General features: G+C 45.2%; 3 protein-coding genes and 1 long non-coding RNA gene across 4 annotated transcripts; 2 read left to right on the top strand and 2 right to left on the bottom strand.

Moving 5' to 3' along the window:
• Positions 1-20807: 20807 nt before the first annotated feature.
• On the bottom strand, positions 20808-24660 carry LOC109764658 (uncharacterized). The gene is made up of 3 exons (XR_002233219.4): positions 24097-24660; positions 22348-23415; positions 20808-21561 (listed from the first exon to the last, which is right to left on the bottom strand). It is a non-coding gene; the product is annotated as an uncharacterized lncRNA (long non-coding RNA).
• An 11069-nt stretch (positions 24661-35729) lies between these two features.
• Positions 35730-40628, top strand: LOC109764657 (ubiquitin carboxyl-terminal hydrolase 4). Its single transcript, XM_020323455.4, has 7 exons — positions 35730-36086; positions 36164-36386; positions 38057-38173; positions 38655-38753; positions 39134-39319; positions 39425-39606; positions 39931-40628. Exons 2-7 carry the CDS (start codon positions 36264-36266, stop codon positions 40334-40336), a joined length of 1113 nt encoding a protein of 370 aa, XP_020179044.3. The 5' UTR covers positions 35730-36086; positions 36164-36263; the 3' UTR covers positions 40337-40628.
• A 739-nt stretch (positions 40629-41367) lies between these two features.
• On the bottom strand, positions 41368-46028 carry LOC109764656 (cryptochrome-1). The gene is made up of 5 exons (XM_020323454.4): positions 45167-46028; positions 44269-44487; positions 43357-44063; positions 42438-43249; positions 41368-41754 (listed from the first exon to the last, which is right to left on the bottom strand). Exons 1-5 carry the CDS (start codon positions 45513-45515, stop codon positions 41703-41705), a joined length of 2139 nt encoding a protein of 712 aa, XP_020179043.1. The 5' UTR covers positions 45516-46028; the 3' UTR covers positions 41368-41702.
• Positions 46029-49749: 3721 nt separating this feature from the next.
• On the top strand, positions 49750-54392 carry LOC109764655 (probable protein phosphatase 2C 41). Its single transcript, XM_020323453.4, has 6 exons — positions 49750-49963; positions 50105-50320; positions 50885-51127; positions 51210-51486; positions 53626-53780; positions 53955-54392. Exons 2-6 carry the CDS (start codon positions 50282-50284, stop codon positions 54093-54095), a joined length of 855 nt encoding a protein of 284 aa, XP_020179042.1. The 5' UTR covers positions 49750-49963; positions 50105-50281; the 3' UTR covers positions 54096-54392.
• Positions 54393-71643: the final 17251 nt, after the last annotated feature.

Raw genomic sequence — 71643 nt, 5'->3', positions numbered from 1 at the left:
GGGTCGAAGGCAGAGGAAAAAGGCATGTTACAGGCTCGAAATAAAGAGTGCGGTCTACAAAAAGTTATTTTGGACCTCCTGTCGCACGTTTGCGCCGCCTGTCCTCGGCGAGGGGAATCCATGACGGAAGTAGCCCCGTAGGTGAGTGTACGGATCCGAAATCTGATAGAGTCAGTTTTAGATGTTTGTCCTTTGCGCCACCTGTTTTTAAGAGATAATGAAGAAAGAGAAAGGAAAGTAGATAAAAATGTTATGGGAGTGCTTGCAGGCTTGTCCGTATTGTGTTTCCGCCAATGCCCATGGTATCTTAAGTGCATAGTGATGTATGCACGGTACAAATTTTGCGGGTATATGAGGTGGGCGGCTGAAGCCGAACTGCTATTTCCACTCCGGGATTGATCGATCCTCGGGGAGAAATTTCTTCTGACCCCCGGTATTTGGCTGGTGAACCACTTCATCGTCCCTATCGCCTAGCGGCCTCCTCCCCTTGTGTTCGGCGTTGAGCTTGCCGGCCTGCTTGAAGACCCAACAGCTTCTGTTGGTATGATTAGTTGGTTTATCGGGGTGGCCGTGAATCTGGCAGGGTCGATCCAGTATCCTGTCTAGGTTGGATGGTCCATCTTGGTTCGTCTTGAATGGCTTTTTCGTTGACCGGGTTTTGGATTGCTGAATTCGGCGTTGACCGCTGTGTCGCGTGATCTTTCATTATCATTGTGACTGTTGTGTTTGCTTCATCGTGGCTTGCCATTGCCGTCTCACATTTCGGAAGTGCCCGAGTCACTGCGCTGTTGCTTCTACGAGCGAGCCAGTTGTCTTCTCCCGCGCAAAAGCGAGTCATTAGAGCGGTAAGGGCTGTCATGGATTCAGGTCCTTCTTGACCGAGGTGGCGTGCAAGCCATTCATCCCGGACGCTGTGTTTGAAGGCCGCAAGGGCTTCCACGTCCGGACAGTCAACGATTTGGTTCTTTTTAACTAAGAACCTAGTCCAGAGCTTACTCGCTGACTCTCTGGGCTGCTGGACAATGTGACTTAAGTCATCGGCGTCCGGTGGCCGGACATATGTTCCTTGGAAGTTGTCGCGAAAGACGTCTTCCAAATCTTCCAGCTGCCAATAGAATTTTCCGGCAGACTATTTAACCAGTACCGAGCTGGTCCTTTGAGTTTTAGTGGTAGGTATTTGATGGCATGAAGGTCATCTCCGTGGGCCTTGTGGATATGGAGGAGGAAGTCCTTGATCCATACCGCGGAATCCATTGTTCCGTTGTATGATTCGATATTCATGGGTTTGAACCCGTCTGGGAATTCATGCTCCATTACTTCGTCTGTGAAGCAAAGAGGGTGTGCGGCGCCTCTATGTTGGGCCACACTGCGACGTACCTCTGATGGAGTCCGTTTGCGGTTTTCGGCTCGGGCGTGGCTAGGTTTGTCACGTCCGAATAGGTAGCCGTCGTCACGTGTCGAGGCATGTCCTCACGATCCGTAGATCGATCTTGCGTGTCCTGCTCTACTGTCCAAGTCCTGTCGAAGGTCGTATGTACAACCCCGAGCTGTTTTATTCTTGCCTTTACTGCGAGGTGGGCGGTCTGGTGTTTGTCTTGAGTTGTCGCTTTATCCGGACCAAGTTGTGGTCGACCTGCCGCATTGTGCGATGATGGTACGGGCTCCAGCGCCTCGTCATCGCACTGAGGTAGCAATCTACGCTTCGGGTAGCTTTTGGCTGGGCCACTAAGGCCGTATTCTTCGGCGGCCAGGACTTCTGTCCATCTATCATTGAGCAGATCTTGGTCCGCTTGAAGCTGCAGCTGCTTCTTTTTCAGGCTCCTTGCAGTGGCTATTAGCCGGCGTTTGAAGCGCTCCTGCTCGAGAGGTTCCTCTGGCACGATGAAATCCTCGTTGCCGAGGCTCTCCTCTTCCTCGGAGAGCGGAAGATAATTACTGTCCTCCGAGTCTCCGTGTATGGCCTGTTCATCAGGGCTAACTTGCCCATTTTCCCGTCCCCCCTGTTCGGAGGTTACCTTGACGGGGTCTTCATTATTTTCGGCATCGTCCGGAGTATTATTTTTTCCGGTGCCCGTACTGCAGTCTTGGGAACGACGTGACTTAGAGCGGCGTCGGGGAAGCTGGCGCTTGGGCTGTCTCTCAGGAGGTTTATCCTCAACTGGATCCTCTTTGTCATCATTGTTAGTTTTTCCAGGCGTGTCCAACATGTATACGTCGTAGGAAGGAGTGGTCGTCCGTCGTCCAGTGAATGGCGGGTTTTGGCCTTGCTCCTTGTCGGCATCGTCGTCCATACTGGCGATGTCTTCGGAGCCATAGTCAAGCATGTCGGTTAGATCCTCGACAGTGGCTATGAAGTGGGTGGCGGGTGGAAGCTAAATTCCCCATCATCAGCCTCTAGTTTGAACCGTACATAGTTCGGCCGTGAGTCCCCCGCCGAGGACAAGTTCTTTAATGAGTTCAGCACATCGCCCAAGGGCGAGTGCTGGAAGATGTCTGCGGCGCTGAACTCGAAGATCGATAAGCGATCAAGTTCGGTATCCGCGGACTCACATGGTTCGGAACTTATACCCAGAGAAGAGTCGGGAGTTCCGGTGACACGAGTATTGTGTGAGGTTAAGTCCATGTGCGGCTCCAACACCGGGGAATCTGTGGCCTCCGTGGTGGGGTTGAGCCTCCAATCCTTGGATGCCGCAGTGTGCTCTGGATCTAAGGCCAGAGTGGTCACAGGAGCTATCTCCTGGATGCAGTCTGACGACAGATTTAGGTCATGTTCGTCAAGGTGACCGGGGGTGGTCGCCGCGGTCTCAAATCCGGCGAAGATCAAATCTCCACGGATTTCCACAACGTAATTCAAGCTCCCAAATCTGACCTGATGGCCAGGGGCATAGCTATCGATCTGCTCCAGGTGGCCAAATGAGTTGGCCCGCAGTGCGAAGCCACCGAACACGAAGATCTGTCCGGGGAGGAAGGTTTCTCCTTGGACAGCGTCATTGTTGACGATTGAAGGGTCCATCGAACCTTTTGGGGACAGCACAGTGGAACTCTCAATGAAAGCACCAATGTCGGTGTCAAAATCGGTGGATCTCGGGTAGGGGGTCCCGAACTGTACGTCTAAGGTCGATAGTAACAGGAGACAGGGGACACGATGTTTACCCAGGTTCAGACCCTCTCTATGGAGGTAATACCCTACTTCCTGCTTGATTGATCTTGATGGATATGAGTATTACAAGAGTTGATCTACCACGAGATCGTAATGGCTAAACCCTAGAAGTCTAGCCTGTATGACTATGGTAATGAGTATCCCCTTCTGAACTAAGTCCTTCGGTTTATATAGACACCGGGAGGATCTAGGGTTACACAAGGTCGGTTACAAAGAAAGGAATCTGCATATTCAATCGCTAAGCTTGCCTTCCACGCCAAGGAGAGTCCCATCCGGACACGGGTGCAGTCTTTGGTCTTCGTATCTTCACAGCCCATCAGTCCGGCCCATGGCTATTAGGCCGGACGCCCGAGGACCCCTTAGTCCAGGACTCCCTCAGTCTTCGCCTGCCAAAGGCTCTGGTGGTGACGCTGTCGTGGGCTCTGCGATGACCTTCGTCCTGCTGGTCTTGGTCTCATTGCACCGATATGGAAACCTTTGCCTGATGCCTCGGGACTCCTCGCCTGCGCCTGCCTCTTTAGCACCAAAGAGGAAACTGGTACACTGCACCCGCTGGCACCTGCCTGGCCTTGGTCGTCATGGCTCACGTCACGTGAACCTCGTGAGGTGACCCTTGCATAGAGATCTCCGCTCCTCGAGAGCCAGCCTAGTGAGGCTGCCCCTGAGGAGGTCTTGGTGTCGTCCGCCTCGTGAGGCTTGGTCCCTCGCATGGGTCTTGAGTGGTTGCTGCTGAAGATGGGTCGTACCAGGCCATTGGTGGAGCCACGCTCAAGCCCGCGGGCAGGCAAGTCTGGGCGCCCCGGTCCCAGAACGCCAACATCGCCTATGAAGGCAGTCAACATGTGACTTTGGCCAGGTGTGAGATTGAAATCAGGCATAGGAGTGTTTGGATCCTCGTGCCAGAGATCAATGAAGTCTAGGATCAGCTTGGGATCCAACAAAAGAGGCACATTGGTGCCTTTGGCTCTAGCGGCCCGTTGCTGTTTGTCTCTGATGATTTCTTCTAATTCCTCATCATCAGCTTCGTCTTCACTTGACGGCACATGAAAGGCAACCTGCTTCTTGTGAGGACTTGTTTTAGTGCCTCGTCTAGCAGAGGCCTTTGTCTTCAGCAGAGTTGGGCCTGTTGAGGACTGCGGAGGAGCTGAGGAACTTGCAGAGGCTCCTAAAGCAATTGAGATGCTAGTGGTGTTTTGGCACGAGGCGAGGTGCGCAGGTGCTGAGGACTTTGTAGGAGCAGCTGAAGGTTTTGTAACAATGGGAACTGGAGCTGCTTGAGGAATTTGCCGTGAGGGCTTTAACGAGCTTGGCCGTGAGGGCATTGCTGAGGAGCTGGGCTTGTGTGCAGGCTTCTTGGGCATAGCCTTCTTCGGCTTGCTAGCAGAGGCCTCAGCAGCGGCCAACTTGGCCAGTTTGGCCAACTTGGCTTGCCGCTTTGCCCATTCATCAGGATAGTCCTCACCGCACTTGAGGCTAGTGGGATCAGCTTCTTCGCTAGGTGCCAGTTGAGGTCTTGGGCATGGAGGGTGTAGTGCGAATTTCTTCATATACTTTGGAGTAACATATATGTAATCCCTCCATTCTCTGGCCCATCTCCTCTCAATCTTTCGAATGCGCACTTTGCGCTCATTCTTCGTCTCCCTGCCATGAATTGCTTCACCAGGTGTGCAATACCCTGCATAGATATCTTCAGGGATTTCAAAAGCAGTGTTTACTTCCAATTTCTTCCCTCCCTTCTGAGGTCTCTTGCCATCAGCCATTGTCTTCAGCCGAGGAATTTGAACAACGGAATTCTCTAAAGAAGTATGCAATTTGTCTTCGAGGAACGCTGCAAATGAGTTAAGTTGATGAGAACCTAGTGATTCAGCAGCGGACATGTGTACCTGTGAACAGAGTATAGGCGCGAAGAATTTGGAGAGGTCATATGCGTTCTCAGAACATGTGTACCTGTGAACAGAGTATAGGCGCGAAGAATTTGGAGAGGTCATATGCGTTCTCAGAAGTTTTTCAAAAGAACAAGTTTGAGGAATTTGACCAGAGGTGTCTTGAGGAATTTCACTAAGCGTTCTTTGACTTAGGTTTCAGAGTTGTATAGATTGAAAATCCACACAATTAAGGAATCCTGAAGAAAAACGTTGCTAAGAGAAACAGATCAAGAACAGATGCATGTGAGGTGTTTACGAGTGTGAAAGTTGAAGAATAAACATCTTTTGAAGATTTTGTGGAAATCATCAGAATCAACAAGGGCAGTAAAATAAATTTTATTTACCCTTGACGAAGAACACGACGAACTGTGAGTAGTAGATGGGAAGTTCGTCCATTCAGATCTTCCACGCCCTAACTTGGCGGCGGAAGACAGCTACGGCGGCGGCGGGGTGAAGATTTCCGCAGCCGCCGCGAGTACGATGTCGATGAGGTCGAGGCAGTGAAGCTGTTCCTCACCGGCGATGATGGAAGGCAGCGGAGGCAGTAGGTCAGAGAGCTCGAGCGAGGGGAGTGAGGTCGAGCGGGGTAAATGCGGTCTGAGGAGGGTGAGGGTTATTTATAGCCGAGGTGAAAAACCGCTCGTCCGAGGAAAATGGACGAACGTGCCCCAGACCCTTCTCATCCTAGCGGCATGTCTCACCCACGTACAGTGAGGTGGAGCTCGTGTGAGATCGTGGGTGAATAGATAAGTCTTATCGTGGGATGCAGAACGATTTGAGCGGCAAAAGCCGAAAATTGATATATGAATATTTTAAAGTTCCGTTCGCAAATTCTTCAGCTGACAAGGACACAGTGAAGATTTTGAACGGGTTTCAAATAGAACACACATGAAGAATTTATGAACAGATTGGGTTGAGTATAGCATAGAGGGGGAAGGGTCCGATCACATTCACTTAGCAGAAAAGTCAACTTGAAGAATTAGCAATAAGTGAATGTTGTAGAGGACTAAAACTCAAATTGAAGATATATATATAGGCAATGAAGAACAATGACGGAAAGAGTGAAGACAATGCAAAGTTGAAGAATTTGAGCAACCGAGGAATTTCAAAATTGAAGAAAAACTCAAATTGAAGATTTTCAACTTTTGTTGGTGGCGTGTCCCACCGTATAAGAATGATGATTTCAGACGCCGCGTACAATTGTCGTAGGGATTTGAGAATAAAATTCTTCGTTAATTTCTTCACACTTAGAGGGTTAGTCTTCATTGATTGAAGAAAAACGTTACTTCGTGTGTTGCACATCTAAGTCATCAATTTTGCATAAGTGTTAGGATGTGTGTCCTTTTCAAAGGACATTCGAAGATTCTAAGATATTTAGCTCACACCGCGACTTGCTAAATCTCTTCTCATCTAAGGGCTTTGTGAAGATATCGGCTAGTTGTTCTTCAGTCTTCACGTGCTCGATAGAGATGTCGCCCTTCAACACATGATCGCGAAGAAAATGATGATGAATCTGGATGTGCTTTGTCTTTGAGTGCTGAACTGGGTTATGAGCATTCTTGATGGCACTCTCATTGTCACAGAAGAGTGGCACATTCTTCACATTGATGTCGTAGTCCTTGAGGGTTTTCTTCATCCATAGCAATTGAGCACAACACGAACCAGCAGCAATGTACTCAGCTTCAGCAGCAGAGAGTGATACACAGTTCTGTTTCTTCAAGGACCAACATACCAAGGATCGTCCGAGGAAATGGCATGTACCTGATGTTGACTTGCGGTCCACACGATCACCAGCATAGTCAGAGTATGAATATCCAATGAGATCAAAAGCCGAGCCCTTGGGATACCATAATCCAAGTGTTGGAGTGTGAGCTAGATATCGAAGAATATGCTTCACAGCCTTATGGTGTGATTCCTTTGGTGTAGCTTGAAAACGGGCACACATGCAAACACTAAGCATAATATCTGGCCTAGATGCACATAGATACAATGAATAACCAATCATGGAGCTGTATACCTTCTGATCGGAGTCAATACCATTTTCATCAGTGCATAGATGGCCATTTGTGGGCATAGGGATTTTGACGCCTTTGCAATCTTGCATGTTGAATTTCCTCAATACATCCTTGAGATATTTCCCCTGAGATATGAAGATGTCGTTGCGCTATTGACGAATTTGAAGACCTAAGAACAGTTTCAATTCTTCTATCATATACATTTTATGTTCTTCACTCATCATATAGGCAAATTCATCATTGTAACGTTGGTCAGTACAGCCAAAGATGATATCATCAACATATATTTGGCACACAAATAATTCATCATCATAGGTTTTGGTGAAAAGAGTTGGGTCAAGTGAACTGGGTTTGAAGCCTTTCTTCATGAGGAATTCCTTCAAAGTATCATACCACGCCCGATGGGCCTGCTTGAGGCCATAGAGGGCCTTATTGAGTCTGAAGACTTTGTCAGGATGCTTTAGATCTTCAAAACCTGTGGGTTGAGCAACATATACTTCTTCCTCAAGCTTACCATTGAGGAATGCCCTTTTCACATCCATTTGATATAAGATGATATTATGATGGTTAGCATAAGCAAGCAATATGCGAATAGCCTCAAGTCTAGTAACAGGTGCAAAAGTTTCATCGAAATCAATTCCTTCAACCTATGTGTAGCCTTGAGCTACAAGCCGTGCCTATTCCTCACCACAAGGCCATTTTCATCTTGCTTGTTGCGGTGATATATTTTGTGCCAATGATATTATGCTTGCGAGGGTCTGGCCGCCTGACAAGTTCCCAGACATTGTTGAGTGTAACACCCCGCATGTAACTTGCCATATTTGTAACTCCGACTCTTGCCATTTCCGGCTATGTGTTATGTTTTTCCCTCCGTTGTCGGGTTTTGTCTTTCGTTTTGTATTTTGTCATGTCATGCATTTTCATATCATGTCATCATGTGCATTGCATTTGCATACGTGTTCGTCTCATGCATCCGAGCATTTTCCCCGTTGTCCGTTTTGCAATCCGGCGCTCCTATCTCCTCCGGTGCACCCCTCTTGTTTTCTTTCATGTGCGTGTGTCAAACTTTCTCGGAATGGACCGAGGCTTGTCAAGTGGTCTTAATATACCATTCGGAGGTCGTTTGGTACTCCAACGGTTAACCGGGCATCCGCAAAGTCCATTTGAGTGTCCAGCAAAAACCCCCTCAAAAACCAGCCCAAAACCCACCAAACTCTCTTCCATGCTCTAGGTCGTTCGATCACGATCGTGTGAGCGAAAACCGCACCTCATTTGGAGTCTCCTAGCTCCCTCTACCTATTTATATGTGGGCATCCCGAAAAACGAAACTGCAGACGAACCCTAACCCTCTTCCTCCGCGCCGCGCCGGACGCGTCCGCTCCGGCCGGACAACGTCCGCCGCGCCGCGCGGCCAACCAGATCGCGACACGTGTCGCCGCCGCCCTCTCCACCGCGCCGGCCCGCTGGCCCGTTCGCCGCCGCCCGCGCCTGCCCGAGCCTCCCCGCCGGTCTTTGCCGCCGTCTGCCCCGCCGGCGCCGCCCCGCCGACCCACCGCGCTCGCCGTCTGCCTCGCCGCCGCCGGTGCCCGCGCGCTCGCCGCCCGCCGCCGACCGCCTCCCCCGCCGGCGCCGCGCCACCTCCGGCCTCGTCCTCTCCCGTCGCCGGCCCCTCCTTCCTTCTCCTCCCGCCGGCGAGCCGCGCCGCCGCCTTGGCGAGCGCCCGAGCCCGAGACGACGCCCGGCCTCGATCCGATCTGGGTCAACGGAGGTTGACTCCCGAAACCCTAGCATATTTTTCCAAGTCTTTGGATTTTCTCAGTATCTTGCTCTGTTCGTGATGCGATAACTCCGTGCATGTAGCTCCGATTTGCGCGTGTAATATGTCAAATTGTTCGTCTCGCGATGCTCTTCATTTTGCTCAATTGCACCATGTTCATTAGAGGTCATCTTGATGCTCAAATCTTCGTTGGAAGAGGGCTAGTTGTTGTTATTCTCTGGTTCTTGACAGAACTTGGAGATATGTCATTTTCGTATCATTTATTCTGTGCATCTTTTGAGCATGAGCTCTACATGTGTTTTGAAGTATGCCATGCCATCTTTCCAGTGGTGTAGTCCATGTATTTTTGTGATCTCTGTGGCGACTAGCACAAGCATGCAAAGTAGGCCCCGTAATATTTCTGATTTCAGGGACTTAGTGATTTCTCTAAGTCCTTGTCTGCTGTAATTTTGTTGCCATGTAAACTTGATGCTACGGAGAGATCCATGCATATTTTGGAGATGTTCAGTAAAGATGTTTTGTAGCTATAGTTGTAATTGATCAATTCCTGCAATTGTTTGCAATTATGGAGTGCCATAGCATGACTCAATCTTGCTCTACTTTTGCTATAAAATATTTCTGGAAGATTCTTAACATGATTTGCAATCTTGCCAAGCTTATTGTAGTTGATCCATACATGCTATGTAATTGTTCTTGCCATGGTTAGCTTCATAAATATGCCATCTTGCTGTAGGTGTGCTTTTTTTGTAGCGCATTGCTATTTAATGAGTGAATCAAGCTCACAAAGAGGCCTACATATTATTATTTCTGCCATGCTCTGTTTTCTGCTAAGTCTGAAACCTGATAACGAAACTTGCTATGTTTACATGCTTGCCATCATATCTTCTGGTCCTTTTTGGCTTATGGTCAGTAAGGGACTTTTGTCATGTGCTTTTAGTAGAACACTACCATGCCTTGTTTTGCTATGTTAAGTTCCTTTAGCATGTTGATTTCGTGCTCTAAACATTGCTACCTGATGCTGATTTCTGCCATGTCCAGTTTTTCACCAAGTCTGTGAACCTGTAACCTTTTGCACTTTTGCCATGCTTGTTTGAGCTTGATATGTTGTGAACTAGCCGTAGCTCAGTGTTCATCTTTTGTCAAGCATCTCCTATAGATTACTGCCATGTGCTTTGTTGCTATGTTGGGGTGCTGTAGCATTGTTACTTGTTGCATTTTAAGTGCTATCTTGCTGTTTATCGCAGATTCGTGTCATTCTTGTTTTGCTTGCCATTTGCAAACCGTGCATCCGATTCCGGTGATCTTTATATCGATTTTGACCGAAATCATCTCATCTTTCCAGTGGCATGCTTGGTTTGCCAAGTTACTATCTTGTTCATCATTTTCCTTCCGCAGCACGCATATGCATCGCATATCATATCTTGCATATCATACATGTTTTGCATCATGTTGCTTGCGCATTTTTCGTTGTTGATTGTGGTTCCGTTTGTTTGTGTTCTTATCTTGGGTAGAGCCGGGAGACGAGTTCGTGAACGACGAACCTGTCGAGTACGCTTACGAGGATCAAGCTTTCGACAACTCTGAGAACCTTGCAGGCAAGATGACCACCCCTCGAAATCACTTCTATCTTTGCTATGCTAGTTGTTCGCTCTATTGCCATGCTCCGCTACCTATCACTTGCTATATCATGTCTCCCATTTTAGCCATGTCAGCCCTAACCATCCTTTCCTAGCAAACCGTTGTTTGGCTATGTTACCGCTTTTGCTCAGCCCCTCTTATAGCGTTGCTAGTTGCAGGTGAAGTTGAAGTTTGTTCCATGTCGGAACATGGATATGTTGGGATATCACAATATCTCTTATTTAATTAATGCATCTATATATTTTGGTAAAGGGTGGAAGGCTCGGCCTTATGCCTGGTGTTTTGTTCCACTCTTGCCGCCCTAGTTACTGTTATACCGGGATTATGTTCCTTGAGTTTGCGTTCCTTACGCGGTCGGGTGATTTATGGGACCCCCTTGACAGTTTGCCTTGAATAAAACTCCTCCAGCAAGGCCCAACCTTGGTTTTACTATTTGCCGCCTAAGCCTTTTCCCCCGGGTTTTCGCGAGCCCGAGGGTCATCTTATTTTAACCCCCCCCCCCCCGGGGCCAGTGCTCCTTTGAGTGTTGGTCCGAACCAAGCAGCCTGCGGGGCCACCTCGGGGAAACTCGAGGTCTGATTTTACTCGTAGCTTGACTTATCCGGTGTGCCCTGAGAACGAGATATGTGCAGCTCCTATCGGGATTTGTCGGCACATTCGGGCGGCTTTGCTGGTCTTGTTTTACCATTGTCGAGATGTCTTGTAAACCGGGATTCCGAGACTGATCGGGTTTTTCCGGGAGAAGGTTTATCCTTCGTTGACCGTGAGAGCTTATGATGGGCTATGTTGGGACACCCCTGCAGGGTAATATCTTTCGAAAGCCGTGCCCGCGGTTATGAGGCAGATGGGAATTTGTTAATGTCCGGTTGTAGATAACTTGTCACTTGACCCAATTAAAATACATCAACTGCATGTGTAGCCGTGATGGTCTCTTCTCGGCGGAGTCCGGGAAGTGAACACGGTCTGAGTTATGTATGACGTAAGTAGGTGTTCAGGATCACTTCTTGGTCATTGCTAGATGACGACCGTTCCGTTGCTTCTCTTCTCGCTCTCTTTGCGCAAGTTAGCCACCATATATGCTTTTGCCGCTGCAGCTCCACCTCTTTGCACCATCCTTTTCCTATAAGCTTAAATAGTCTTGATCTCGCGGGCGTGAGATTGTTGAGTCCCCGTGACTCACAGATTCTACCAAAACAGTTGCAGGTGCCGACGATGCCAGTGCAGATGATGGCGTCGATCTCAAGTGGGAGTTCGACGAGGAACGTGGTCGTTACTATGTGTCTTTTCCTGATGATCAGTAGTGGAGCCCAGTTGGGACGATCGGGGATCTAGCATTTGGGGTTGTCTTATCTTCATCTGGATTTTGACCGTAGTCGGTCTATATGATTGTATTTTGGATGATGTATGATATTTATTTATGTATTGTGTGAAGTGGCGATTGTAAGCCAACTCTTTATCCCATTCTTGTTCATTACATGGGATTGTGTGAAGATGACCCTTCTTGCGACAAAACCACTATGCGGTTATGCCTCTAAGTCGTGCCTCGACACGTGGGAGATATAGCTGCATCGTGGGCGTTACATTGAGCTTGAACTGGTGTAATTCATCTTGCATCGCTTCAATCCACTCAGGCTCCCGAAATGCCTCATCTACTTTGGTGGGCTCTGTGATAGAGACAAAAGCAAAGTGCCCACAAAAGTTAGACAAGTGTGAAGCCTTTGAGCGTGTGAGAGGACCTGGTGCATTGATGTCGCTGATGATTTTCTCGATCTGCACTTCATTTGCAACGTGAGGATGAGCGGGTTGACGACGTTGAGTCGGCTCAGCATTTTCTTCAGAGCCATTTTCCTCAGGTGCACCAGCATGATGTTCTTCACATTCTGGAATGACTTCTTCAGCAGATTCTTCGGTAGGAATGACATTCTCAGTAGCCTTGAACTCGATGGTTTCCTTAGGTGACTTTTCATCTAGGACAGGAGGTAGGTGCTCTCTTTGCGATCCATTAGTTTCATCGAACTGCACATCTACAGTTTCAACAGCCTTGTGATGAACGGTGTTGAAAACTTTGTAGGTGTGCGAGTCCTTTCCGTAACCAAGCATAAAACCTTCATGTGCTTTCGGTGCAAATTTAGAATTGTGATGAGGATCTCTGATCCAACATTTAGCACCGAAGACTTTGAAATAACTCACATTGGGTTTCTTGTCAATGAGGAGTTCATATGAGGTCTTTTTGAAGAATTTGTGAAGATATACCCTGTTGATGATGTGGCACGCAGTACCAATTGCCTCAGGCCAGAAATGACGAGGCATCTTGTATTCGTCAAGCATAGTGCAAGCCATCTCAACAAGAGTCATGTTCTTGCACTCCACGATGCCATTCTGCTGAGGAGTATAAGGAGCAGATAACTCATGAGTAATACCAAGTTCATCAAGATAGTCATCGAGACCAGTATTCTTGAACTCGGTCCCATTGTCACTTCTGATGTGCTTGATCTTCACACCAAAGTTGGTTGAAGCCCTCGAGAAAAATCGTTTGAAGACTTCCTACACTTCATATTTGTAAGTGACGATATGCACCCATGTGTAACGGGAATAGTCATCAACAATAACGAAGCCATATAATGATGCAGCATTAGTGAATGTGGCATAATGAGTAGGGCCAAAGAGATCCATGTGAAGCAATTCAAATGGACGAGTGGTAGTCATGATGGTCTTTGAGGGATGCTTGGCCTTGGTCATCTTTCCAGCTTCACAAGCTCCACATAGGTGATCCTTGAGGAATTTGACATCCTCGATGCCAATTACATGCTTCTTCTTCGCGAGCGTGTGCAAGTTCCTCATGCTAGCATGACCAAGTCGTCGATGTCATAACCAGCCTTCTGAAGCTTTTGCAAGTAGACATGTAGCAGGTTGTGGTCCTGTAGAGAAATCAACAATATACAGGTCTCCTCTCCTAAAGCCTTCGAAGACTTTGGAATGGTCAGCTTCCATGATCACAACACAACGATACTTGCCAAAGACAACAACCATATCAAGATCACAAAGCATTGAGACAGACATGAGGTTGAATCCTAAGGACTCGACAAGCATGACTTTGTCCATGTTTCGATCTTTTGAGATCACAACCTTACCTAGACCCAATACCTTGCTTTTGCCTTTGTCAGCGTAGGTGATATGCTTCAGATGCGATGGAGATAAAGCAGTGTCCATCAATAAGTTCCTGTCACCAGTCATGTGATTTGTACATCCACTATCGAGGACCGACTCAGTAGCTTTGGGTTGATCATCCTGCAGATGAATTAGTGCATCTTACGAACTCATATACTTCATCAGTGAAGAATATGACATCAATTTCATCAGATCAATTTCATCAAGGAATAGAACAAATTATAGCAGTATGAGGACATGAGAAATGAAAATTCATTTCTTCATGATTAGCTTGCATCCTTTCAAGCATATTCAGGTCTCCAGCAAATTCTTCAGACGATTAAGTTCGTCTGGAGACCTGACCCTACATAAGAGATTAGTTCTTTTTCTTCACCACCCACATCTGGAGGGGTGGCAAACAGTTCATCATTCTGCGAGCTCCATAAGAGAAAGGTGGCATAGAAGCCAGTCCACTTCGTTTCACAGAAGAGGGGTTAGGGTAAGCATATGAATAAGCAGAGAAATTCTTCGAGGACTTATGAACATAATGATTTGAAGAATAATGCACATATTCATAGCCCTTTGGCTTTCCCTGCGAAACAGAAGTGTTAGCACGATGATGTTCATATGAGGATTTTGATCCATATGAGGAATTTGGTCCATATGAGAACTTGAATCCAAATGAAGACTTTGGTCCATATGAAGAATTTGATCTGGGGTTCCTATTCTTCACAGGTGGTGTCATGATGTCATTCACCTGAAGACTTTCAAGGTACCTTTTGGGAACCCAGATTTTCTTCATAGGGGGACCGTTCCTGCAGTTAGTGCCTACATATCTAGCAAATACTTCACCATTCTGATTTTTGAACAGTTTATAGTTGGAGTCAAATGACTCATCAAAAGAATATGAAGATTCACATGTAAAGCAAGATAGAGTGGATGGATCTACGGGAGGTCCCTTTGCAGCAACCCATGAGGTTTTGGGGTACTGCTCAGATTTCCAGTAGGTCCCATCAGCATTGAGTTTCCTCTCAAAGGCAATACCCTCTTTCCTAGGGTTCCTGTTGAGAATCTGCTTTTTAAGCACATCACAAAGAGCCTGATGCCCTTTGAGGCTTTAGTACATGCCTGTCACATACAATTCCTTCAGCCCTGCATTGTCAGTGATACTAGTAGCATCCTCGGATGAGGAATTTGTGATAGCAGAGACAGTTGAAGAATTTGCAGCAATAGAAGCATTTGAACTTTCAGGTGAAGAATTAGCAGATTCACGTTCAATGCATTTCAAACATGGTGGAATGAATTCTTCCTGAGCGACACTGATCTGTTGAGCAATGCTCCTTCTAAAGATCTTCATAACTCACCCTTAGCTTCTCAAGATCCTGCTTTCTTTGAAGAAATTCATAAGAAAGCTTCTCATGATCAGATAAGAGAGTGTTATGATGACTTTGAAGATTATCAAACTTAGACTTAAGTCTCTGAAGATTATTAGTCAAGGTTTGAGTGCGATCCATTTCTTCACACAACAAGTCATCGCTTTTGTCTAGCATATTTTGAACCTTTTCAAAATTCTTTTGTTGTTTCACAGCAATCTTAGCAAGTTTAGAGTAGCTAGGCTTGAGGTTTTCATCAGATTCATCCTCACTTGATTCAGAGGAGGGGTATTTGAGTACCTTGACACCCTTTGCCATGAAGCAATAGGTGGGAGCATAGTCGTCATCGCCATCATCAGCCGAGTTGGGGAAGTCATTCTCCTCAGAGTTGAAGATGGACTTGCTGACAAAAGCAGTAGTGAGGGCTAGGCTCGCCACACCAGATTCTGACTCCTCAGATGCCTCCTCTTCCTCATTTTCCTCAGATTCAGCTTCAGAGTCCATTTCCTTGCCAATGAATGCCCGAGCCTTTTTGGAGCTGCTCTTCTTGTGAGATGAAAACTTTGAGGATTTTGACGATGAAGACTTTGAAGATTTCTTCTTCTTCTTTGAATCATCAGAACTGTAATCCTTGTATTTCTTCTTCTTTGATTCCTTTTCCCACAGAGAACAATCTTCAATGTAGTGACCAGGTTTCTTGCATTTGTGGCAAGTTCTCTTCTTGTAGTCACGGGATGAGGAATCTGATCTCATGTCATCACTTCTTGAGGATTTACCAAAGCGACCACGTCTTGAGAACTTCTCGAATTTCCTCACGAGCATTGCTAGCTCCTGGCTCAGCTCTTCAGGATCACCAAGGCTACTACCAGAATCCTCACCTTCAGATTTAGAGACTGCCTTGGCCTTCAAAGCGCGTGTTCTTCCATAGCTTGATCCATAGAGATCTCTCTTCTCAGCAAGTTGGAACTCATGAGTGTTTAGCCTCTCGAGGATATCAGCGGGATCAAGTGCCTTGTAGTCTCCACGTTCTTGTATCATCAGTGCAAGAGTGTCAAATGAGGAATCAAGTAATCTCAGCAATTTCTTCACCACCTCATGGTCGGTGATGTCAGTGGCACCAAGTGCTTGAAGCTCATTTGAGATGTCAGTGAGGCGATCGAAGGTTTGCTGGACATTTTCATTGTCGAGTCTTTTGAAGCGGTTGAAGAGATTGCGAAGAACGTCAACTCGAGAGTCACGTTGTGTTGAGACTCCTTCGTTGACCTTGGACAGCCTATCCCAGATAAGCTTAGTTGTCTCCAAAGCACTCACTCTGCCATACTGCCCTTTGCTCAGATGGCCACATATGATGTTCTTCGCTTGAGAGTCAAGTTGCTTGAATTTCTTCACATCAGCAGCATTGATGGTAGGAGTGAGAGAGGGAACACCATTTTCCACAACGTACCAGAGATCGTTGTCAATTGCCTCAAGATGCATTCGCATCTTATTCTTCCAGTAAGGGTAGTCCGTCCGTCCAATCGAAGGTAGGACACCCAGCAGAGACCTTGATCATGCCTGCAGTCGACATAACTAAAACTCCAGGCAGTTAAACCAAAATCATACAGAACAAGGGAGTACCTTGCTCTGATACCAATTAAAAGTGCGTTATATCGACTAGAGGGGGTGAATAGGAGATTTTTACAAATTCGTCACTGAGGAATTTCAGGGTGAGGAAATTCCTAAGCAATGAACAACTAAGCAGCGGAATAAGTACTCAGATGCAAGCATAACAGAGCAGTAGCACAGTCAATGATGAAATGAAAACAAGCACAGAGTACAAGTAGTGTAAACACAGGATAAGCAGGCTGAAGACAAACTTACTGGAGAAATTGAACTGAGGAAATTGAGAAAGTCTTCAGTTAAGGTCTTCAAACAGTAACGATCAAGTATTTCAACATGAAATGAGGAAATGAAAGGGTTGAGGAAATAGAACCAGGTATTTCGGTGAAGACGGTGATTTGATAGACCAGTTCCAACTGCTGTGACAGTCGTACGTCTGGTTGGAGCGGCTAGGTATTTAAACCTGAGGACACACAGTCCTCACCGTATTCTCCTTGAGCTAAGGTCACACAGACCTCGCCCAATCACTCGTGGTAAGTCTTCAGGTGACTTCCAAACCTTCACAGACTCAGTCACTCGGCGATCCACAATTTCCTCTTGGATGCTCTAGACCATGACGGCTAACCATCTGGAGGATACACAGTCCTCAAAGGTAACAAGCGTCAGTTCCACACAGGGACAATCTCTTCAGTGATGCTCAATCACTTTGGGTTTGTAGGTGTTTGGGTTTGGGTTTTCCTCACTTGATGATTTTCGCTCAAAGTCCTCGGAGGATGGGATGCTCTCAATGACAAGTGTTAGTTTCTCTCAAAGCAGCCAACCAGCTAGTAGTTGTAGGGGGCGGCTATTTATAGCCTAGGGAGCAGCCCGGCATGATAAGACATAAATGCCCTTCAATGATATGACCGTTAGGTGGATAGATATTTTGGGACAGCTGGCGCATAGCATAACAACGGTCGGAAATTTGACTATCAAATTCCTCAGGGCTATCATGTTCCTCACTTGTAGGCAATCCGCAATGGTGAATTCCTAACTCCTCAGTCAGAACAAATTCCTCAAAGACCAGAAGATCTTCGTCTCTGTCACTGAAGAAAATGACTAAACTGTATGAGATTTCCAATGGCTTCACTCGAAAGGATTGGCAGGTGTAGGATTTTGAGATGAGCATCACTTGGAAACTTTTCCTTAGTTTTACCTCGACCCCCTTTAACAGTACGGTGTTTCCTATGACTCGAGAAAGAGAAAACGAAACTACAAAAACAAAAGTCTTCATGCTTCATATTCCTCGCATGAATATCAAGTCTTCAAGGTCACGCCAATTTCTTCATTTTCAAAGTCTTCAGTTGAAGACATTCATTTTCAGGGGTCGACTTTCTCTGTAAATATCAAACTCCTCATAGACTTATAGACCTGTGTACACTCACAAACGCATTAGTCCCTTAACCTATAAGTCTTCAATACACCAAAATCACTAAGGGGCACTAGATGCACTTACAGTAACATTATTTACACAATCATATAAATATATGCAAGTAAATGAGTGTACTAGAATATTTACACTCGTTGCAACACACGAAAATTATCTCAAGAAAATAATAATAATAATAAAATTTACTCCCTCTGGTCGAAAAAAATTGGCATGGCTTTAGTTCAAATTTTAACTAAAGTCGAACTAAAGCCACGACACTTTTTTGGGATTGGAGGGAGTAATACTTTTTTTGAGAGGGCAATATAGCATTTTTGGTTGGAGGTAATTAGAGAGAGGGAATGTGAGTTTAGGGGTTCTGAGATATAAAATCACCTATTTGGTTGGAGGGAATGGAAATTCATGAAGGATTGGATGTGAGAGTTTAGAGTTTAACTCCCACTATTTATTAATAGAGGAGGGGTGCGAATTGAGAGGGAATAAATATATGAAGAACATCTCAACCCTTACTCATAAGTCATAACACAACTAGATGATACCCCGCACATTGTTGCGGGAATCGGTTGCAATATATCTATTATATATTTATTTATTTATTTTGAAATTTTCACCGGGGGAGGAGGGGGAGCCCTCAACCACCTGAATATATTCCATCGAATTTGCCTAGAAGCCTCGCAGCTCCATACAAGATAGGTTCAAGTGAACCAGAATACACGGGGGAAACAAGAGGAGACACAACCAAAAACACACACACACACACACGCATGCACACATCCAGCCGAACCTCCGGAAGACCCGCCAAGGAAAGGGCATAGAAGAAGGCCTTTCGAAGATCCGAAGCCGGACGCACCAACACCACCGACCGCCATTCCAAATATCATCAGCACAACCAGCAAGGAGGAGGACCTCAACTTACACCTTCATCCGACCAAGCAAGGAGAAGAGCCTTGAACGTTGGCCGGCTGGTTGCCACCCAACAGCACCTCGCAGAGGTAGAGGTGCCATATGGGAACGAGGTGATCCATTGAGTAGGATAACAACCCCGCTAACCCGGCTTCGGATGAAAATCAGACCCATTCCGGCGCATGGCTGAGCCACAATCTCGCAGACAGAGCACCACCTCCTCACCAACAAGGCACACACCACCGTCGACCCCAAATTGGCCGCACCACCACCACCATCGAACCCACAGCGAGCAGCCCCCACATAGACGAACCGAGCCGAACCTAGATGATGCCTTCAAGAAGGGATGCGACACAAAATGCGCCGCCATCACCTGTTCCAAGAGAACCTGGAACATGGGTTTCCCCAGGTTTTCGGAGGAGCACTCACCATGACAGCGCCGCCTCCACAGAGGTACACGGCGCCCGCAGGCGTCGCCGTCGCCTGCTCCGGCAGGAGCAGAGCTTTTCGCCCAAGTGAGAATACCACCTCCTAGAAGCATCGACAGGTCGTGGAGCACTGCCCCTTGCACATTGCCACAGAGAAGGGCCACTGCAGCCCCGCCGCCACACATGACCGGATCCGGTCCACCGCAGGCCAGATCCGGCAGGATCCAACATGCCCCGCCCGCCCCCATCGGATCGGAGCCAAATCCGCGGCCGGTAGGCACGTCGCCCAGGCAAGGGGCGAGCACCACCACCCCGCGCCTCACAGAGCACCTCCGCCGGACCCCCAACCGAAACCAGCAGATCCCCGACGCCCCCGAAGCACCGGGCGCCAACGCAGCGGGGAGTCGCCGGTTCGAGGGAGGCCAGCGGGAAGGAGCCGCAAGCGCACCCACCCCCACCATCCCCGGCCACCGCGCTCGAAGAAGTGACGCGCGCCGGAGTCACGCCGCGCCGCCCACGCCACACAGAGCTCCCCCGGCTCGTGGGCGCTCTGCGCAAAGAACGACGCCCCGCCGCTGCCAGATCTGAGCGGGCTTTGCCCGGCAGGAGCTTTTGGCGGCGGCGGGAGGGAGAGGGAGTAGCGGGAGGGGGGTTTCGGCCGGGGGGAGGGGTCGCCGCCCGAGCCGCCCTGGGGAGGACGGCGCGGGGGGAAATATCACGGTTTGGTTCTCTCCATTCACACTGTCTCTATATCTTCTATTATATATAAAAAGTGCTTTATTATGGGTTAATAAGTTAACCAGAAAAAAGAGAATTATGTAGAAAATACCACAAAAATCAGAAACATCCAACCATCAATTAAGTTAAGTATCTGATCATAGCCGATGGATCTATGAAACAATCTATTCACATTAAATTTCAAAATAATTACCCACCAATACCCTGGATTAGTTATTTTTGGTACCCCTTCGATCTCCCATCTATATCCAATAGAGAAAGAAAATCAGGGTCCATGTCCTCGCGCAGACCCCCACCGTCGCCGGCCAACGGCATAAGACATGCACGTACGCAAAGCTAGCTTCTTGGAGTAGCTTACGCGGCTAGCCGGAAACTCCCCGTACATGAACCTGCTAATACTAGCTTGCTTTTACGTAGGTGTGCAAAGCTAGCTTCAGGGAATAATATAGCTTGATCGATATGTGTTCAGTTAGATGTAAACTCGCAGTGCGTGCTTCTGCTTGGGCTGGCTCTAGATGGATCGGATTAATTCTTGCCAGAACTTCAGGTAAGTTTACTTCAGGCTTTACTACTATTTAGCGATTACCGATTGAATCTGATGTGATTGATCCAACTCCAAAAAAATTGATGCTCCATCTACTACGAGACCGGGGACCATGATTAGCAATACCTAGCTACTGAATAAAATTTGTGGCCCTCAATTTGGTTGAGGACACCAGTTTTCATTAGCACAACAGATGTTGCAAGGGACTTTAAGACATAGTGCAATACAATGTAATCCTTTATCCCTCGCTTTGCTCTCATGTCGCCAAAGGTTTTCCCCTTTAGTTATCAAAACAAACTAAATGTCCATCCACAAACTTTACAAAGATTGATGAGGCTAAAGCATGCTGTCATATTGTAATGCATAATGGAGTTGTGCCTATGCAGATTTTTGTGAGTCAAGATTGGGCTGGTGGTCTTCTGCCTCTGTGCTTTGCTGAACGCATACATCCATCCACCAACATGCAAATCCAGGAGAGAAGCGAGGCTTCAGATTTGGTAAGCTGATAAGGGTGGAGCTAATGACAACAATCACCCATGAATGACGAGCATGTCAGGTCAGTTCCGATTTGTATAGGTGACGACAATAGTAATGGCCAGACAACAAAATGCTTCCCTGCAAACCAGACCCATTTATGGCACGCCATGCATGTTTACCCCTTTTTGTGAGAGCAGTGAACCAAAATCCTACATGTCATGGATCACTGAGTCTTGATCACCATAGAGATACAGAAGTAGGAAACACCTTCATCCATCAGGCCAGGTTGAAAATTTCCTTGACACCGACCGAGATATAGCACTAGGATGTTGGACTTGACGAGTACAACGAGAGTATTGATAGCCATGATCGGGAGGCGCTCTTCTCGGAACTATCCATAATCCTGCTGTTCTGGAAAATGTAGCGGAAATAATTCACGTATTTGCCTATCTTTATTATGAATGTTAGAAGAAACCCAACACATAGTTAAGAATCAAGAATATGATTAGTGACCTGTAAATTGCATACCCTTTCTTTTATGTGCATTGTACCTTACAAGAGTTGGAATAAGCTTAACTATTGCATCAATTATTTTCCAGTATAGAATAAAGTTGCAGGGTAGTAGTTCTGTTATATTCAAAGCAAGATCCATTGTACTAGACGTTGTTTTCAGCATTAGCATGGTGGTGCCATGGGAAGATAATAGTCCAAGGCTGGTCTCTTATTTTAGATAATGCTAGATTACAGTTCTGCTACAGGCCATGCGTACGGAAAATCATCACTAACTGTAGTTCTGCCAAAATGTTTTCCATGTGTATGATCATCAATTAATTTCACCAAATGTTCAAATCCCTCAAAATAAGTTGACACAATGACAGAGGTAAACCTTTCTGTATTTGACATTCAGATTACTTTTAGCACTAAAATTCTGAATGACTAAAGTTATAATTATTCATGTCATAGTTGTGACATTCTACATCTCTATTGCATTTGGCTTGGAATTACTAGCAAGCATAGATAAAAGTTTCACCATTTTAAAATTTTGCAGGGCATTCCTCTTTATGAAAAATATATATGAGTTCCTCTTTATGTGTTTACTTTTCCAAATGTCTAAGGAAAATGTCAACTGCAAAGCTGGAGTCATGCATGTGATAGATCCTCTGGATCACTAGGCTAGATTAAATCCGGTAAACCTACCTTGTGCAGCAGAAGACGAACTCGAGCTGGAAGCCATCGTGGTGCTGGAGCGCACGGCGATGGCGGAGAGTGGGCAAGGTGGAGGTGGCGGCGATGTGTAGGCAGTGGCGGCGGAGCTTCCCGTCACTGTCAGCGCTAGACCTAGATCGGGTCGGGGTTTTCGGTGGGGAGACTGGCAACGCGGTGAACCTCGTACTGCGTGCCGCCGGCCCCCACCTCTTTATGTAGCGCTGCGTGACAGGGGCCCGTCAACCATATTGTGGTTGGGCGCCCCCGATCAGGGCGCGGATCAGGGGCCCGGTGGGCCGTTGGGCCCACACGGAAAGAGATCAACCTAACAGCATGCACCAACCGACAACTTTTACTGCTCAAAGTCAGCACTTCACTATGGTAAGTCAGTTCTGTTTTCTATAAATAACAACAATGAGAAAATAGGCAGAGGGTCTACATGGTAATTTAGCTAGCTCAGTATTGTCATGTGTTACAATCCGTCCCTAATCCATTGATGACTAAATATGGAAACTGTCCCTGCTACCCCCATAGTGACTACATTGCACCTATATATATAATAGGGCATACAAGGAACAGGACTCTTATTTTGTAAGAAAATGGGAAATATGATCTGTTTGAGGCAAGAAATATACCTCATATTTACAAACAGAGGAAACATTCGGGTAGGTTAGGTGAATGTCACAGGCACTGTTTTCATGGTATAACTTATATTCTTTGAAGTTTAGACTAACATGTCCGTACAAGCATCAATAGCTGCCCATGTCTAATGTGTCATCTGTTTTCAGGTTTTAATATTGTTTGTAACTCTTCTAAAGAAAAATATATATTACAAAGCAACATGATAAAAATGCCGAAAAAATGATACAGATTATTTTTGTAAAAAGTGGCTGATCATAAAAAGTACAGTAAAAGATAAATGATAAATGGATAACAATAGGACCTCATGTGGAAGAAATTCCGTCGAAGCACAGATAATATCAGGAACACATTGTGGGAGAAATAGTATATATTCCAAGAATAGTCATGTCACCAACCGGATCCGCGTGGCCGTTCTTTCTAAAAAGGAGACAGTATCCTATATCAGTTTGTTTTGCTACGATTGTCAACAAAAACTAGGGGCAATCTCTAAACAAGGTAGGACTATATATCTACCTAAACAAGTTTTCACACATGGCACTACGAGTAATGGTAAATGATGAAGATATCAATGAGGATGATGTGGTCAAGAACATAGTCTATAAAGAAATATTCTAAAGGTATTAACAAATAATGCACTTTCAGCATGACGCTTCTTTCACTAGCTGAGGCTACTGACCTGCTCCATTACATAAAAATTGCATATATAAAAATTTAGCATACTGCAAACTATATCCTAAAAATACAAAGTGACTGCACTATGCTAACATGATATGGCAGGCCGAATATGCTCTACAACAAAACATCGACAATCTCTATTATGTGATATCTTATTCTTCATGCTTATCATTTAGTGGAAACCAATAGTGAGAGCATCGAGACATGGTTATATTTCATATGTACTCATACATATAATTACAATTTTTAAAGTTTCACAAACTTAGTAGTACGTACATAATTCAACACATGTAGATAACTTAAAAAAAGAATCACATATTTCCCCAAGATTTAAAGGAAAATGAAGAAACATTCTCCACTAACAAACATTTTCTAAATTACATTATAAATATGACAGAGTGTGGAAAAGGGAAAGAAGGGGACCTGCAAGTCGAAGTTCGAATTTGGAAGAATATTCAGGCTGGAGGAGGAGGACAACGTGCCGGGCTGCATCGACCGGGAATAGAAACGATGTGTCTGCCTCGCACCTAGGGAACACACCGTTGCCTGCATCCTATTACTCGAGTTGGATCCAATCTAGCTGCGGGAGACGAAATCCACGCCAAAATCAACTGCACAGACACCATGATTTCGCATACTCCCTTGCGCAGCTGCTCCTTGGACCCTGCTAGGAGATCAAGGAGTTGTACGAGCCAAACCAGCCACCATAGATGGTCACCCTGCGGCAGCACAAACGAGTCGACCCGCTGCCGTGGCTGCGCATGAGGACGACCAAGCTCATCTGGTGGGAGCAATTTTGGAGTCAACGGAGTAAAGGAAAAAGGGGATCGGGAAAGAGTAACTGTGACTGTGAAAGTGTAAGGCCTTCTTTGGTTCATAGTGTATGAAAATCATAGCAATAGGAAAGTCATAGGAAATGAGATGACATGTATCTCAAATCCTATGAGTAGGAATAGGAAAGGAGATACCCTTTGATTCACATCATAGGATTTTTTTTTATTGAGTCTAGGCTAATGTTTATTTTCCTATGAAATGTGGAGGATAGGAAGAATTCCTTCATAGGAATAGGATTCCATTCCTACAAATTAAAGGGCTCTAAAGGAATTTTTCCTATGAAAATCCTATCCTATGAAATTCCTACAAGATTCCTCTAGGCCAAGGGAGAGAAGATGTGTGGACGCTATGTGCATCTATGAAATCCTGTTTGGCTAAATTAGCATACCGGCAGAGGGGAATCACTATAAAAAATACTAATAATCTATGATTACGTACAGTGTACATCCCCTATAAATATAAATAAATATATAAATATATATACATTGCATATACGTGTGTTTTTCTAAATTATATATTTTCACCCTGCAAATTAGTTAAAACATATCCACCCAAACATATAGTACATGATCTTATGAAAAACATCACTAACCGGTATCAAAAGTTTACATTCGACTTAAAGTTCATGTATATTAAAATTCTCCGCAAAAGGACTTATAAATTTCAAATGGAAAATTTACTACAACGCGACAGTGTTAAGCAACATAAAATGTCATCAATTAGGACATACACCACAATATGAACAACCAACCACACGTCACCCAAAACAATTCAAAGTAAATAAGCCCTCCCGATATTTCAGAAACGTGTCCCCGCAAAAAAAAAGATATTTCAGAAACGTGAAAGGGGAATTGCGCTTATCTTGAAAAGCACCTATTCAAGTCAAACTCATAATGCTGCCAAATGTTAACTTATTTAAACCAACTATATGTCAGATAAAACTATGTTCTCAGGAGTCTTATATTTATAAATGTTCTCATGCATGGTTCCAATTTCTATCAAGACAGATGAAATAATATACTTTCATTATTTAATGTTATAAATTCTAGCCCGCGCATCGAGCGGGCCACTTTTCTAGTTTTAATAATATTTAGTTATGTTGAATATAAATGTTTTGATTAATAACACATTGACCAAAATTTAAAATACATATGATATATTATATTTGATTATGTATGGTTGTAAAACTATTTATCGATTATAGGTAACTCATTCTACTCTTTCACAAAGGAATGCGGAGAGAATTCAATGGGAATAATAGAATGCGAAATCCCGTGCATGGTTACACGTGTGGTGGGTCTTTTTCTCATGCATGGTTTCAAGTTGAGGTGAGTCTTATTTCATCTATAATTATATGGTGATGTGATGTACTTACATGTTGAGTTAAATAAGTTAGTAGAGATCACTCTCTTAAATATATAGGATTTGTCATCTCTTGTCCATCCCGATGAATTCCCACTAACCAAATAAGGGAATAAACATCTCCCTCAAATTCCCACATGTAATACTCATCCGGTACCAAACAAAGGATTGAAAATAAAATGTCACTTCCCATGTACAACTCCCTCATCTAAATTTCTACCCCCTTCTAAAAAATTACCAAACGCATTTGGGTAAGTAGATGATACCCGAATATGCTGCAATATATTTCAATAAGATTTGGTTGTATGAAACATTTGGACTAATAATATGTGAAAAATACTAAAAATACATGCTCCCTCCATCCCAAAATAAGTGTCTCAACTTTGTACTAACATCAGTACAATATTACAAAGTTGTACTAAGCTCGAGACACTTATTTTTGGGACAGAGGGAGTATTATATATTGCATTGAACTATTGTATAGTTGAAAAATATTGTTGAATATAGGTAGTATACTATAATGATTTTTTTTCCATGCATGTTGGGTGGGCCTTTGACGAGGTGACATTTGTGCATGGCTTATGTGTGCATGTTGAAATAAATATAATTTGTGGGGATGAACTAATAATGAAAAACAATTCTCATGCATGTTGTGGTGGGCATTTGATGATGTGGCATGTGTGTGTTGATTTTTTTAAAAAGTGGCAAAAGATTTGCCACATTCACTAATTAAGAAGAGTGTGTAACAGAACGATCGCACGAATGCGAAAAAAAGGAAAAAGGCCTACTCTCCCGGCATGGCAATACCCAAATGCTTAGCCCTGGCTGTGACCCACATAGAGGCCTCGTTACGTATATGCTGGATGATGGTCGGTGGAGGGGTCTGCTTATGGTTAAAACTGCAAGAGTTATGCTCGTTCCAAATCTCCCATGTGACCAACATGGAAAGGGATGCCATCGCCTTATGCTTAGAAATGACATGGTGGATGATGGAGCCCCACGAGGACTTGACGTCATTGAAAGCATTCCAAGAGGCAGTGTAAACACGTGAAGACCCAGCCAATCCTTGACCATGTTCCAGATGCGGATGGAGATGCGGCATTGGAAGTTCATGTGTGTCGTCGTCTCCGAGGCACCATTGCAAATGGTGCATTGGCCGCAGTTTGGCCATCCGCGCTTTGTTAGGCGGTCTGTCGTCCACACCCGATTTGGGTTAATGAGCCAGGCAAAGATTTAGCACTGGGTGGGAGGGCAGATTTTCCAAGTGTCGCGCTTCATGTTGTACGAGTCCATGCCGAGGAACTAAGCTTTGTACACCGAGGTCGCGGAGTAGTTTCTAGAGGGAGACACCTTCCAAGAGATGGAGTCGGGCTACTGATCAGCAAGGTGAACATTCCACGTGTAACTCCACAAGGTGGTGAACTCGTGCAATTGTTGCATGGAGAGGCCACTGGAAGTACTTCTTAGGTTGATCCACCCAATTATTATTGTGCAAGGCCCCATGGACGTTCAAAGACTTCTTTTCTGAGATAGCAAAAATGGTGGCGCCATATCTTTTGGACATTGGCCATCCACATAGGAGGAGTCCCAAAAGCTTGCCTTAGGCCCATTCCCAATGGTAACTTTCATGAGGGCATGGAAGAGGGTCAGATCATCCTCATCACATGGGTTGCTAGTGCCCACCCAAGCACGCTCCGATGCGGTCCACTCAAACCATGGCTAACGAATCCTGAGGGCGCGGGCAAACTTTTCCAAGTGCAAGATACCTAGGCCACCATGGTTTATGGGGTGGCAGGCCATCTCCCATTTGACTTTGCATTTCCACCAGAGACTTTGTCACTTCCCGCCCAAAGAAAAGCCCTATGGATTTTGTCAATGGATAGACGTACCTCCACCGGGATGTCGAGGGGAGTAACGCAGCCTTGACGAGGGTCGCTGTCGGTGTCAAAACCGGCGGATCTCGGGTAGGGGGTCCCGAACTGTGCGTCTAAGGCGGATGGTAACAGGAGGCGGGGGACACAATGTTTACCCAGGTTCGGGCCCTCTCGATGGAGGTAATACCCTACTTCCTGCTTGATTGATCTTGATGATATGAGTATTACAAGAGTTGATCTACCACGAGATCGTAGAGGCTAAACCCTAGAAGCTAGCCTATGGTTATGATTGTTCTTGTTGTATATGATCTATCGACTAGCCTGACCTCGGTTTATATAATGCACCAGAGGCCTAGGATAACAAGAGTCCTAGCCGAATACGCCGGTGGGGAGGAGTCCTTGTCTTGATCACCAAGTCTTGTGGAATCTTCCTTGTATGCGGCAGCTGTCCGAACTGGCCCATGAGTATACGGCCATGGGGGTCCTCGGCCCAATCCAACTGATCGGGAGACGACGTGATGAGTACCCCCTAGTCCATGACACCGTCAGTAGCCCCCTGAACCGGTCTTCAAGTTGGGGGTGCTCCTCGATTCTTCCGAACTGTTCTTCATCTTCGGTTGTCGGTCTTGAAAACTGGTTCAACAAATCTTCTCATCTTCGATCTTGAGGATCGCCGAAATGCATTCGACGAGTTTACACGTCGGGTATCCGAGGAGCCCCTTTAAGTTTCCGGCCTTTATCAATGCCTTGTTATTTTTATGCCACACCTCGGGTTTGAAGTTGTTCACGGGCGGCAGTGTCCTCTTGCGTCCAAGCCCCAACGCCGGACTGTATTCGAGGTATATTTTGTAGCCGAGCACCAATGCCGGGCTGTATCCGAGCCCCAACGCCGGACTATATCCAAGCTCCAACGCCGGACTGTATCCGAGGTGTCATAGACCACCTTGGTTCTAAAAAGTTGAAGGAGTTTAGTTGTGCCTAATGCCGGAAATGCCCTCTATGGAGCCAGCCACCGGTGCCCGAGCTTTATGCCGAACTGCTTCCAAGGTGGTGCACCACCCCGACCGCGGGCTGATTTTTTGCGAATATTTTTGATTGGTGCAATTTATTCTCTGCCGAGATATATAGCCAGTATATGTATATCCAGTAGCCCTCAAGGTGTGTGTCGGTCTAAAATCCGAGATGCACCTGAAGGAAAACATAAAACTGCTGATCCTAGTAGCCCCTGAGACTCAGGTCGATTTGTGAAATCGGCCTGAGGATCAACTACTAGCTCGGCAGCATACGTAGGAATAGAAACGCAGTGTAATATATAATAAAGATCAGCGGACAGGCCCCTCAGAGAGGGTCGTGAGAAGTCGCTGTGATATATTAGCTTGATGCCAGATAGGTCCAGATGGTACTTATTGTTGTCCGAAGACGCGCTTTCCCATAGTTCGATCAAGCCGAACACTGAGCCCTTTGGATTTTCTGCATTGAATAGGCAATGCAGTAGCCCCCGAGACACTGGTCGGGTGGCAACACCAGATCAGGGGATCGATGTGCCCCTTTAATATTTATAAATAATGAGCACGAAGCCCAGTAGCCCCCGAGCCTTAATGTGGGCACGGGTGGCCGAATTAAGGATCGATATCCAGAGTAAATCACAGATTATATGTAATGATTCTATGTATCCAAGTACTTTACATCATTATTTTGACTCCATTGCGATCGTTTATCAGTTGAAAGTGGCCCAGCGTCGGCTTCTACCCCTTGGTAGATACTACGCAGGGTGTTTCCGCACTAACAAAACAACCCTTAGCCGACGTCTCGGTGCCCGGAGGCGGTTGTGTTAGCAGAAACGAGGCAATCAGATATGCAGGCTTTATAACTTTCATTTAGTCATAGGAGCTTAAAGTTGGAAGGCCAGTTACTAGCCTCCGGTTAGTGTTCGGCGACAGTCGAGGTCAAAGCCGTAAACACTTCGGCCAATATTATGAACGGCCCGTCATTTAACAGAGTCATCGGATCGCTGACCAGTTTACGCTTATTGTGACAGTCAGTTTTCGGCTTTCTCCACTGAGGCGCCTAACCATGCTAGCTGGAAGCACAATCGCAGTGGTTCTCCCGTTGTGCACCTAGCCGAACAAAGCGGAACGTAGGAGGCAAGCACAGGAGCCGGGCAACCCAACTATTGACCAAAGACGCAATTCGAAACCGATGCATATACAGCAATGTCCGAGAATGTTTTTGCCGAATCCCTAAAGGTGTCCGGGCTGCACTACGAGACTAATGCTGGAAACACACAAATAGTTTAAAAGTGCCATAGGCTTGGAAAACCGAAAACTTCAGTAAAAACTGGATGCCCGAATTAGATAAGTGTTCGGTGCCAAATCGAAAATTGGTCTTAGAAAAAAAAGGTGCTTCTGTCGTGCTTTATCATGACACATCTTATCTCAAGACCTCAAGCGGGTCAGCCTACGGCTTCAACCTCCTCGAAGGCGGAGTACTTCTCGTTAGGCCAGTTTAGCAAACTAAACTCTAGCGGCTTTGAGAGAGAAATTAGGCTCCCCGGCTAGTGACCGCACACTCGTGTCGAAAAAAAGAGTGATAAATAATAATAATAAACTTTGCAACGACTAAGAAGAAGAACACTTATTATAAAACGGCTCATATAAATTTAAGAGCCCCCAAGTGACTTGGGTAAAAGAATTTTATGTATAATGATTGTATGTACCCAAGTACTAATATCATATCTTTGTTCACCCGAACTTTAAACGCGTCTTAACCGACCGTCGGCTTCTCCCTCTTCGGTCAAGGACCGAAAAGTGTTATGTACTCCACCTGTCAAGAATATCGACGGTGTTTTCGATAACCAGGCAATCAGGCCATAAGGCTGTAACAGACAAAGCGCGCTCAGGGAACTTATGCTATATTACTGACGAAGTGTAAGAAGTATCTTCGAAGAAAATAGTACCCCCACCGATACCTTTCTTCGGTTGCTCATTAATACTATGATACTTGTGCAATAGATTTTTTGTACTCATGAATTCCGTTGTGTGCCGACCATAATTGAAAACAATAAGAGCGCTAGCTTTCGGCTTCACCCAGTCTGAGGTCCGGCTCGGATGACCCGACCGTGACAATCGCAGAGGTGCTCCATTTACTCTCTAGCCGAACAATCGGGAACGTAGGGGTAAACACAGGAGCGAGGCAACCCAGCTTGCAAATCGCTGAAGTCAATATGGTGCATATTGTGGCGTAATACACGAACAAGGAACGAAGCCGTACAAGTATAATCATATGCAAGAGGAAAGGCTTCATGAAGGAAGCCCCCAAGTGAACTGGGTATTTGAATTTGTGTGTCACAAACAAAGTTATGACAAGGAATTTTTTCACAAACAACTTTTTGTCAAAAAAGTATAATGCTTGGTCGAACCGAACAGAGGTTAAAAATTGTAAAACTTTGAGCATGAAAGCGAATTAGCTGGTTAATGTGTTCGACATTGATGACGCGGTCCGAGCTTGATGCGGGACAAGATTCCATCCCCCAAGCCGGTCCCAAGGTGGCGGAGCGAAGAGCTCGGCACTCCGAAGTGGTGACATAGTGCGACCAATGCAGGCCGCCGAAGTCCCCGGCGTGGGTTAATTAGGTGTTGACGAAGCCCCCCGTCCAGCCGAGGTGACGTGGTATGTCAGTACGCCGAGGTGACAACACTGCCCGACCCGAATCATTTACCTGTGCACAAAAAATAGTGCAAACCGGAGATAATAATAATGATAAATTAAAAAAAATGTTGCGTAATAAATAATTTATGCAAAGTGAGTAATAAAAGAAATATGGCCTGGCGCAGAAGTCAATGTCGATGCAGGGCGTCGGCGTGATGCGGTAAAGGTGTGGCAAAGCCTGCATTCACAGGTCGGTCCGAGTTCCGGATGCGGCGTTAGCCGGACTATGTACGGAAACTGACTGAACCACCACGCGACCGTCGTTAATGCGGCCATCATTTGATAGACCTGTGTACAGATGATGGACAAATCAGAGTAATAATTCCTTGGGAAAAATAAACCCAAACAAGCAAAAATATTAGGATTAATAGCACCTGGTTTATTTGTTGTAGTAATCCAAAGAAAAGTGACTCCTAAAATTGGGACTCGATCCGCATTCTCATTGCCTGATGGGCGGTGAAGCGATGGCATGGCGATGCTGGTAAAGGTTGGCTCGCCGAGGCAAAGCCCCCGGTCCAGCTAACGCGACGAAGCCGGTTGACTGGTGACGCCGAAGTCTCCGGAGTAGGTTGATGAAGAGATGGCGAAGCCCCCGGTCCAGCCGAGGTGTTGAAGCCTCGATATCAGCCGATGAGTCGGAGTAGGTTGGCGTGATGGACATCGGCTTGAAAAAGCAACAGTGCGGCCCTGCCGATGCAGGTCATGACTCGTGACGTGGTCAATGCCGGCTTGATGAAGTGACCGTGCGGCGATGCTGGCGTGCCCGCTCCGTGTAATCCATGGGAAAGCGATGTTGGTGATGATTTATCCTTCGCGATGCCGAACTCCTGTTCGGCTCACCGAGATGATGATCCGAAGAAGTTGAGCTCGGCTCAACAAAGTGACGACGTGTCTAGCGCAGGTCGGCAGCCGTGGAGCAATATTGCCGGACCGGTTTGATACCAGCATGATGGTGAAGATCATGTTCAAAAGATTTTAAAGTTAGTGGGGTGTGTTCGGGAACAAAACACAACACCCCATACAAAACTTCCTTCAACAAGGATGTCCGAAATCCCGTTCATAAAAAAGACGAACTCGGGTCGGATTCGTTTTCGCGCAGAAAACAGATCCGAAAAGTGATGCACTAATCGGAAGGTTCCCGAAGTTTGGACGGTCAGATCGAGCTGAAATTTTGAGGGGTGGTAGATATAGGAATTCCGCAACCGATCAACAGTTGGATCTTCCAAAGGACGTCCGAGCTAGAAGCTGGACACCACGCCCTAAACTCGTCCAGATTCCCGTCCAGATTTGTCAGGGCTTCGGTATATCGCGGATTGCCGGAGATTCCTCCATCGGAACTCGACAAAATTTTCCAGGGTTGTTGTAGACTCAATTCCGCACAATTCCACCGAAGCAATCGTTAAAACGACACTTGAGGAGGCGGTGGCGGCGGATACAAGTTTTGCTGTCCAGAAAAACAGCACGGTTGCCCGAGGGCAATGTTGACGTTGAGCCCCCGGGCTCCCCTGATGATTCCTCCATGATCTTGATAAAGATCGGAGTTGATGTTGATGAAGGCCCTCATCCGAATATGACGATCTGAGGTAGGGCGCAGTCCTCGGTCCAGCCAAGGTGACCAGCCGAGCCGGTGACGAAGAAGCCGACGTCGTAGTTGATCTGCAGTCGAGCCATTGATCCTTTTGCCGATCACACAGCGGAACTCTCAATGAAAGCACCAATGTCGGTGTCAAAACCAGCGGATCTCGAGTAGGGGGTCCCGAACTGTGCGTCTAAGGCGGATGGTAACAGGAGGCGGGGGACACAATGTTTACCCAGGTTCGGGCCCTCTCGATGGAGGTAATACCCTACTTCCTGCTTGATTAATCTTGATGATATGAGTATTGCAAGAGTTGATCTACCACGAGATCGTAGAGGCTAAACCCTAGAAGCTAGCCTATGGTTATGATTGTTCTTGTTGTATGATCTATCGACTAGCCTGGCCTCGGTTTATATAATGCACCAGAGGCCTAGGATAACAAGAGTCCTAGCCGAATACGCCGGTGGGGAGGAGTCCTTGTCTTGATCACCAAGTCCCGTGGAATCTTCCTTGTATGCGGCAGCTGCCCGAACTGGCCCATGAGTATACGACCATGGGGGTCCTCGGCCCAATCCAACTGATCGGGAGACGACGTGATGAGTATCCCCTAGTCCAGGACACCGTCAGTCGCGACCCGCCGTGGAGGAAGTTTGCCAATGACTTTATCCTCAAGGTGTTGGAAGTGAATTCTCTTAAGGCGCCCCGCCGAGAGAGGGAGTCCGAGGTACGTCACTGAGAAGGGGGATTTTTTGTTGGGAGATTTTGTAGGACCTCATCGAGGTTGATATCCGTACATCGGATGGGAGCGACCATCGACTTCTTAAAGTTTACTTTAAGGCCAGTGACCTCGCCGAAGCCATTGAGGATGTGCGCAAGGGCATCAATTTCCTCACAAAAACGGGCCACAAAAAGCGTAACACCGTCGGCATACAGTGAAGTCCGAAAGGCGGTCCCCTTCCCAAGGAGACAATGAAGGATGTCGTGGTCGGTGGCCGAGGCAAGGATGTTCTGCGTGGGGTCGATCGTGAGGACAAAGAGGAGAGGGGAAAGCGGGCCCCCCTACAGCAAACCCCTCCCATGCTTGACCGGGTCACGCAGGGGATCCCGTTGAGAAACACCCTCAAAGTGGCCGTGCTCGGTAAGGCAGTGACCCAGTTCCAGAACCTAGAAGGAAAAACCCTTCGCTGAAGGAGGTTGAGGATGTAATCTCACTGCACCGAGTCGAAGGCTTTTTTTATGTTGAGCTTGAACAATAGAGCCGACTTCTTTCGCCAGTGCAGCCATCGTGCATAGTTGCGGATGAACATAGAATTGCCATGAATGCTTCTAGTCTTGATGAAGGCACTTTGGGCATTTGAAACAAGAGAGTCCATATGAGAGGTGAGTCTGTTGGCTAACACCTTAGCTAAGATCTTAGCCAAAAGCATGGATGAGGCTAATCGAATGGAAGTCAAGAATGTCCCTCGACGCCATCTTATTGGGCAGAAGGACCACATTAGCCGAGTTAAGCCATTGCAAGTGGGCGGCTTGCAGATCGGAGAACCGCCTAATGACATTCATCACATCATCCCTAATGATCTCCCAACAAGTTTTGAAGAACTCCACGGTGAAGCCATCCGGACTCGAAGCCTTGTGGGATGGGAGTTGATGGATAGCGGCTTTGACCTCGGGGCCTCAGAGATGGGCGCATCAAGGCCCTGAAGGTTTCCAGCATTGATTTTAAGCGCGTCCCAGTTGAGAGTAGAGGACCAAGGGCCATCCTTCTTCACGACTGTACTACAATGATCATGAATGATATGAGCCTTTTGTTCACGGGAAGTGACCCAACCATTATTATGTTTGAGCCTAAGAATGATTTTTGATTTTTTTCTCCGTTTGGAATTCACTTGGATACAAAAGAAGCGTGTATTGGCATCACCCTCCCGGAGATTATTGACCCGTGCACCTTGCTTCTTCCTCACCTGTTCCAACGTAGCGAGGCCATGGACCCCGGAGATTATCAATATATTCGTTTCTTAAGTCTTCTTCATCCTTGGAAAGCGGAGATGATCCATGGCCATGTCGGGGGGGGGGGGGGGGGAGGGAGTGGACCGGGAAGGAAGAGGAAAGGTACGCGACGGTGGAAAGGAAAAGGTCTGGCTTTGGGGATAAGAAAAATAGTAGGGATGTACTATTTAGGTATATATGTAGGATACAGAGGGATAAAATGTCACTTTGGAAGATGGGTGCATTGGAACCATGTATTTTGAATGGTGCCAAAATGCTATTTCGAAGTCTCAAAACATTCTGAAAATAAATCAGCATGTTTATGTGGATGTATATCACACATGTGCAAATTTTGATGCTGAAATAAATAACCATGTGAGTTCAACAAAAATGACAAAATTGTGATTTTGGAAAGATGAATAATGCATGAATTATTCAGTATATGGAAATCACCGTTTTGTCATTTTTATAGCTCACATGTTTACTTATTTCATCACCAAATTTTACACATGTGTAATATACATCCATATGAACACGTAGAATTCCTTTTGGAATTTTTTAAAACTTTAATTGTGATTTTAAAGTATTTAAAATAAGGTCCTCCAATACACCCGGCTCCAAAACTCCACTCTCGGGAGTACTACTTTGTGTTTATCCTGATGCGGTCAAATCTCTGCCCATCGTCTACTACCAATCGTCACGCCAGGGAACGATCTGAACCATCAAAACACATCTTCCACTCCGCAGCCAGACTTTTTCCTCCCCACCATCCCGTACCTTTCCTCTTCCTTCCCGATCCACTCCTCCCCTCACGCTGCTCTCATACTCTGACCTACCCAAGCTCCATTCCAGTTCCAATCCAAACCCAACGAGTTTCTAAAATCTTCTCCCGTACTCCACCGCCGCCGTGCCCTAGAGCTGCCGCCGTGCCGAGCTAAGCTTCACCGCCGGCGCCTCACACCCCCCAACTCCTTCGCCTCTCACGCGCTTCGCCTCCATCGCCGTCCTCGTTCTACCCCATCGCGTCGCCGCTGACTCCACCCCCGCCTGCATATTGGACATCGGTTTTTGAGGTATGAGCTCTTGTGCATACAGTGATTGCTCAATCCCAAGCTAACCTCCACAAATTCCCGGTGCGCGCACCATCTAGATCCGCCCTGGCCTCCTCGGCGGCCGAGAGGAGCCGCTCCGGGCTCGGGTCAGGTTTCCGGTACCTCACCGGAGCCGCCACCGGGTGGTGGGACCGGTGGATGGTCATGGGAGCCAGCGGCTCCAAGCTCGAGAAGGCCCTCGGCGACCAGTTCCCTGAAGGCGAGCGCTACTTCGGCCTCGAGAACTTCGGCAACACCTGCTACTGCAACAGTGTACTCCAGGTCTTCATATCCTATCCCGGGAACTTGTAGCTTATAGATTTGTTGCGCCTTGCATGCTAAGCGGTAATCTTTGCAGTATACATGTGTAAATGGTTGCACTAGGTGGCAGTTCGATAGCCGCTGAGGCGCCTTTGTTTGCTTGCGGTTGGGTTGAATATGCTCCTTGTTATATTGGCATAGTAGATGCTCATTAGATTCAGCGCCGTGTGGGTATAATGTGAAATATATATGTTGATATGGGTGGAATTTTTCGACGATGCAGCTACCAAACTGTTATGAGTCATGTGACACATGGATGTTTGGTTATGATTGCACTGTGTATTCACATAGTATGTCGTTAGCATGTTTAAGAATTTATTACAGCCAGGTATAGTAACAACATCCTACCGTTTGGAATACCGTTACAAGCTTGCCTTTTACGAATACATTGATACCTCCAAAATCTTCCGAATTAAACATTGTATATCCGAAATAGATTTAAGTGCGCCGGTTCAATATCAGAAATTGATGCATTTATCTGAAACACACCTTTTTACGAAGATTAAATGCCTTTCAGCAAGATTGCTTGCAAGTTAGAGGCTTGTCAATATGCCTCTGTTTATCTACTTCTAATTAAGAGCGTCCACTGGGTTGTTTGTCATTCTATTTTGATGATTTGCCTTGGTAACTTGTCTATCTCTAGCCCAAGCTCCTAATAGAGCGTCAACATGTTATCCCTTTCATTGGTCAGTTGGCTTAGCCCCTAAGAAAGCTATCTTAACTAAAAGAAGGTAACTTGAGAAATCGTTGAGAGATTACTATCCATTCTAAATTCCTGCCAAACCCTGGTTGTGTCTCATGTAAGGTTGCACGCTCATTACACACACGCCAAGCAGTTGTTCACCAATGTGGTCTCTCACCTTGTTTATATAATTCTGCTCCACCATGATTACACTGAAAGTTACTCCCTCCGTTCACTAATATAAGATGTTCTAACTTTTTTCTAAATCGGATGTATTTAGACGTGTTTTAGTGTGTTTGTTCACTCATTTTATTATGTATGTAGTCCATATTAAAATATCCAAAACATCTTATAATTTGAAACGGAGGGAGTACTTCTCATCACTGGGAGAAGGTCCAGGTTCAGTGTAAAATAGTAAGATGCGATTTGGTGCATATTGTGGATATGCAGGCATGCTAGACTATATATATTGTTTAGCTATCACTATCCCATATTCCCCATGACATAGAGAAGATCTAGGAGTAACTCTTTTTTTCCTGAGATTGTTTTAGTTTTGTTAAATACAACAATACTTTTCATGCTTGTGAAATAAATCCTTTTTGTGTATTCTCTATTCACTTATACACTATATACCTTTTAGCTGCCAATTTGCACAATGATGTAGCTATGATATAGGAGTGGCGTTTTCTGGCTTGGATGAACTTTCATGATGTGCTATCTTAGGTCTTAGCTTTTCATGTAGGTTTGTACATTTCGCAATCTACTGATGTTATCAATTCTTATGCCATATTTTGTCCAGTTTAGTTATGTTCTGTTCTTTCTTTGTGACAAATGTTTTGCTCATATCCTGTTATTACCAGATAGTTGTTTGCCGTGCTTTGTAATCGTCTGTTCTAACACATATGATAAGTGCATTATTTCATGAACCTTACCCATACTTTTGTTTCAGGCACTTTATTTTTGCACTCCATTCAGGGAGCAGCTACTGGAATATTATATGAATAATAAAAATCCGGGAGATGCAGAGGAAAATCTTTTGACTTGTTTGGCAGATCTTTTCATGCAGGTAAAGTGGAGATCTTAACCTAGTGATATGTAATTGTGTTTGCGCAATGAGCATGTTGTTGCTTTGCAAATTGACTTGGAATTGTATAGTGCTTTGGCCATGTTCTATCATTATTGATGGGGGTTTGAAAAATGAATCCACACAATATTCTGCCTTCAATGGTGATTGCTGTCAGCAGATCTATATTACCATTTTGGCTTCTCATTCTCGAGTTATTGGATATCTTCCTTAGGATGATGAACACCTAGTGACCAACATATATATAATGTTTGTTATATGAAGTTGTATATCAATGATGGCAAGGTGTCTTAATCACCTATTCATTATTACTCTCCATCCATGTGTATCATCGTTGCTGCATAGTCTTTTCTGTATGTTTTATGTGATATGGAACTTGTGGCAGGATATTTCCGTTTGTACTGAATTAATGAAAGCTTATAATATTTCCTGAAAGTATGACATCTCATAATATTTCATGCAGGTAAGTCAATCAAAGAAAAAGACAGGCGTTATTGCTCCAAAACGTTTTGTCCAAAGAGTGAAGAAACAAAATGAATTATTTCGCAGCTACATGCACCAGGTAATTCGATACATATTATAGCAGTACATGTCAGTGGTTGTGCCATGATATCCTCATGATGATCTTATTGATGCAACTTAAGGCAGCCTTTGTAAATATACAGTGCTAAATGTTGCAGTGACTTATCCAAGTGATGGACTGAGGGTTGCGTTTTAAACAATATTCTGTGATATTTCACACGGCAAACTCAGCCATGTTATATGTAGTAGTGTTTGTCTTCTCAGGCATGTGCTTTTATCTGCTATTATGCGTTTGTTTAACCATTCTACCTTTGTAAAACAGTCTCTTAGGAATAACCTTCCAAGTAGTTATTGGTACAATCGAGAAAGCATTACTTGTACGTATCTTGAGTAACATATTTGTTCATGATATTTCTGTAGGATGCTCATGAGTTCTTAAATTTTCTGTTGAATGAGCTTGTTGATATTCTGGAGAAAGAGTCCAGTGCTGCGAAGGACTCACCCCAATCATCATCTCCTGAAAAAGTTCCAAATGGGCCAGTTCAACCTTTGGCCAATGGAGTTAAAAAAGAACCACCTGTTACCTTGGTCCATAAGAATTTCCAGGTGACTGAACTTATCAGAAATGACTTGGACAATGTTACCTAGTTTCCTTTCTTCAAGATCCTATTTGTTGTTATCTTTATATATATTTTATTACAACCTACACAGGGCATACTGACCAATGAAACCAAATGCTTAAGATGTGAGACAGTAACTGCAAGGGACGAAACGTTTTTTGATCTGAGTGTTGACATCGAGCAGAATAGTTCCATTACAAGCTGCCTGAAAAATTTCAGCTCCACTGAGACTTTAAATGCCGAGGACAAATTCTTCTGTGACAAATGTTGCAGGTTATTACTGTACCATATTTGCCTTCTACTGTTTTTCTTGTTCTCATCATGCAGTATTTGCTTTGACCTATTATTGGTTTGTGTTTCTACTAGCCATCTCCATTTCATGCCTTGAGTACCCATTTTTCTGGTATATGTGGGCAACATCATAAAGCCCCAAGTAATCTCCTTTTCTTCTTATATGCGGGCAAACATCATAAAGCCCTTAACGATCTCTTTTCTTCATCCTTGTATCAGAACACATTTTGGCTGAAATGGAAAGAAATAATTTTTGTAGCTACCATGGGAGGAAACATCAGTTTAACTTAATTTGCCTTGTTCCAGTTTGCAAGAAGCACAGAAGAGAATGAAGATCAAGAAGGCTCCCCATATATTGGTGATCCACCTAAAGCGCTTTAAGTACATTGAGCAGCTTGGGCGGTATAAGAAGCTTTCGTATCGGGTTGTCTTCCCCATGGAGCTGAAGATCAGCAGTACATCTGATGATGTGGATACTGAATACTCTCTCTTTGCTGTGGTGGTCCATGTTGGAAGCGGCCCCAATCATGGCCATTATGTAAGCCTCGTAAAAAGCCACAACCACTGGTTGTTCTTCGATGATGAAAACGTGGAGATGGTTGAAGAGTCAACCCTGCAAACATTCTTCGGTTCTTCGCACGAATACTCAGGCAACACAGATCATGGATACATCTTGTTTTACGAGGGCCTTGGTGCGAAGAGTTTAGGTTGATTTTCCCTGTTGTTTTTCTTTTCTCTTTCTTTGGAGCATGCAAGTTTACTGTTGTATGTACACAGCTATTTCACCACCTCCATGGGAAATTGTTAATCTCAGAGATTGTGAGTATGAACCTGAGGAAAGCCAGATTTTTTGTGGTTCTAGTGTACAGCGGAAAATGGAACCTTGCTCCAGTGATGATGAAATAAGGCGCAAGTCATAAAGTACGCTCGACTATACTTCCCACCGACATTCTTACAAAGGAATGTAACAATGCATTGGGTTCTGTATGTTGATTCTAATTTGAGATTTTTATGGACTAGATTTAGCCATCTGATGTGCTAGCTGTGCCCTTCAAGGCTTGGAATCATATGTCCAGTTAGAATTACAATATGGTGTATGCTTGACTTATGATGGTTGAATTGATTTAGGGAGTTTGGCTATTGAGGTTACTTTTGAATTCATGTATCCCATGTGTTTCTCCAGTTATGTGGATGCAAAAAATATTCGTAGGAAATGTACGTCTCATTTTTGTTGAGGGGACAATTTGCTACTTTGTGCCAATTGCAATCAATGGGCCTCTCAGGTTCGTTTATAATATGTTGATGTAATAACATCCTATATTATGGGACGGAGGAAGTACATGTCAATCTGTATGAAAGCAACGCCGCTTTCTGCTCTATTTATGGGGGCGGCTAGGGCTTAAACTTGCAGTGGTCCTGGCTCCAAAGGTAGCAATACTTAGTGGGGCATCTCGTGATCTTAGGGGCTGTTCGGCATCGCTCCGCTCCGCAGCTCCCGGAGCGGAGTTGGCGGAGCTGTAGGTCAAAATGATGGAGTTGCCATTTACCCGCTCCGCAGATTCCGGACCATTACCGAACAGGGCCTAAGTCCTTGCACATATGCTGCGTGCATTCTCCACCGTATATATTCATCGCCCATCGCACGTCCTTATGGTGCCCTGTTCGTTTCACATTATCAAACTTGCTCGCGCCTACCGTAAGAAACACAATCCACATCACACAGTTAGTGATAGCAGCAGCAGGTAAGGTCAATATATACATTCTGATTGCACAAAACCGTCCAGGAGTAACCAAAGATTGCCAATCACACAGGGGAGTTTGCAGCTATAGACATATAACACACCCCCTACAAAAAAAATATAAGCATCCCCCACTAGGAAACCCTCAATTGTCTGATGATCAATTACACATACTTTTTCGACCAACTCTAGCAAAGCCATATATAACGTATATATCCTTGCAGGTTCTAGAGGATTAGATTTACATAGCTATTATCACTCCCACGAAGACGCCTCCTTGCACGCTCCTCCGACTATACATCCCAGGTCTGTGAATCTCCATTCTGCGTCCGGAAAACTCTAACCGATGAAATTTGGCTGCACGGAGTTCTCCACGTCCCTGCCTGTTGTCCTGAAATTAACCATTCTTCATGTATCAGATCGTATATGGGTGACAGCCATGCATGTCGGTATGCAAACAGCAATGTAACGATGCTACATTTTTGTAAGAACAGCTAGTTAGCATTCATTCGCAAAAAAAGAAGATGGGGAGAAAAAGCTAGTAGTTAGCATTCATTCACATGAGTTGGCTATAAGGATCAGCCAAACAACTGAAGATAGTAACTCGTTGCTAAATGCAGAATCGATGTTTGGGGGCGATGTGTAGTATGAGTCCCAGATAAGGTTTCAGTTCCAATTCCACAAACACAATAAACTGAAAAAACATGTGCAAACCGAGGTAAAATAAATAGGTTGTTCCTCCTATTTCAACTGATCTAGGAATTGAAACTGTATCAGATTGTATGGCACTCTAGCAGCTAGACTCGTTATCTTAAAAAAACATTTGGTTCATACGAAATTTGATACACTCATGGGTGGTGCCTCCAGATAAATACGCGTGATTTTAGCCCTTATGCCCCTTCACATACAAAACACTATTTTTAGAGGCTTTTTTTTTTGCGGAGAGACACTTTGCTGGCATAAAGTACCACTAACGTAATCTCTCATACTATCCTGCAGAACTTACAAAATTGCAATGCAAAGGCAACATCAATGCAGTTTACCGAGAAGAATGAGCTAATGTGTGTGACTTACAATGACTGTGATAGCTGATGCCAGTTCATTATCCGGTGCGACTGAGGATGCCTATCCAAATAACTCCTACTAGAAACATCAGCTTCATCAGCTCCATAAGTTTGGGAATGGCCTGATGCTGCAGGAGGCGACCAAACTGGGACCACGCCACCATCTCTCCCGGTCCAGCTACTTGACGCTTCAGATACAGATGGCGCAAAAATATTTCTCATACGGTGCTGAGGTTGCTGAAAGTTATTGTGATGGTGAATGCCATTAGTTCCAGCTGCATTGCCCGTGCTTTGAATCATTTCCTCCCTCTCAGTCCGTGGCTCAAAATGCATGCGGAACGGCACCTCTGCTCTACTATCCACGCTATTCCCCAAATCAGCAGAAATTTCTGTTTCAACCCTGTTGAGTGAAGTTGTCATGGTAGGCACCATCTGATCCTGGCGTCTCTGTGCGGTTGTGAGCACATTGGGCGCTACCCGGGCTGGTTCCCAGTGGACTTCCATCTGCAAATCTTGGGGAAATTCGATTGGTGGCACCTCTGAGGAGTCGCCCAGGCCTTCCTCCATTCCAGTGTCCATTGCGGCCCTGGATGCTGCCTCAAGTTGCCACATTTCTGACAGGGCTTCTTGAAGCCTGACTTGCGCTGTATCTAGCTCAACTATGGGGAGAGGATAGTTGGAGCCTAACTCAACTCCTGCAGCTTGCAGCACAGATGCAGGCGCATCCCATGGGTGGTGTATCCATTCTGTTGGCAGCCTTGCAAGTTCAGGAAGCCACCGTCGGACATATTCCCCATGTGGATCAAACTTGTAGCCTTCGAGCTGACATGATTCATAAAGATTCACATGAGAAAGCATCAGTACTCAGTGCTATTCGTCATCACCAAGTTGTCTCATTTTTTTCTAAAGAAATTAGTAGTTGCACGTACCTGAGGGTTGTCAATGTGGTCGAGCTCCCGGCTATCAGGGAGAGAGCCAGAGATGTACTGCCAACCAAGCGCATCACTCTCAAGATCAGCATCCAGTAAAGTGTCCCAAAAATACTTCATCCCCCATCGCCATGGTAGTTGAAGGACCTTGACGAAAAAACTTGAAACCACCACACGTATCCGATCATGCAGCCACCCAGTCGCCCACAACTCCCTCATGCCAGCATCAACAAGAGGGTAGCCAGTCCGTCCCTGGCGCCAAAACTTGAAGGTGCTTTCGTCGACCACCCAAGGGAAGAACCTGAGGTGTGCAAGGAGGGGCTTCTCATGGCTGCATGGATGGTTGAAGCAAAGATATCGCGAGTACTCCCGGAGACCGACCGATCGGAGGAACAGAGTGCAGCTCTCCTCAGCTGCATGGTTGCCCTCATTGCTCCACACGAGTTGCTTCATTCGAACAAGGTGGAAAACCTTGCGCACACTCAGCTCACCAAAATGCAGGTAAGGTGAAAGGAGGGAGGTGTTTGCGCTGTCCGCCTTCTTGCGGTTCACCGAGTAGTCGATCAAAGGGCCGTTCAGGAAGGCACTGAGCGCCTTATCTGCGTTCTGCCAGCCTGGTGACCATGCCCGTGCCAGAAGCGCATTGCTTCCCCTCTCTGACTCATCCTCGAAGATCAGATCGTCTGATGGGCACATCGATAGGTCACCTGTTGAATATATTTTTTGCAAGTGAATCAACTGAAGAACACATTCCAATATCAACTTGTGGTGCAGTGCTTGTTAGAATAAAAATACGAGATATGCTTTAAACACAGAAGGTTGAACATTTTTATTCTGTAGAATAAGTCTATCACTTTGTCTGCTTATTATGGTTATAAAAATATAGTATCATGGTTATAACTGAGCAGGCACCTGAATTGATTCTCTTAGGGGGCAGCAGTGGCGCGGGGGGATCATACGGCATGCTGAGGCACCTGTTCCAGAACGGCATGAACATGTTGAACGGTTGGCCTTTATCATCGTTGACCTCCCATGGATCATACAGCAGGTCAGCATTGAAAGACTGCACGACGATGCCCTCTGCCGTCAGCGTCTCCTTGAGCCGGTGGTCCCTGACCAGCGAGATCGGGTCTGAAAAGATGGCCAAGACACAGTGATTGACTGATTGTTGAGTTAGATAATGGATGAGGAGTCTCAGCACAAGCAATTAACTGAGACTGTAGCAGAAAGTGCAAGTGCCTAAACGGAGAATATAGCTAGATACGGTTACTGCCTCGTTGAATTGGTAGGTTGGTGTACCCTCAAAAGGAAAAAAATTGATTTGATTGGTTGGTGGCATCAAGAACTGTTGGCAATTAAGGCCGGAGTTGCTGGAAATGTTCATAGTTTATACCTAGTTAATATGGAAAGCGTAAACGCAAGATTGCTAAATTGGGACTCGCTACTCCAATTGACTTGCCATGAGTTGTACCATATCACCGGAAAGCATAATAAATTGGGATGTGATATGACATGATAACATAGGACTACTGTAGTAGTATAATAGATCTGGTTCAACCTGAGCAAATCAGAAGCAAGCCCCAAAATAAGTAAGAATAACAAATAAAAGATGCTGCTTCGTTTCATCTAGCCAAGGTAAATAAGTTGAAGCAAAATAGCGTTCATAAACCACAGATTTGGATCATCGACATCTACAAAGAGAAGGAGATCTCGGCCGACAAGAGTAGTATTGCCTGTGTTGTTTAGAAAACACGCGCACGAGCAAACACAAGCAAGGCATATTTCAATTTTGAACCGAAAGGAAGCAAACCGTAGAGATGGTTGAAGAAGAGGTGCGTGGCGCCGGTGTCGCGGACGAGCTGGAGCAGCGCGGCGACGGAGTCGGCCGACCTCCGGGTGACGAGCTTGGCGGCGCCGAGGCGGTGGAGCGAGGCCTCCAGGTGCTTGAGGCTCTGGCTGAGCCACCACCGCGACACGCGGCCGGGGAAGTAGGGGCCGTCCTCCTCCGGCGACCACACGTACGCCGGCACCACCTCCCCGGCGGTGCGCGCCGCCGCCGCCAGCGCCGGGTTGTCCTCCACCCTGAGGTCCCTCCGGAACCAGACCACGCACTTCATCCCGGCGTCCCCGCCGCACATAGACGAGGACGAGACCGACATGGCCGGCCAACCCACAACCCTATCCCCTCCTGTCCAAGAACCACCACCTCCTATCCAAGAAACAAACCCCCGACCCCCACTCCTCGGATCAAGAACACGTCGGAGAAACCATGGAGCCGATCAAGAACCGGGCAGCTCAGGCTCGGAAGAATCCCGGGAACAGTGGAGCCGAGTTGCGCTGCGCTGGATTGGATTGGGTCAGGCGATTTTTCTTTTTCTGCTCTGGCGTCCTTGGCCTCGGAGTGAGCCGCACGAGCCAGAGGAGTGGTTTGTTTCCCCTCCTCTTTTCTTTCTGCGTAACTTTCTGGAGTGATTGGTTTTTTTGTTTGGTGCCTGGCGCTGTTGCGGCGGGTCTCGGCCGTGCGCTTCTGGTCCAATGGAGGGGGAGGTTGAGGATATCGGGATTGCTTGGCTGGATTTGATCTAACCTTTCCGCTCCTCCATTTATCTTGGTGACCTGACCATTCTCCTCTCACCCCCGATAATATTCCTCCTAGTATTTGTACCCATCTTGTTTCCTCGCGAAAGATCAACTGATGAGCATGAAAGATTCCAGATGACATCCGGGCCGACTGCATCCACCAGACGCGCCCAATATTAAGCTTTTCATTTTAATATTGTATCGAAATATACGACGTTTTTTTAGGTGATATCGATTTGAAATTTCATTTAATAACAGGACTGGCACAGGGACAGAAAATTACCCACACAAATACAAATTATTTTCCCCAAATTAAACGACCATGCCATATCGTTATTTTTTATACCGATTCTCTCAAATCTCGGAGTAAATAAGCTATATTTCCTACAGGCCGCCGAATACCCCCCCCCCCCCCCCCTTCACCCACCCATCAAACAAAATATACAACTCATTCTTTGTCGTTTCTTCCAATTGCTCTTCACAATGGCAGTCGATGATATCAATATGTGACGACCCATGTCCGCTTCCTCCAGCCTAGACTGTTGTCAATGGCATGGGAGCTTCCATCATTTTGCTCTCGAGGCTCCTATATGTGTGCCTAGCAACCTTGAATTGGTGCGTCAAGGTGCCACCATGCTATATTTTTCTCTACCTTGCACCGACACCTTATCTAACATGTGTGGCTTTGTGTGAAAGATATGGAAGAAAGAAAGAAAATATACTATTTGCACCAAGGCATCCACCTGTGAAGCTAGCGAAGTTTAAAAAGTTGCCGTTATGTTTGGTGACGCCGAGGATATCAACAAATCTCAATCTTAATTATTGGCTACCCAAAAATAGAGTAAGCCCAACCATCGAAGAAAGAGAGAGGAAAAATGTTGGCAACCACTTTTTATAATGAGAATTTGCTAGTTTTCTTTTTGAGCTGGAAGAATTTCCTAGCTTGGGTGGATGCTTAGGTACAGGATTACCAACTGATGTCTATTTCTCATAGTCAACTTCTGATGCAATTATGAAAAGGACATTTATATCAATAAAGTAAGTTCTCGTCACAAAAAATGTGACGAAGTAATCGATATATTGATTATTATACATAAATAAAACATACCGTAAACACAAAAGAGAGGTAACATCTAAAATCTCGGAGCATCTTGTAAAAGTTCGAGCAAGACACTCAGAACCTGTTTGGTAACCTTTGGGCAGGGGAATGGAAATTTAATATGTTATTCTTCTTTTTGCTAGCAAGGAAAGTACATAGAGCCATAAATTGTACATAGAGCCATCATATATACTAAAGTGATCCAAACGCTCATATATTTCTTTACGGAGGGAGCATGATCTGTTGCCCTCCCGCGCTTCTCACAAGATAGTTCCTTGTTGTGTGTGGCATATAAGTATACAACAAGCTACAATGTTCGTATATACGGTATATATGATGTCGGTTCAAAATTTCTTTGACGTAGGAATTGGGTTCTTTGATGAAGCGTGCAAATAGTCCATTTATTTCCGCGAGGCCGAATAGTCCTTGCCAAATGCAACATTTGCCTACCGTTGCTAAATGCCGCGTTTTTGCATTACAACATAGAAGAAAAAGAAGACGTGAAATATGCACAAATGAGAGACGACAACGATGTAGCAAACTTGGCCTCCCTCGGCACGAAGGCACGCCAGGTTTTAAGTGTTAGTTTTTGAAACTTGCGATTTTTTCGTTAGTTCCTATTAAGTTTGGACATTTATAAAATTTAAAAAGTTTTAAAAGCTCGTCAAAAACGTATTCAAAAGTGGAAATACCACACGTTCCAACAGTGAACAAAAACTTTGCACACATGATAGCATGATGAATCATTGGGTGCTTCTCCTTTGTTACAGAAAAGGAGTAATCTGGATCAAGCGACACGCACTGAGCCAAGAGGCGGAAAAGCCGCGGAACCTTTCACATGGGTGTGTGTGGGTGCATGCCGTGCATGGGTGCGCTGCACCATCCATCCTGTAACGAGAGACGAATATATTCTTGTGTGGCGTGGACGATAGGAGAGCCACACGATCGGTCGCGGCATGCCACGCGGCGGCCCTCCTCGCACCCGGCGGGCCCAAACAGAAGACTCGCCCTCCGAGCAAACGGCCCCTCCGCGCGAGCGCCCGCCGTCCGTGCGCACCGCGCGCACGGTGGCGCGTGTGTAATTTGCCGGGGCGATCTGAAGGGGATCGTTGTTGTTGCTTGCTTGCTGGTGGTGTGGGCGTGGATGCCACTTGCACTCGGGGGGCGCCGCGCCGTCGCCGTCGCCGTCGCCTCCCCGTGGGCTCCGGCATGGGGTGTGGGCGCGCAAAGTCTCTCGTGGGCGCGGGCGAGCGCGACGGCTTCGGCCGCGTCCCCCGCGCGCAATTTGCCGGACGTGGACCTGGTGCTCATCTACAGCTACCTCATGACGTGCCCCCGCTGTGGGATTCTTGGGATAGTCATCGGCAGGTTTCGAGAGACAAGTTATCAGCTCCCACAGTTGGGTTGCATGGCCCGATAGGAAAGTGGCCCAGGCCCAACTGTGAAGAAAAAAAGTGGCCCGGTGTGGGTGGGCGTGCAAGTTTGTTGTGCGGGCCTGCTGGTCATTTGCTTGGAGCCCAAGCCCAAGCCCAAGCCCAGGCACGGCCTGGAATGGTGGACGGACGGACGAAGTGGACTTTTCTTTTTCCTGGCTTCTTTTAATCTGGTCCTCTCATAAATTTGGCAAAGAACCTCATGCCATGCCATGTAATGTAATGGAGCATATAAATATGTTTACTCAAAAGAAACACAGACGAATACCGATTGAGTTCTGCTGACAACAACTGCCAACCTTACTGATGAGTGAGAATCCCAGCAACTATGCCGGCTTCTCACCTAAAAGTATTTCTGTGAATAGAGCCTTCGTAGTATTTTCCAAAGCCTCTTTTAAACAATGCCCAGAGGGACTCTCCTTTGAACAAAGTTAATTTAGGCATATTCGGCACATTTTCTACTTACCTCCAAAGCATCGGCAGTCAGCATGTACCCCCAATGCAAACAATCAGGTGGTGGTTCAGAACCTCTCTTCTTCTTTTTTTCTAAGGGGAGCAAAAGCCGTGCATAAGACCTATGAATTGCGTAAAAACTCACTCGAGCTTTCGCTTGAAAAAGGGTCAAAATCATTTTGAACTGCAGTGGAAACGCTCCTTAACTTTAATTTTGAAGAAACGAGATTTTTTTTTCACACATACAGTACTATAACCAGTGGGTAACGGACTGAAGCACAAGCAATCAATTGTGCACCTCATTATTCTCTCGGTCTACAGTAGTTTCCCAGTCGTCGCCTGCGTCTGCCGCTGAATGAAATTTCCCACAGCGCCGAACAAAACATGGTCCACAGAACCGAAGCGTCAACAGCATGCATCCGTCACGCGGATGGCCGCCTCCGGTCCATAGACCCTGTTCCCCGAGAAGCCAAACGCTTGTTTTGTCTCGTCTCGGCCCCTAGACAGGCAAGTCAAACCGGCGAGCCCCGCTCCCTCCGCCGAAGTCTTTAATTTCCGCGCCCGTGTCCTACCTCCACCGAACAGCAGCACATGACGACCCGGCCCCACTCCTCCAGGCCCACACGTCGGCGTATGGAGCTGAATTTTCTCGCTTGGACCCGTCATTTACGACCGTTTCTGCTCCCCTGTCGCCCCCCTCACGCAAAGCCCCTCTGCGCACACCCAGTCTTCAGATGGAAGCATCGCCACCGTTGATTCCGCCTGGAGAGTGTGGCTTGATTGATCCGGTGCATGAGCCAGGTCTATGTCAGTGTGGGCCCGCCGTCTGTACCCTGCTGAGTGTTGACCCCCGGAAAGGCCCCTCCCATAGACTTCTTCGTCCACACGCGCAAACCTGACGAAAGGAAAAATACCCAAAACCGGAGCCCCTCCTGACCCTGAGCGAGAGCAGCTCAGCTCCTTCGCCTCCATCGCTCAAGGCTTCGAGCTCTCCTCCATCTCCCCTGCGAATCTCCGGGCTCGTCCACCGCTGGATCGATCGGTGAGGCGATCCGTTTCGCCGGAGAAAACTACGATTTTTTTCCTTCTTCTTTTCTGTGGCGGTTCTTTAATTCTGCTTCCGGCCACGCCACCGGATCTGATGTGACCGAATTCTCATGCTATCTTTTTTGCTTGCTATCAGGGTGCAGAGTTCCATGAAAGAGGCGCGGTTTTGGGAGGCCGTTGTAACCGAAGCCGAGCCCCGTGGTGTCCCGAGACGGGTCTTGCTGGCGGCGGGGGCTTCGTATTCTTCTTCTCCCTCCGGCTGCTCTACCTTGTTTTAGTTCACGGGTTGGAACTGGTTGGGAGCTTACGGGATATGGCCAGGTTTTGCTGCTTCGGTGCTGGTTGCTCCGAGGTAAGTTTTGTTTCCTTCCATATCCCAGTATTTTCTTTGTTATAATTGCATGTTTTTTTCCGTATGGAATAGAATTTTTCCTGTGAGGTTGTCTGTATCATGTGATAGTTCGGGAAATTAAGTACTCCTACGATGATATTTAGAGCTTGTGGCTCCTAGAGAGCAAAGCTGTACTTTCTTCACGAATTGCACTGTCTTTGAGATGGCACAAATTTCACTGCCGGTGACATATGCTTTGTGGTAATGTTTTAATTGACTAAAGTTGACTTATTGGACACAAAATCCCATCAGCCCTCATCTTTTTTTTTTAAACTAGCCCTCATCTTCTTATGACATGATTTTCGTTAGTTGTTGACTGGACTATACCTGCTCTGTGTTTCCTTTCAAAAAGGAAAAAGAAGAACTACACCTCACCTGCTCTAAGATACTTTTTATAGTCTTCCCAGAAGTAAATTTGTTGATACTCAAAACTTTTAACTAAAATTTTTTAGAAGCTCGTCGAATGCATTGGTTGGAAGCTATACTGGTTAATTTACTCTTGCTGACTGTTCTGTTTCAATATAGTTGACAGGCCATGCATCAGCCACCTCTGGTAAAGGGAAAGGCTGTCAGGGCCAAGTCAAGGTTAGCTATGGGTTTAGCCTTGTAAGAGGAAAGACAAACCATCCGATGGAGGATTTTCATGTCGCAGAACTTGCTGAAGTGAAAGGAAACGAGCTTGGTCTTTTTGCTATTTATGATGGTCATTTAGGCGATACTGTTCCTGCATACCTACAGAAAAATTTGTTTCCTAATATTTTGAACGAGGCAAGTTTTTGACATCTGTTTCAATAACAATGGCCCATTCACTAGTATTTTTGGTGATCTTAGTTTAATTGTGTCATTTCAGGAAGAGTTTTGGACACATCCGGACAGAGCAATCACAAAGGCTTATGAAAAGACGGACAAGGCTATTCTGTCACATACTCCAGATTTGGGACAAGGTGGCTCCACTGCTGTAACTGCCATCCTTATAAACGGCAGTAAGCTGTGGGTAGCTAATGTTGGGGATTCGCGAGCTGTTCTTCTGAAAGGAGGTGAGGCCATACAGATGTCAATTGACCACGACCCGAATGCAGAGCGTGGAGCTATTGAAAACAAGGGTGGTTTTGTTTCAAATATGCCAGGTGGGTCTTCTATTCTAACATTATTATTTTTGATTGAAATCATTGTTACAGGCTTGCATCCAGTTGTGCATCTGATATTTGATTCACTAATCTTGTTCTGGAATATCAGGATACTGCAAACTCAGAATATTAGTTCAAATGTTTTGTACTAGTGAAAAGTTTTTAGTGATGTCAAAATGAAAAAGGTATCCGCTACTGAATACTGCTTAGATTAGTGATATGCTTGCTATATTCTTGCCATTCTTTATTGTTAAATTATATGATTTTTTTGACCTGCGATGTAATGTACTCCCTCCGTCCCACCATAGAAGATCGTTTTTCAAGCTTACATAGCTTGAAAAAAGATCTTCTATCATGGGACGGAGGGAGTAGTTAGCTAATCTTAAATTATCCAGAAAATGGTTGAAGTGCTTTACTTCTTAAAATTTATACACAACTGTAGCAAGTGGATACTAAGCCCCGTTTGGATCACATAAAACGATGTATAAGTGTTCAGTATTGTGATTCTAATACAATCAATATTATTACACGTATGCAGCAATTATTTTCCGTCTACTTTAAGGTTTTCACTGAATTTGATAATATTATTATAGCACTACTCTGTATTAGCTAACCTTAAAGTGTCTGAACAAATGAGAAGTACTAGTGTTACAACTCAAAAGGCAGAAAGCTTTGTAAATCCATCCTTGTCGATTCAATTTCTTTTTGAAACTCTTGTCAATTCATTCTTGAGAAAGTGGCAATAGTTCACCATCCCTAGTCTTATGCATTATTTTTCACGTAAGTTCCACAAGGGCACAAGGCCCTAGCACGAAAGGCCAACAAAATATCTGCTCTGACGTATACTCTTTCCGTCCCATAATGTAAGACATACGGAGGGAATATTAGAGTATCAGTATGTTCATCGTTGTTGCCTTTTTCCACCACCATAGCATGCTTCTGATAAAAATCAATAATTGCCGTGAGAATGGACGCTAGTGATGACTATAAATACAAATATGCAAGTTTAGCCTCAACGTCTTCTTATGAAAAGAATGACAGTTGCGGGCAGGAGGCATTAAATGCTAGAACAGTATTACCTTTAGTTGTTTAGTAGGATGTGACTGATATTATCTTGTATTTGCGATTAGTAGCTAGTAGGTAATTTTGATGCATCTGACCCGTGGCTACAAAAATTCTTATGTTAATGGTATCATGCATTGTGATGTGGACATTGATTCACATCGGGATGGCTTGGAGAGGATCAAGGTATTGAAAGGGGAGACATACGTAGTGGGAATAATTGAAAGGGGATACATACATAGTATATTGGGAATGAGTGAACTATAGGGATGATGGAGATTTCTTTGTTGCTTGAAATTGTCAAGTACAAGCCATCCTTTTGTAAGGATATAATCAACCTTAAGACCCCTAACATGACTCAGAACTTCCGACTATCTGGATAAGGATTTTTTTTAGCCTATGCTAAACGTTAACAAGTCCTGAACAAAGACACTGATTAAATACTCGCTTACTCCATTTCGCCTATCTTTTCTGCTAGTCCTGAACAAAGCTACCGACAAAAATATACTCGTTTGCTTCCTCACGCTCTATCCTTTCTGCCTTACTGGCAATCTGCTGTCCGAGTTGCAGAAGAGCTCGCTACACTACTAAGAAGAGCATAAATGTGTGTTGAAAAAAAACTTGGAATGAAAAGGTGATGATGCAGAATGATAACATGGTTTCTGCTGAAAGGTTGTGAATGAGTAAATGGTAGCCACGGAAATGTAGAACATGATCGTGTGAAAAAAATGGGATCTTAATGCCATCGGTACACCATGTAGCAGTTGCTGATTGATACCACCAATTTTGTTCAAACATTGCATTGATATCACGGAGTAGATGAGTGTAGTTCACATCAAGGGCAGAAGTTTTTTAGGTGAGCCAGCCTCAGCAATGCGGCAGCAGAGTAGAATACAAACGACAAAAATGGCCAGGACGTACACTGGTGCAGCTTGCGTGGCATCCACTCTTGTTTCTAGTTAACTCCATGATTTTATATATAATAGCCTGTTAACTCTATGCATTAGTGTCTTTTTTCTATAATTGCCTAGATATGTTTTTGTGTTTGTGCCTGAAATATGATGCTGTAATTTACAGGAGATGTTCCCAGAGTCTGTGGTCAGTTGGCCGTGTCCAGAGCGTTTGGGGACAGGAATCTAAAATCACTTTTGAAATCAGAGCCTGATGTGAAAGTTGAAGATATCGATCACACTGCTGAGCTAGTTGTCCTTGCGAGCGATGGAGTTTGGAAGGTGTGGTTTGTTATAGATATAGTGGATTGCTGGGATAAAACCTAGTACTCCCTCCGATCCAAATCAACTGTCGCAGCTTTAGTACAAAGTTTTATTAAAGCTGCGACAATTAATTTGGATCGGAGGGAGTAGCACATTGGTTGATATATGCTTATACTTGTTTGTGTCAACCAGGTAATGAACAATCAGGAAGCCGTTGATGTGGTGAAAAGGTACAAGGACCCACAAACAGCTGCCAAGCAATTAGTCGCCGAAGCAGTGAAAAGAGACAGTAAAGATGATATATCATGCGTGGTCGTTCGGTTCAAGATGTAAATTTGTTGCAGGCAACTCATGAAGAATTGTCACCGAGAGGAGAGCAGAAGGAATTATAACAGCAAAACATAGCCTGGCTGACAAGGATAGTGGTAATGCAAAAGAATAATTCTCTGGAATGCTGGCTGTAAATGATGTGTTAGCTCGATTGTAAGTTCATATATAAATATGCTAGAATTCTTTGTTTGGCGATTCCAGGGTACATGCGAGTGGGTCCAAATAGCCTTCTTCTGTAAATAATGGTTTTCAGATATTCAAAGTTCAGGGTGCTCCGTTGTGAGAGCTTTTTGGGTGGGTTGTCTTCATCTTCCAACTTGGAGTTTACCCAAAATTGGGTAAAATTGATTTTAAAATGGGCGATTTTCCTGTTTAAAATCAAGGGCAACTCATTGCTTCTACAAAATCACAAACGGTGATTGTTTTTTTTTTTTTGAAAAGGGGGGACTCCCCGGCCTCTGCATCAGGTGGATGCATACGGCCACTTAGATAAATAAAATAGGTTCAACAATGTCGAAATAGTCGTAAAAGAAAACAACGTCGAGCTCACATAGACCTCGACACGAAAACAAAAAAAGTCATAAAGCCACAACCGGCTGGCAGAAATAAATGTAGGAAAACTAATTGCCTATCCTATTACATGACCGCCATCCAAACCGGTTGAATATATCCCGCGCTACCATCTCCCACCGGACAGATCCAGTAACCAAACGCTCCCTGGCCTCCGTCGGAGTAAGTAGGGACCACATACGGATCAACGCCGTAGCACGGAATACAACCTGCAAAAAATGAATAGTAGTTATTCTGTTAAAAGCCAAATCATTTCTGCAGTTCCAAATTGCCCATAACAACGCACAAACTCCTACACGAATGTGTCTAGCTGTAACGGACTCTATCCCATCCAGCCACGTTCCAAATAACGACCCGACCGATTTCGGGTATGATAAAATGTGAACAACTCCCAGTTTTTATAAGCATGTACCGGCCTGTTTGGGACTGCTCCACTCCCTAAAATTCATCTCTGCTCTAGAAATTACAAACCAAACAGGGTAGCTCCACAATATGCCACTCCAAGAAAAATAGAATCTAGGGTACAACTCACTATTTTTTGTGAAGCTCTTGAGGGGGTGCTCTGCTGGAGGTAAGTGGATACCCCTTTGTTTTTCCCCACGACATTCATTCAGATAGAGTCTTTCCATCAAATTTCTCATTCTTGAAGCTGGAGCTATCTGGAAGCCAAATATGATAAATTGCTCTTTGTGGAGCTGCAACTCATATATGCAACTGCTCCAAAGTGGATTTGATGAAGTGAAGCTGATTTTGATAGAGTGGAGCAGTCCCAAACATGCATTATTTGATAAAATGTGGACCTGAAAATTTTAGGCAAAACTATATACATAGACACGTTAGAAGACACCATGCACACTGTTTTATGCCCTCTTCGTTTCCTACACTGAAAATTTGCGGCAAAACAATGCACACTGTCTTTTCGTACAACATTTCACAGTCGCAGGTTCATAGTTGCCAGACAAGTGCATTCATAAAGCTTCTCAGGAATTCAAAAATTTCCATGTACACTTTTGATTTTTGGGAGCACCGGGCTGCCCAAAACGCGCGTCATCGTCCTCCTCTATCCGAAGAGATTCATAGGGCACCGAGAAAGGGAAGCCATGGTCGACTTGTTGGGCTCAAGTTTGCCACACACACACAAAAAAAGGTCGATCAGATTGCTACCATGAAGAGCAGATTATGCCTGAATTGTTCGGACGAAATGTAAATCCATGCGCAGCTTATGATCTGGATAGCGCTTCTCATCTTCCATCGAGATATCATCATCCATACTTTTATGTAGCCAGTAAGCTCGTGACATGGAAATGTAGGTGACATTCTGAAAAAAGTGTATCCATCCGCACCATAAGCAGCGGTTGCATTTACAACAACTCTTGTTCGTTAGCAGGTCCTATCGTACACACGTGGACTCCAGATCGGCTCCGGGCGGTGAAGTGCTAATGTGCACCTGGAGAGATGGGAGCTAGCCTTGTCGGGTTCTCTTCCAGCCCGGTGCTTAGCGCATCTTCAACGACCCACAAATTTTCTTCCATATCTGTCTGCAGACATAGAGGATCAGTTTGCAGAAGGCCGCTACCCAATGCTATCATGTATATATACGTCAGTAAGGGCAATTTCGAATTCAAATTTAGTCCAATTCACACAGCGCGCAGAATCACATGGCCGATAACAATCAAAAAGAGGTAAGTATGCTTAGTTTTTACAAGCCCGAATCCAAAAGAATATCAGTCCGACAGTTCATGGAATTTTCTGACCTATCGGACCGGCAATCCCAGCCCTCTACTCCACGATCAAGGTGTTGTCGCCGCCACTATAAACAGCCTCCACCCCCGCCTCTCCCGCGTCCTCATTGTCCGCCGCCGCCAACTGATCTTTCTGCCGCTGCAACATCTGGTAACAGACGGATTGCATGATCATTCTTGCGTCGACATCCAAAGAGTCCACATTCAAGGTCAACATCTTGGCGTCCTCCGCATTGGCAGCGAGCTTCACCTTCTTTTCCTCGAGCCCGGCCTTCTTCTCTTTGATCATGGTCCTCCTCACTTCGAGCTCGAGCTTCTTGTCCGTCGCCTCCATCAACAATTTGAACCTCTCTGCCTTTTTCTCCTCCTGGAGGTCCGAGCGCTTCACGCATGCCTTCTCCTTCTTCAACAAGATGTCCTCGAACCTCTCCGTCAGCTTGGCCGCCGCACCTTCTCGCTTCGCCCTCTCCTCCTCCCGCTTCTTCTCATGTAAAAATCTTCTAACCTTCTTCGGTGGTTCTTGAGTTGGGTCGGCAGGGTCACTGGTTTCTTCTTCATTGGATTTGGCGGTGGTCTTGGCTATGAAAATGTTCCACTTTGATTGCCCATTCAACTTCAACCAACAATGCATGATGGTGAAGTTTTTCTTCTCCAACTTCTTCTACACCAAACAAGCATGAGAAGGCTACAAAATAATGCATATCTGGCTAGTGATCAACAAAACTATGCATATCCGGCAAGTGAGCAACAAAACAATGCATGTCCAGCTAGTGATCAACAAAACTATGCATATCCGACAAGTGAGCAACAAAATAATGCTTGTCCGGCTAGTGATCAACAAAACTATGCATATCCGGCAAGTGAGCAACAAAAAAATGCATGTCCGGCTAGTGATAAACAAAACTAAGCATATCTGGCTAGTGAGCAACAAAACAATGCATGTCCGGCTAGTGATCAACAAAACTAAGAATATTCAGCTAGTGAGCAATAAACAATGCATGTCCGGCTAGTGATCAACAAAACTAAGCATATCCGCCTAGTGAGCAACAAAACAATGAAAGTTCGGCTAGTGATCAACTTACTTGCTCAGTGGTTAGTGCACCACTAGGCCACCGTGCGATGAGATACTTCAAGTGCTCACAATACTTGGATACAGTCTCTTGGATGGTGTAGCATCGATGGTTGAGGGACTTTGATTCACGGTTGCATATGACCGCGTCGGAGTAGGGGGCGAAATGCTTGTGTTCATGGAACCAAGTGTGAATGTTGTTCCAAAATGTTGTGCCCTTTTGCTCCGTGCCAGGGATCGGATCAAGGCTAGTGGCCAACAATGCATCGCACAACAACTCGTCCTCCCACATGATGAAGCTTTCTCCTATATCCTTCTTCTTCGGGCCGTCGGCTGTATCATCCGGATCATCGTGTAACGCCCACGATGCGGCTATATCTCCCACGTGTCGAGGCACGACTTAGAGGCATAACCGCATTGTGGTTTTGTCGCAAGAAGGGTCATCTTCACACAATCCCATGTAATGAACAAGAATGGGATAAAGGGTTGGTTTACAATCGCCACTTCACACAATACATAAATATAATTCATACATCATCCAAAATACACACATATAGACCGACTACGGTCCAGATCCAAATGAAAATAAGATAACCCCAAATGCTAGATCCCCGATCGTCCCAACTGGGCTCCACTACTGATCATCAGGAAAAGACACATAGTAACGACCACGTTCCTCATCGAACTCCCACTTGAGATCCATCCCATCATCTGCACTGGCATCGTCGGCACCTGCAACTGTTTTGGTAGAATCTGTGAGTCACGAGGACTCAGCAATCTCACACCCGCGAGATCAAGACTATTTAAGCTTATAGGAAAGGATGGTGTAATGAGGTGGAGCTGCAACAACAATAAGCATATATGGTGGCTAACATACGCAAGAGAGAGCGAGAAGAGAAGCACGGAACGGTCGTCATCTAGCAATGACCAAGAAGTGATTCTGAACTCCTACTTACGTCATTCATAACTCAAACCGTGTTCACTTCCCGGACTCCGCCGAGAAGAGACCATCACGGCTACACACGCAGTTGATGTATTTTAATTGGGGTCAAGTGACAAGTTCTCTACAACCGGACATTAACAAATTCCCATCTGCCTCATAACCGCGGGCACGGCTTTCGAAAGATAATACCCTGCAGGGGTGTCCCAACTTAGCCCATCATAAGCTCTCACGGTCAACGAAGGGTAAACCTTCTCCCGGAAAGACCCGATCAGTCTCGGAATCCCGGTTTACAAGACATTTCGACAATGGTAAAACAAGACCAGCAAAGCCCCCGAATGTGCCGACAAATCCCGATAGGAGCTGCACATATCTCGTTCTCAGGGCACAACGGATGAGCCAGACGTCGGGTTGGCATAGACCCTGGTTGCCCAGGGGGCGCCGGACATCGCTCGGTTTGGGCCAGCACTCGAAGGAGCACTGGTCCGGGGGTTTAAATAAAGATGACCCTCGGGCTCGCGAAAACCCGGGGGAAAAGGCTTAGGTGGCAAATGGTAAAACCAAGGTTGGGCCTTGCTGTAGGAGTTTTATTCAAGGCGAACTGTCAAGGGGGTCCCATAAATCACCCAACCGCGTAAGGAACGCAAACTCAAGGAACATAATACCGGTATGACAGAAACTAGGGCGGCAAGAGTGGAACAAAACACCAGGCATAAGGCCGAGCCTTCCACCCTTTACCAAAATATATATAGATGCATTAATTAAATAAGAGATATTGTGATATCCCAACATATCCATGTTCCAACATGGAACAGCTTCAACTTCACCTGCAACTAGCAACGCTATAAGAAGGGCTGAGCAAAAGCGATAACTTAGCCAAACAACGGTTTGCTAGGAAAGGATGGTTAGAGGCTGACATGGCAATATGGGAGGCATGATATAGCAAGTGATAGGTAGCGCGGCATGGCAATAGAGCGAACAACTAGCAAAGCAAAGATAGAAGTGATTTCGAGGGGTGGTCATCTTGCCTGCAAGGTTCTCAGAGCTATCGAAAGCTTGATCCTCGTAAGCGTACTCAACAGGTTCCTCGTTCACGAACTCGTCTCCCGGCTCTACCCAAGACAAGAACACAAGCAACGGAACCACAATCAATCACGAGAAATGCACAAGCAACATGATGCAAAACATGTATGATATGCAAGATATGATATGCGATGCATATGCGTGCTCCGGGAGGAAAATGATGAACAAGGCAGTAACTTGGCAAACCAAGCATGCCACTGGAAAGATGAGATGATTTCGGTCGAAATCTATATAAAGATCACCGGAAACGGATGCACGGTTTGCAAATGGCAAGCAAAACAAGAATGACACGAATCTGCGATTAACAGCATGATAGCACTTAAAATACAACAAGCAACAATGCTACAGCACTCCAACATAGCAACAAAGCATATGACAGTAATCTACAGGAGATGCTTGAAAAAAGATGAACACTAAGCTACGGCTAGTTCACAACATAACAAGCTCAAACAAGCATGGCAAAAGTGCAAAAGATAACAGGTTCACAGACTTGGTGAAATTGCTGGACATGGCAGAAAACAGCATCAGGTAGCAATGTTCAGAGCATGAAAACAACATGCTACAGGAACTTAACATGGCAAAACAAGACATGAAAGTAATCTACTAAATGCATGTGACAAAAGTCCCTTACTGACCATAAGCCCAAAAGGACCAGAAGATATGATGACAAGCATGTAAACATAGCAAGTTTCGTTATCAGGTTCCAGACTTAGCAGAAAACAGAGCATGGCAGAAATAATAATATGAAGGCCTCTTTGTGAGCTTGATGCACTCACTACAGAGCAATGCATGACAAAACAAGCATACCTACAGCAAGATGGCATGTTTATGAAGCTATCCATGGCAATAACAAGTACATAGAATGTATGGATCAACTACAACAAGCTTGGCAAAATTGCATATCATGTTAAGAATCTGCCAGAAATATTTTATATCAAAAGTAGAGCAAGATTTAGTCATGCTATGGCACTCCATAATTGCAAAAAAGGCCAGGAATGGATCAATTAAAACAATATCTACAAAACATCCTGACTGAACATCTCCAAAATATGCATGGATCTCTCTGTAGCATCAAGTTTACATGGCAACAAAATAACAGCAGACAAAGACTTAGAGAAATCAGTCCCTGAAATCAGAAAGATTACGGAGCCTAGTTTGCATGCTTGTGCTAGTCATCACAGAGATCACAAAAATACATGGCATACACCACTGGAAAGATGACATGGCATACAACAAAACACATGTAGAGCTCATGCCCATAAGATGCACAGATTAAATGATACAAAAATGAAAAATCTCCAAGTTCTGATAAGAACCAGAAGATAACAGCAACTAGCCATCTTGCAACAGAGATTTGGGCATCCAGATGACCTCTAATGAACATGGTGCAATTGAACAAAACGTAGAGCATCACGAGACGAACAATTTGACATATTACACGCACAAATCGGAGTAGTATGCATGAAGTTACGATGCAATGAACAGGGGCACTTGCTGAGAAATCTTAAGGACTTAGAAGATTTTTAGGGTTCGGAAAAGTCAACGTACAGGAGATCTAGATCGGGGCCGGCTCGCTCGGGCTCGTCGCCGGCGACGGGGGAGGAAGGGCGACGGTGGCCGGCGTCGGGGGAAGGAGGCGAGGCCGGCGCGGCGCGGCGGTGCGGCGAGGCAGGCGGCGGCGAGCGCGGTGATGGCCGGCGGCGGCGGCGGCGCGGGCAGGCGGCGACGCGGGGCGCGGAGGCGGGTGCGGGCCGCGGGGGCCGGGGAAGGGCTCCGCGGGCTCGGTGGCGGCGGCGTACGGCCCGCCACGTGGCAGCACGCCACTGGTCCGGGGCGGCGGTGCGAGGTGTCCGGCCGACGGCGGACGCGTCCGGCGGCGCGGAGGGATTTTTCTAGGGTTTCGTCTGCGTTTGTATATGGGAGGTCTCACATATTTATAGGTAGAGGGAGCTAGGAGGCTCCAAATGAGGTGCGGTTTTCGCCCACACGATCGTGATCGAACGATCTATAGCATGGAAGAGAGTTTGGTGGGTTTTGGGATATTTTTAGGGGTTTTTTGCTGCAACACACAAATGGACCTTGCGGATGCCCGGTTAACCGTTGGAATACCAAACGACCTCCAAATGGAACGAAACTTGACCGGTGGTCTCCCGGTGGTATACCAAGGCCACTTGACAAGCCTCGGTCCATTCCGAGAACGTTTGACACCCGCACACGAAAGAAAATAAGAGGGGTGCACCGGAGGAGATGGGAGCGCCGGATTGCAAAACTGACAACGGGAAAAATGCTCGGATGCATGAGACGAACACGTATGCAAATGCAATGCACATGATGACATGATATGAAATGCATGTCATGAAAAAAATGCAAAACGAAAGACAAAACCCGACCACGGAGGGAATATCATAGCACATAGCCGAAAATGGCAAGAGTTGGAGTTACAAATATGGAAAGTTACGTCCGGGGTGTTACACATCGTCCTCGCCGTCCTGCCCCTCCTCCTCCCCCTCTGGCTGCTATTGTCCCGCGGCCCAATGCTGTTGTTGCCATGTGCCCACGCCGGTCTGGGTGTAGGACTGCTGCGTGCCCGTCTAGTTGTAGGACTGCTACTGCTGGTAGTTGCAGGACTAGGTGGGATCCGAGTCTTCCACCTGCCCATCCTCATAGTCACATCCTCCTTGATACGTCCATTTTGCATCATGTTTTCCTACTGTTATTTATGATATTTTTATGCATAATAATGCTTTATGGAGTAATTCTAATGCCTTTCTCTCATAATATGCATGGTTCACACAAAGAGGGAGAATACCGGTAGCTAGAATTCTGGACCTAAAAAAGCTACGTCAGGCCACCTATTCTGCATAACTCCATATGAGCTAAAACTTCACAGAGAATTTTTTATGGAATATTTAAGAATTATTGGAGCAAATAACTACCAGAGGGGGCCTACCAGGTGGGCACAACCCACCTGGGCGCGCTAGGGCCCCCGAGCGTGCCCTGGTGGGTTGTGCCCTCCTCGGCCCACCTCCGCTGCCCCTCTTCTTGTAAATAAGTCATTTTGACCTAGAAAAAATGAGAGGAGGACTTTCAAAACTTGGGCAGGAGCACTTTTGCCCTCCGGTGGAGCAATTCTGCCCGGGCAACTTCCCTCTCGGAGGGGGAAATCATCGTCATCATCATCACCAACAACTCTCCCATCTTGGGGAGGGCAATCTCCATCAACATCTTCAACAACACCATCTCCTCTCAAACCCTAGTTCATCTCTTGTGTTCAATCTTTGTACCGGAACCTTAGATTGGTGCTTGTGGGTGACTAGTACTGTTGATTACATCTTGTAGTTGATTACTATATGGTTTATTTGGTGGAAGATTATATGTTTAGTCCATTATGCTATTTAATACCCCTCTGATCTTGAGCATGATTATCATTTGTGAGTAGTTACTTTTGTTCTTGAGGTCATGGGAGAAATCTTGTTGCAAGTAATCATGTGAATTTGATATGTGCTCGATATTTTGATGGTATGTATGTTGTGATTCCCTAAGTGGTGTCATGTGAACGTCGACTACATGGCACTTCACCTTATTAGGGCCTAAGGGAATGCATTGTGGAGTAGTTATTAGATGATGTGTTGTGAGAGTGACAAAAGCTTAAACCCTACTTTATGCGCTACTTCGTAAGAGACTGATTTGGATCCAAAAGTTTAATGCTATGGTTAGATTTTATCTTAATACTTTTCTCGTAGTTGCGGATGCTTGCGAGGGGGTTAATCATAAGTAGGAGGTTTGTTCAAGTAAGAACAACACCTAAGCACCGGTCCACCCACATATCAAATTATCAAAGTAGCGAACACGAATCAAACCAACGTGATGAAAGTGACTAGATGAAATTCCCGTGTACCCTCAAGAATGCATTGCTTATCATAAGAGACCGTTTTTGGCCTGTCCTTTGCCATAAAAGGATTGGGCTACCTTGCTGCATATTATTTGTCGTTACCGTTACTTGCTCGTTATAAATTATCTTGCTATCAAACTACTTGTTACTTATAATTTCAGTGCTTGCAGAGAATACCTTGCTGAAAACGACTTGTCATTTCCTTTTGCTCCTCGTTGGGTTTGACACTCTTACTTATCTAAAGGACTACCATTGATCCCCTGTACTTGTGGGTCATCAAGGCTCTTTTCTGGCGCCGTTGCCGGGGAGTGAACCGCTCTTGGTAAGTGGAAATCGATAAGGAAAAATTATTACTACGTGCTGAAATTTATTGTCACTTGTTACTATGGAGAACAATCCTTTGAGGGGTTTGTTCGGGGTATCTTCACCTCGACCGGAACCACAATTAGTTGCCCCTTAACCTACTGCACCTACTGAAAATATTGGTTATGAAATTCCTTCGGGTATGATTGAACAACTGCTATCTAATCCTTATGCAGGAGATGGAACCGAACATCCTGATATGCACTTGATATATGTGGATGAAATTTGTGGATTATTTAAGCTTGCAGGTTTACCCGGAGATGAAGCTAAGAAGAAGGTTTTCCCTTTATCTTTGAAGGGAAAAGCATTGGCATGGTATAGGCTATGTGATGATATTGGATCTTGGAATTGGAATCGATTGAAATTGGAATTTCACCAAAAAAATTATCCTATGCATCTAGTTCATCATGATCGAAATTATATAAATAATTTTTGGCCTCGTGAAGGAGAAAGTATCGCTCTAGCTTGGGGGAGGCTCAAGTTAATGTTATATTCATGCCCCAATCATGAGCTCTCAAGAGAAATTATCATTCAGAATTTTTATGCTCGGCTTTCTCATGATGATCAATCCATGCTCGATACTTCTTGTACTGGTTACTTTATGAAGAAGACTATTGAATTCAGGTGGGATCTTTTAGATATAGTTAAACGCAACTCTGAAGATTGGGAACTCGACGAAGGTAAAGAGTCAGGTATTAAGCTTAAGTATGCTTGTGTTAAATCCTTTATGAATATCGATACTTTTCAAAAGTTTAGCACCAAATATGGGCTTGACTCTGAGATAGTAGCCTCTTTTTGTGAATCATTTGCTACTCATGGTGATCTTCCTAAGGAGAAGTGGTTTAAATATCACCCACCTATTAAAGAAGGAATTAAAGAACCGGTAATAGCTAAAGATGAAACTATCATTTATAATGTTGATCCAGTTGTTCCTACTGCTTATATTGAAAACCCACCTCTCCCTGTTAGGATAAAGGAACATGCTAAGGTTTCAACCGTGGTCAATAAAAGTAATATTAGAGCACCTAAACCTGCTAAATAAACCAAATTAGAACCTAGCGTTGCTATGGTTAAAGATCTCTTGGTTGAAAATATAGATGGGCATGTTATTTACTTCTGTAATGAAGCTGCTAGAATTGCTAAAACCGATGAGAAAGATAAACATTGACCTGTTGTTGGCATGCCTGTTGTCTCAGTCAAAATAGGAGATCATTGTTATCATGGTTTATGTGACTTAGGTGCTAGCGTGAGTGCTATTCCTTTTACCTTATATCAAGAAATTATGAATGATATAACACCAGCTGAAATGGAAGACATAGATGTTACTATTAAACTTGCTAATAGAGACACCATCACACCACTTGGGATTGTTAGAGATGTTGAAGTATTGTGTGGGAAAATAAAATATCCTACTGATTTTCTAGTTCTTGGTTCCCCGCCAGATGACTTTTGTCCCTTTATCTTTGGTAGACCTTCCTTGAACACTGTTAATGCCAAAATAGATTGTGAGAAACAAATCGTCGGTGTTAGTTTTGGTGATGAGTCTCATAAGTTTATTTTTTCTAAGTTCAATAGAAAACATCATAAGAAAGAATTGCCTAGTAAGGATGAAATAATTGGTCTTGCTTCTATAGCCATGCCTCCTACTGATCCACTAGAACAATATTTGCTAGACCATGAAAATGATATGCATATGCATGAAAGAAATGAGATAGATAAAATTTTCTTTGAACAACGACCTCTGCTTAAACACAATTTGCCTATTGAAACTCTAGGAGGTCCTCCTCCACCTAAAGGTGATATTGTGTTGAATTAAAACAATTGCCAGACACTTTGAAATATGCTTATCTTGATGAGAAAAAGATATATCATGTTATTATTATTGCTAACCTTTCAGAACATGAAGAAGAAAGATTATTGAAAATTCTGAATAAGCACCGAACTACTATTGGATATACTCTTGATGATCTTAAGGGCATTAGTCCCACTCTCTGTCAGCACAAGATTAATATGGAACCTGATGCTAAACCCGTTGTTGATCACCAATAACATTTAAATCCTAAAATGAAAGAAGTGGTAAGAACTGAAATACTGAAGCTTCTGGAAGCAGGTATAATCTATCCCATAGCTGATAGTAGATTGGTAAGTCTCGTTCATTGTGTCCCTAAGAAGGGAGGTATTACCGTTGTTCCTAATGATAAAAATGAATTTATTCCACAAAGAATTGTCACTTGCTATAGAATGGTAATTGATTTTAGAAATTTAAATAAAGCAACTAGAAAAGATCATTACCCTCTACCTTTCATTTATCAAATGCTAGAGAGATTATCTAAGCACACACACTTTTGTTTTCTTGATGAATATTCTGGTTTTTCTCAAATACCTGTATCACAACCTGATCAAGATAAAACCACCTTTACTTGTCCTTTTGGAACTTATGCTTATAGACATATGCCTTTTGGTTTATGCAATGCACCTGCTACCTTTCAAAGATGTATGACTGCTATATTCTCTGATTTTTGTCAAAAGATTGTTGAGGTTTTCATGGATGATTTTTCCGTTTACGGAACTTCTTTTGATGATTGCTTAAGGAACCTTGATCGAGTTTTGCAGAGATGTGAGCAAACTAATCTTGTCTTGAATTGGGAGAAGTGCCACTTTATGGTCAATGAAGGTATTGCCTTGGGACATAAAATTTCTGAACGAGGTATTGAGGTGGATAAAGCCAAAGTTGATGCAATTGAGTGTCCCAGAGATATTAAAGGTATCCGTAGTTTTCTCGGCCATGCTGGTTTCTATAGGAGATTTATTAAAGACTTCTCTAAAATTTCTAGGCCTCTTACAAATCTTTTACAAAAGGATGTTCTTTTTTTTATGATGATTGTGTAGAAGCCATTGAAACACTTAAGGACGTCTTAATTTCTGCACCTATTGTTCAACCACCTGTTTGGAACTTGCCTTTTGAAATTATGTGTGATGCTAGTGATTATGCTATTGGTGCTGTTTTAGGACAAAGAGTTGATAAGAAATTAAATGTTATTCATTATGCTAGTAAAACTCTAGACAGTGCCCAAAGAAATTATGCTACTACTTAAAAATAATTTTTAGCACTGGTGTTTGCTCGTGATAAATTCAGATCTTACATTGTTGATTCTAAAGTGATTGTTCACACTGATCATGCTGCTATTAAATATCCTATGGAAAAGAAAGATGCTAAACCTAGACTCATTAGGTGGGTTCTCTTGCTACAAGAATTTGACTTATATATCACTGATAGAAAAGGAGCCGAGAACCCCATAGCTGATAACTTGTCTAGGTTAGAAAATATTCTTGATGACCCACAACCTATTAATGATAGTTTTCCTGATGAGCAATTAGCTGCAATAAATGTTTCTCATAACACTCCTTGGTATGCTGACTATGCTAATTATATTGTTGCTAAATATATACTAACCACCTAGCTTCACTTACCAACAAAAGAAAAAAATTCTTCTATGATTTAAGACATTACTTTTGGGATGACCCACATCTTTATAAAGAAGGAGTAGGTGGTATTAATAGACGTTGTGTACCTGAGCATGAACAGGGACAAATCCTATGGAAATGTCACTCTGAAGCTTACAGAGGGCATCATGCGGGAGACAGAACTGCTCACAACGTATTGCAATCTGGTTTTTATTAGCCTACTCTCTTCAAGGATGCCCGTAAGTTTGTTTTATCTTGTGATGAATGTCAAAGAATTGGTAATATTGGTAAGCGTCAGGAAATGCCTATGAATTATTCTCTTGCTATGAACCATTTGATGTTTGGGGTTTTGATTACATGGGACCTTTTCCTTCCTCTAATGGGTATACACATATTTTGGTTGCTGTTGATTATGTTACTAAGTGGGTAGAAGCTATTCCAACTAGTAGTGCTAATCACAACACCTCTATTAAAATGCTTAAGGAAGTTATTTTCCCAAGGTTTGGAGTCACTAGATATTTAATGACTGATGGTGGTTCACATTTTATTCATTTTGCTTTCCGTAAAATGCTTGCTAAGTATGATGTTAACCATGGAATTGCATCCCCCTATCATCCTCAGTCTAGTGGTCAAGTTGAACTTAGCAATAGAGAAATAAAATTAATTTTACAAAAAACTGTCAATAGGTCCCAAAAGAATTGGTCTAAGAAATTAGACGATGCACTTCGGGCTTACCGAACAACATATAAAAATCCCATGGGTATGTCTCCTTATAAAATGGTTTATGGAAAAGCTTGTCATTTGCCTCTTGAGTTAGAACACAAAGCATATTGGGCAATTAAAGAACTCAACTATGATTTCAAACTTGCCGGTGAAAAGAGGCTATTAGACATTACACTACTGCAGGATGCTGCTAACGCGACACTACGATCAGAGACCCTTCGACGAAACTGTGTGCGATGCAATAATCGCAAACGGTGGTGTAAAAAACCGGTCAAAAAAGGTGCAAAATGTTTGCGATGGCGGATGCATCAAACACGGTTCAGATTTTAGTTGCGTGTGCGATGCAGGGCATGCGGTTCAGTTCAATTAACTATTTGCGATGAGGAGGAACAAAAGAAACGGGCAGCCAGATGAAGGTGTGTGCGATATACATCATACGGTTCACTCAGATGAACTTGTGGTTAGGCAACACAAAAGAAACGGTCAGCCAGATCAAGGTGTGTGCGATATACGGCATGCGGTTCACTCGGATGAACTTTTTGCTTTGAGCCAAGAGAACAGAAATGGTTCAATATAACAAGATGTGTGTGATACGCGGCAAATAGGTCTGTAATCGAAAACGTGTGGGAAGACCTATAACAACACAGACGATTCCTGTTAACAAGCCGTGTGTGTTGTGAGCAAACGATTGCTGGTATACAATTGTGAGTGATTAATGAAAACATCACCGACGGGTTCCATTGTTTAGTCCGTGTGCGATGTGATTTTCTTTGTCCGCACGACATCTACGCTCTGTCTACAGAGCATCAACATATTGAAGGAAATATGCCCTAGAGGCAATAATAAAGTATTATTTATTTCCTTATATCATGATAAATGTTTATTATTCATGCTAGAATTGTATTAACCGGAAACATAATACATGTGTGAATACATAGACAAACAGAGTGTCACTAGTATGCCCCTACTTGACTAGCTCGTTAATCAAAGATGGTTATGTTTCCTAGCCATAGACATGAGTTGTCATTTGATTAACGGGATCACCTCATTAGGAGAATGACGTGATTGACTTGACCCATTCCGTTAGCTTAGCACTCGATCGTTTAGTATGCTGCTATTGCTTTCTTCATGACTTATACATGTTCCTATGACTATGAGATTATGCAACTCCCGTTTACCGGAGGAACACTTTGTGTGCTACCAAACGTCACAACGTAACTGGGTGATTATAAAGGTGCTCTACAGGTGTCTCCAAAGGTACTTGTTGGGTTGGCGTATTTCGAGATTAGGATTTGTCACTCCAATTGTCGGAGAGGTATCTCTGGGCCCACTCGGTAATGCACATCACTATAAGCCTTGCAAGCATTGTAACTAATGATTTAGTTGCGGGATGATGTATTACGGAACGAGTAAAGAGACTTGCCGGTAACGAGATTGAACTAGGTATCGAGATACCGACGATCGAATCTCGGGCAAGTAACATACCGATGACAAAGGGAACAACGTATGTTGTTATGCGGTCTGACCGATAAAGATCTTTGTAGAATATGTGGGAACCAATATGAGCATCCAGGTTCCGATATTGGTTATTGACCGGAGAGGTGTCTCGGTCATGTCTACATAGTTCTCGAACCCGTAGGGTCCGCACGCTTAACGTTACGATGACAGTTATATTATGAGTTTATATGTTTTGATGTACCGAAGGTTGTTCGGAGTCCTGGATGTGATCACGGACATGAAGAGGAGTCTCGAAATGGTCGAGACATAAAGATTGATATATTGGAAGCCTATGTTTGGACATCGGAAGTGTTCCGGGTGAAATCGGGATTTTTCCGGAGTACCGGGAGGTTACCGGAACCCCCCCGGTAACTTAATGGGCCTTAGTGGGCCTAGGTGGAAGAGAGGAGAGGAGGCTAGGGCAGGGCCGCGCCCCCTTCCCCCCAGTCCGAATAGGACAGGGAGAGGGGGGCGGTGCCCCCCTTCCTTCCTCCCCTCCACCTCTTCCCCTCTTCCACTCCTAGTCCAACATGGAAAGGGGGGGAGTCCTACTCCCGGTAGGAGTAGGACTCCTCCTGGCGCGCCTCTCCTCCCTTGGCCGCCGGCCTCCCCCTTGCTCCTTTATATACGGGGGCAGGGGGGCACCTCTTGACACACAATTGATATACGATATTTTACCCGTGTGCGGTGCCCCCCTCCACCATATTACACCTTGATAATATCGTTGCGGAGCTTAGGCGAAGCCCTGCGTTGGTAGAACATCATCATCGTCACCACGCCGTCGTGCTGACGAAACTCTCCCTCAACACTCGGCTAGATCGGAGTTCGAGGGACGTCATCGAGCTGAACGTGTGCTGAACTCGGAGGTGCCGTGCGTTCGGTACTTGATCGGTCGGATCGTGAAGACGTACGACTACATCAACCGCGTTGTGTTAATGCTTCCGCTTTCGGTCTACGAGGGTACGTGGACAACACTCTCCCCTCTCGTTGCTATGCATCACCATGATCTTGCGTGTGCGTAGGAATTTTTTTGAAATTACTACGTTTCCCAACAGTAGCATCCGAGCCTGGTTTTATGCGTTGATGCTATGCACGAGTAGAACACAAGTGAGTTGTGGGCGGTATAAGTCATACTGCTTACCAGCATGTCATACTTTGGTTCAACGGTATTGTGAGATGAAGCGGCCCGGACCGACATTACGCGTACGCTTACGCGAGACTGGTTTCACCGTTGCGAGCACTCGTTGCTTAAAGGTGACCGGCGGGTGTCTGTCTCTCTCACTTTAGTTGAACCGAGTGTGGCTACGCCCGGTCCTTGCGAAGGTTAAAACATCACCAACTTGACAAACTATCGTTGTGGTTTTGATGCGTAGGTAAGAACGGTTCTTGCTAAGCCCGTAGCAGCCACGTAAAACTTGCAACAACAAAGTAGAAGACGTCTAACTTGTTTTTGCAGGGCATGTTGTGATGTGATATGGTCAAGACATGATGCTATATTTTATTGTATGAGATGATCATGTTTTGTAACCGAGTTATCGGCAACTGGCAGGAGCCATATGGTTGTCGCTTTATTGTATGCAATGCAATCACCATGTAATTGTTTTACTTTATCACTAAGCGGTAGCGATAGTCGTAGAAGCAATAGTTGGCGAGACGACAACGATGCTGCGATGGAGATCAAGGTGTCGAGCCGGTGATGATGGTGATCATGACGGTGCTTCGTGTTGGGAATCGTAGCATAATTTAAAATTTTCCTACGCTCACCAAGATGCATCTATGGAGTCTACTAGCAAAGAGGGGAAAGGAGTGCATCTACATACCCTTGTAGATCGCGAGCGGAAGCGTTCCAATGAACGTGGATGACGGAGTCGTACTCGCCGTGATCCAAATCACCGATGACCGAGTGCCGAACGGACGGCACCTCCGCGTTCAACACACGTACGGTGCAGCGACGTCTCCTCCTTCTTGATCCAGCAAGGGGGAAGGAGAGGTTGATGGAGATCCAGCAGCACGACGGCGTGGTGGTGGATGTAGCGGGTCTCGGCAGGGCTTTGCCAAGCTTCTGCGAGAGAGAGAGAGGTGTTGCAGGGGAGGAGGGAGGCGCCCAAGGCTGTAGGTTGCTGCCCTCCCTCCCCCCTTTATATAGGCCCCCTTGGGAGGGGGGCCGGCCAAAAACCCATCTAGGGTTGGGGGGCGGCGGCCAAGGG

The sequence above is a fragment of the Aegilops tauschii genome, chromosome 2 (genome assembly GCF_002575655.3).
Source record: "Aegilops tauschii subsp. strangulata cultivar AL8/78 chromosome 2, Aet v6.0, whole genome shotgun sequence".
NCBI classification, from domain to species: Eukaryota; Viridiplantae; Streptophyta; class Magnoliopsida; order Poales; family Poaceae; genus Aegilops; species Aegilops tauschii.
This window is presented reverse-complemented; position numbering and strand designations above follow the sequence as displayed.

Coding starts and splice junctions, on each gene's coding strand:
- LOC109764656 (XM_020323454.4), bottom strand. CDS start 45,515: ATGTCGGTCTCGTCCTCGTCTATGTGCGGCGGGGACGCCGGGATGAAG. Junction 44,488..45,166: donor CTTCTTCAACCATCTCTACG/GTTTGCTTCCTT, acceptor CCATCTTTTCAG/ACCCGATCTCGCTGGTCAGG. Junction 41,755..42,437: donor CATCAGCTATCACAGTCATT/GTAAGTCACACA, acceptor GGTTAATTTCAG/GACAACAGGCAGGGACGTGG.
- LOC109764655 (XM_020323453.4), top strand. CDS start 50,282: ATGGCCAGGTTTTGCTGCTTCGGTGCTGGTTGCTCCGAG. Junction 51,128..51,209: donor TTCCTAATATTTTGAACGAG/GCAAGTTTTTGA, acceptor GTGTCATTTCAG/GAAGAGTTTTGGACACATCC. Junction 53,781..53,954: donor CGAGCGATGGAGTTTGGAAG/GTGTGGTTTGTT, acceptor TGTGTCAACCAG/GTAATGAACAATCAGGAAGC.
- LOC109764657 (XM_020323455.4), top strand. CDS start 36,264: ATGGTCATGGGAGCCAGCGGCTCCAAGCTCGAGAAGGCCCTCGGCGAC. Junction 38,754..39,133: donor TTCGCAGCTACATGCACCAG/GTAATTCGATAC, acceptor ATATTTCTGTAG/GATGCTCATGAGTTCTTAAA. Junction 39,320..39,424: donor TGGTCCATAAGAATTTCCAG/GTGACTGAACTT, acceptor CAACCTACACAG/GGCATACTGACCAATGAAAC.